At 36.3% G+C, this 51,458-nt stretch overlaps 3 long non-coding RNA genes across 10 annotated transcripts; 1 reads left to right on the plus strand and 2 right to left on the minus strand.

The window, feature by feature from the left end:
* Window positions 1–11,590: 11,590 nt before the first annotated feature.
* LOC128008406 (uncharacterized) lies at window positions 11,591–15,209 on the minus strand. Its single transcript, XR_008180145.1, has 3 exons — window positions 14,544–15,209; window positions 14,337–14,431; window positions 11,591–12,704 (listed from the first exon to the last, which is right to left on the minus strand). It is a non-coding gene; the product is annotated as an uncharacterized LOC128008406 (long non-coding RNA).
* Window positions 15,210–26,403: 11,194 nt separating this feature from the next.
* Window positions 26,404–29,217, plus strand: LOC127987976 (uncharacterized). Of its 2 annotated transcripts, none has more exons than XR_008161479.1 (4): window positions 26,404–26,633; window positions 27,472–27,689; window positions 27,815–27,898; window positions 28,546–29,217. It is a non-coding gene; the product is annotated as an uncharacterized LOC127987976 (long non-coding RNA). The 2 variants fall into 2 exon arrangements; XR_008161478.1 differs by having other exon boundaries at window positions 26,404–26,623.
* Window positions 29,218–31,393: 2,176 nt separating this feature from the next.
* LOC128008417 (uncharacterized) lies at window positions 31,394–35,211 on the minus strand. Of its 7 annotated transcripts, XR_008180162.1 has the most exons (8): window positions 34,989–35,211; window positions 33,708–33,915; window positions 33,499–33,582; window positions 32,736–32,840; window positions 32,553–32,649; window positions 32,355–32,419; window positions 32,041–32,252; window positions 31,394–31,952 (listed from the first exon to the last, which is right to left on the minus strand). It is a non-coding gene; the product is annotated as an uncharacterized LOC128008417 (long non-coding RNA). The 7 variants fall into 7 exon arrangements; XR_008180174.1 differs by having other exon boundaries at window positions 31,394–32,252; window positions 33,708–33,804; XR_008180187.1 differs by having other exon boundaries at window positions 31,394–32,252; window positions 32,736–32,836.
* Between the last annotated feature and the right edge of the window lie 16,247 nt (window positions 35,212–51,458).

Genomic DNA, 51,458 nt, shown 5'->3' on the forward strand with positions numbered 1-51,458 from the left:
GGACACATGAGAATCAGAATTAGCTTTATTCGCCAGGTGTGCGTAAAGACACAAGGAATTTGTTATGTTTTTTTTCTTTCTTTAAGGTGCTCCTGGTACATATATAGATACATACATGCATGCATACACATCTGACATAAGAACTGAATAAATATAAAATACAATTAGTTAGACTTAGCAATAAAGATAAAAGAGAACTGTAGAAAAGAGAGACAGAGGAGCAGGTAAATCAACTAAGAATTTCAAAAGAAGAACTTTTTTATATACTTTTTACTCAAATGCAGATTAAAATTGTGTAGGATAAGGTGACTGGGAACTTAAATTTCACTTGCAAAGATATGTGTGATGTTGTACAATGTTGAACATCAAACAGGAGAGGGCAGTATAGTGTTGATGAACTACATTGAACTTGTCGTAGCTTTAACTATTTTATGTGAAATCAAAGCATTTATCTGATACAATTTAACCCTAATTTACACTGCCAATTTTTTATGTTTCAAACTGCTGTGTGTTTGTAATGATACAGACACTGGCATGGCTGACATCAGGATGAATATCTTGTTTGCTGATGAAGGACCATTGAAGTTGGCTGTGCACAGAAAACATATGGAAAACCATTAGACTTCTTTTTGGCACTTTTATTGAAAGGTGAGGTACAGTCATTAGATAACTCTTATTTTAATTCTTGGTAATTCAAGGGATTTGAAGGATCGATTTTGTGGTGGCTCTTTTATAATCTACCCTGTGTATGATCAACAACAATGATCAAATTACTAATTACAGTGGGGAAAATAATTATTTGATCTCCTGCTGATTTTGTCGGTTTACCCATGGTCTGTAGTTTTTATGGCAAGTTTATTTTTAATGTATAGAGACAGAATACCACCACCAACCACAACAACAAAGATAAATAAATAAATCCAGAAAAAAACACATTATATAAAGGTTAGAAATTGAGTGAGTGAGTGAAATAAGTATTTGATCCCCAAGCAAAACGTAATTTAGTACTTGGTGTGGTTGGCAAGCACAGAGGTAAGATGTTTCTTGTAGTTGGTCATCAGGTTTGCACACATCTCAGGAGGGATTTTCGATGTTCAGATTTACTGGGACAGTCTACTCAAGAATGAAAATAGTGTCATTATTTCCTCATGTCCTTTTAACATTTTCGCTTCTCGCAGACTTTCATTGTATGGAAACCAAAACTGGTTTGATAATCATTTTTTTTAAGTATAAATAATCTTTTATAATTAAACTAGGTTCACTGCTTGCACCAGATGACTCTAAGCTGATCCACATCACACACACACACACACACACACACACACACACACACACACACACACACACACACACACACACACACAAGCACGCACGCACACACACACGCACGCACGCACACAGACACACACACACACACACATATATATATATATAGAAAAGTGAACACTTGTTTTTGGTTGCCTATTCATTCCTCTAAATGAGTCTCTTTCACACTTCAAAGGAAACAAAACATTTTCTTAGAAGCATGGAAAGCAGAGCTTCTCATGCATGTGCTGCACTCCACCCAGTTAGAAGTAATTGAGGGGCAAAGCACAGGAAGGTGATTGGAAAGCAGCAGGGCTGGCTGATAACTGGCCAGTGAGCTATTCAACAGTATTGCATCTGGTTCGAGAGGCTTGCGTCATTTGTGTAAGGCCAGACATATGTAAGCTGTCATAAGCAGTTAGAGAAGTGATGGCAAAAACAAAAAAAAAAAATAGCAGCATGTTGTGAAAAGACCTCACAGGCTGTTGTGCCTGGTTTGCCGTATGGTCCCAAGATTAATTAGTCCTTTAGTTTATTGATTGTTATTTATTGTAGATAAGGCAACAGTCTCAGTACCCTACAAGCTGTCTCATGTAGGGTAGCAGATTGTTATCTGGTCTACACATGCTTAAAAAAATACACAAGTAGCTCTGTGATATGTTTGATAAATGGGTGGTGACTGTAGTAGACTGTCTGTGTTTTCTGGTCACCTGTTGAACTTGAAGGTGTTTCTTACTGCAAAAGGAAGAGTAATAACAATGCATATGGTTTTATTGACACTTCCTGTGAGCTCATGTCTTTCTCACAAGGATTACAGCATTTTTACAGCATGTGCTGTCACTTCCCCAGAGTACCTCACTCCTCGTGCCAGTGTTAATATTTGTTGCACGCACAGTGAAATATCCTCCATCAGTGCTTTCAGCAGGCCTATGTTTCCAACACAACTTTAGCATCTGTAGATCAAAATAGATTATGCTTTATTTGTTTCTCTCTGAGTATTCAGAGAAAAGTTGTTTATTGGTTTAACAAGTACAGAATCAAAATATATAAATGTTACTGCTGAATTTTTTTAATTTGTCTGTAAATCCATCATAATATATATGTATATGCCTGCTGGAAGCACTGATGGAGGATATTTCACAGTGCGTGCAACAAATATTAACAATTCCTTGTAACATCTTAAATTTGTTTTAAATCATCATAATTCCGTAAGGTGTAACAATGAAAAGATAAGCATTAACATGTATTACAAATATTCATGTGATCATACAGTGCATTAAAGGTGCATTACAGGCATAATTAATCCATTAAAAGTCAATTTATATTGCATTTTACAATGCATGTTTTTTTTTTTTTTTTAACTCTGTCATCTAAAATAAAAGACATGTCAGTGCTAGTGAATTCCAGTGAAGATGTTTGCATAAAGAGTAAATTGTGCCAATGAACAAAAGTCTTTATTATGCCCATTAGCATGATTTTTTTCTCATTCAAACACCTTCTGCTTTCTTTGCTACAGTTCAATATATTTATTTAATAGAAGACTACAATATAAGGCATGTGTTATGACATTTTCAGGTTATTACATATAAACGGTGTAAGGCTTTGCATGTGAACACATTCCATTACTTTGCCTTATTTTTACGAGTAAATACTGCAGGTAAATCAGTTCCTATAGAATGCATAACCTGAGAGGAAATATATCCCCTTGAATACCAATGTGGTCACCTTGTTTGAAAGTGTCTGCCAAATGCATAAATGTAAATGTAATTTCAAATTTGTATTTGTAAAATAATATATGCTCAGATTTTAGTGATTTATTAAATAAGTAGGCCGTCTGTCTGCAATTCTCCTTGAGGCCTTGTATGGTGACTTTGAGCATGTGTTTCTCACATTGCCCTATTTAGGTTTGGGATAAAGTTAGAATTTTAGCCTCGCCCTTATTAAAATGAGATACACGTAAGCCAAAGTTGTTTTTCTGGAAGGTTATATTAGGATGGGCCTTATGTCTGTTAAATGACGTGACAGTTGAGGCTGCCCTTGTCTGTATGACATCACCAGAACAGGACAGGTGTTAATTGGTGTGGCTAAAATCAGCATCTTATGTCAGTTGAATCTAAAGCTATTTTCTACGCATGACATCGTCTTAACTATTCCATGTGCAATTACTCCGGGATGTTTTTTTCCATGTAGTTTGAGGTCAGTACAACATATGATACTAAGCATAATTAGGATTGTTGCAGTTTTAGAGGAATACTTCCTTTAAAGGAGGTGCGCAGAATGTTCAGTGCTGGAAATGGGGTGAGAGGAAGATTTAGTTTAAATGCTGGATTTTAAATGTAGTGTTGATGCAGAGGTTATTTGCTCAGTTTGCTTTACTTGTTATTGAGTACTGGTTTTGGTCTGTATCTGCACACAATAATGCAGGGTTATTCAATTCTTGCCCTAGAGGGCCAGTGCACTGCAGTGGGTTTGATCAGGGTTGAAGCTAAACTCTGCAGTGCACTGGCCCTCCAGGGCAAGATTTGAATAACCCTGCAATAATGTATTGACAGGATATATATATATATATATATATATATATATATATATATATATATATATATATATATATATATATATATATATATATATTCTCCCTAAATTTGTTTTTGGAATCAGACTACACTGGTCATGCTGTATGATGTCAATTGAAAGATGCATCTTACCAATATTTTGTGTGCACTGTCTTTTTATTGTGTCACATTCAGTAAATCCATCAAATTCACATTAACTCAGGTAAAATATGATTTCTATTGCTGTGGTGCTGAAGATTGATAGGGGAGCGCCGCTGCTGAAAAGCAATCTTTTAACGAGGTTAAATTTCTTCCTGAAAAAAAGCAATTCCTTAGAGCTGCAGGGTATTCTTTCAGGTTTATTTGCCAACCCACATAAAATTATTGTCAGTAAGTCGCAATCAGTTTAATTTTTTATTTACTTCTTTCCATTGAGTATAAAATGCCTACAGTTATTAGTTATAAATTGTATTAGGTGTCCCATAGTTTGCACATGATGTGTGAGGCCCTCATGTCTTCAATCTCTCATGAATCCATCTGGTAAACATTTGACTGTTAAGTACAGACTTCAGCACAGCATGTTGTTGGGACCCCGAGTTCTGGAGATTTCTAATAATATGGAAACAGGCAACAAATATTCAAGCCTGACTGACCTTCTCTCTCCATTCTGTCTCCTTGAAAGTCAAGACAGATTTGGCCAGACATATGGTAAGGCTTGTCTTTTTCTCTAACACTCATTTTTTAGGAGCTTTGCTGTGATGGATTTTGACTTAAAAAGCGTGATTGGGATTAGATAAGGGGTCGGAGACTGAGCGAGTTTCATCTTCATGTTGACATCTCAGCCTGGTAAAATAGCCATAACTTTTATATATGATATATCCATACTAAAGGCCAGCTCACATGCGCTTTAGGACTGTCTATTCATATGACTGCTTCACATATACCATGTGAGAAGACAGATTTCACCATTTGTCAGTAATGCGTTTGTTTAGTTTTAGTTTGGCAAACAGTTTTCAAACTGTTAGCAAGAGTATCTTATCCGTCTGGTATTGAATTGAATCATTGGTCCCTCAGCAGTTATTTTTTTCAAGTGGATTAACTTGCCACAGGATAGTCATGAAAGCTTTCTGTTGGCTGTTTCAGAACTAAGGAGTTTCTCTGGTGCTTAGCTAGAGAGGAATCTGGGAACTTATGGCTCTCTGTGGCTCAAAGCATGAATTGGCATCACTGCGGATGGAACATCTTCAAACAGGGTTATTATGTAATGGTTTTGGTCCATTTGCTTCCTTCTCTGTGTGCTCAATGTGTCTGGTGTGCTTTGACTTTAACACACACTCTTCATGCTTTGCACATGTACTGTAGAACAGTGCCGATACCAAAAAAAAAAAAAAAAAAGCCACTGATCTTGCTGGAATGTTAAAATATTACAAGCAGACACATTATTATTTGAAAACTAAACATAATTGTAAGTGACGTGGCATTAGATGCCTTGCAGCATGAAATATTCAGCTTATCTATTTTCTCAATGCATGCTATTGATTTTATTATTATTGATTCAACTGTACATATTTTCATTTTTTGACCTCATAATTTCTAATCAAAATGCAATAACTTGAACTCCACTCCTTTATTACAATTGGCTAAAATCTCACATTCAGCCAGCTTAGTGCCATCTAATCAGCAACCGGTTTCTACCCTAAATTTTTTCCTGTTTCAATAGTCTGTTACATTCAGATCTATGTCTCAATATGGAAGAAAATATCTGTTGCTACTTTAGTTACAGGCCAGCCTTAAGGTTCCAACAATGTTTGCTGATAAAGATAAATTTGTTGATAAAGTTATTGCTGTTCTCAACCCTATGCAAGACAGTATATGTTTCAGATATCAGAATATTTCACAATTTGAATTTGAATGTTTTCAGTTATGACTTTATATCTTCCAGTGAGGCTTTATATGTCACAAGGACTTCATTCCTTGCAGCTGTGGATTTTTATCACTGGTCTAGTGCTTTTAGCCAATGCACAACATCAAATGGTGAATGCTTGTATAGTTGAAATTCCATATTTTCTAGAACATAATGTGTAGTTTACTGGCCTACAAACAAATGTCCAAATAGGCCAAATTTTGCACTTGCAAACCAGAATTAATATCAGTATGTAAAGCACAACAGACAAACAAACTGCTCCAGTCTTTTGTCAGCAGGGTGCTGCTGTCTAAGTATAAAATGTCCCAATGGAAATGCAAGAATAATTGTCCCACAAGAAATGTAAACCAAAAGTGGGCCAGGAATGTTCTTGGTGTGTACACTGACATTACTATGAAGTCACTGGGTGAGGATGCATTGAGCTTTTTGATTTCAGTGCTGAAGAGATCCTGTTTCGTCCAGTCGCTGGATTTGGAGATGCCCATTAAATGTGGTAGCATAAACACCACAGTATGTATATTTGTATATTTCTGCAGCAGACCTTGTGTCACCACAAGAGCATCTTGGCTGAATACAGTTGGGTCCTTATGGCCTGTGTGTGAAGGAATCATCTGATGTACTGTTTTCATGTTGCCTTATGCCAATTAATTAAACCAAATTCTGAGAACGTCGTCATATGCTTGTCTAGTAGTATACATAATCTATATAGTTGTAAAAAACATATTTGAGCATATTTGGTGGTTCCAGAGAGCTTGGGATGAACTGAAATTTATGCTTTTTGAAACTGAAAGCTTTTTATTTGTTTGTATATATCTTGCTCTTTTCATTATGACAGGATTCTTTCACTAGTATTGGAGTATCAATAGGATTAGACCACTGCTGGCTGATCTTTCTTAGATGACACTTCCCAGATTTGCTGGAAATAATTTGGAACAGATGTAGATGACTTACTGCATGAACTCACTTACACGGTAAGCTGTAAAATCCCAGGCCATACTCAATAAAATGAAGATCATTCGATGGTCTGATGCTGATCATTCTACAAATGGTATAAACATAAAGGGTAGCACTTTATTTTACAGTCCTGTTCCCCATGTACATACTATGTACTTATTATAGTAATTACAATAACTATGTAATAACTACTGAACCTGAACTTACCCCTAAACCTAACCCTACCCCGTCACCTTGAATAACCAGAACTTACTTAGATAAATACACTATAAGTACACTATAAGTACATGTAAGTACACGTACTGGAAAATAAAGTGCAACCAAATAAAGTGCTACCACATAAATAATACACAAATTTAAACCCTACTCAAAAAATAAAAATAAATAAACAAATAAAATGTTGTACTTAGCCTTACAATTGTGCATTTTCTCTGTTTTTCTAAGACGTCAGGAGACATCAAAGCAGCAGACACCAGGGCATTTATATACTTTTATAATGAGGTTATACCACAATGGGGCAGCACACACCTCTGTTTCTTAACATAAGGGGTTATACTGTATGGTTGATGTCCTAGGAATGAATTATAAAGTCAGAGTAGCAGAAATACTTCTTCCTTTGTTCCTAAAAAAAGTAATTTCATTAGCTTAGAGTTTGCCATTTTCAGACAGCTGTCTTTTTATTTTTGCTAGACATTTGCCTTTTTGTTAGGTGATCTGAAAAAATTGTCTTATTGTGTCTGACAGTTAACCAAATCAAATTAGCTCTGTCTGCTGTCTTTACTGTTTAGTCAATGGAGAATTCAAAACACAGCACAGGATATAAAAAATGCACCTGAATGGTGGGACAAGCATGCAGCATTCACCATCCTTCTGATTTACACTATTGCGCTTTGCACACGTGTGTGATCTGGTATTGTTTACTGACCATAAACTTTATTTGTTTGTTTATTTATTTCTCTGTTTTATATTTTGATATATTTCTAAAATCTAAATTAATCATGTGATGGCAAAGCTGAATTTTCAGAAGCCATTCCTTGAGTTCAAGTTCAAGTTCAAGTTCAGGTTGAGCTTTATTGTCATTCCGCTACATGTGTGGACATACAGTGGACCAAGGTGCTACATATATACAGACATACAACACTTTAGTAAACAGTATAAACCTATACACAACTATCCTACTGACAGATTTTTTATATAAATATATTATATATAAATGTTTACCTATACATACGCTAAAAAAAACAGACTATACAAATGCTCCACATATACACTGTACATATACACAACTAACCTACTGACAGATTTTGAATATGAATAAAGAGTACTTTATATAAATGTTTATCTATACATAGACTGAAAAATTAAAATGTATAGGCTATACGAATGCTTCACATACTGTACATGTGCAAAGAGAAACATCATAAGTCAAGCAGCTGGCTGGGGAACTGTGCAAGATTATTTGTAGTGCATGAGCATGTAAACACACATATTACTGAGTCTTTTGTGGAATTATGTACATACAGCAGTGTGTGAAAAGTGTCTAGTGCGCATAGAGGAGATCTGCACTTAGGCAATGCCTTCGATGGTAGGAGCTGGAAGAGATTGTGGGAGGGATGGGTGGAGTCCTTCATGATATTGTTGGATTCGCTGGAGCATAGTGTAAGGAAAATGTCCAGGATGGAGGGAATGGGGCACCAATGATCTTTGCAGCTGTGTTCACTGTCCACTGGAGGGTCTTGTGGTCTGCTGCACCACAGTTGCTGTACCAGACAGTGATGCAGCTGGTCAGCACGTTCTCAATGGTGCCCCAGTAGAATGTGGTGAAGATGAGTGGAGGGAGACTTCCTCTTTTCAGCCGCCGGAGAAAGTGTAGGTGCTGTTGTGCCTTCTTGGAGAGTGATCTGGTGTTGGTGGTCCAGGGGAGATCCTCTGTGATGTGCACCCCCAAGAATTTAGTGCTGCTGACTCTCTCCACAGTTGAGCTGTTGATGGTCAGTGGGGGGTGGTCAACGGAGTTTCTCCTGAAGTTCATCACAACCTCCTTTGTCTTCTCCACATTGAAGGACAGGTTGTTAGTGCTACACCATTCAGCCAGCTTTGCCACTTCCTCTCTGTAGTGCGTTTCATCATTGTTGATGATGCGGTTGGAGTTTAACTTGGTAGTGCAGTCGTGGGTTAGCAGCTTGAAGAGTGGTGGGCTGAGCACACAGCCTTGTGGAGCACCTTTGCTCAGTGTGATAGTACTCGAGGTGTTGTGGCCGACTGAGGTCTAGAAAGTTTTAAGAACTTTCATAAGAAAGGTTAGAAAGTCCAGGATCCAATTACAGAGGTAACTGTTAAGGCCCAACAGGTTTAGTTTGTTGATGAGCTGATGTGGCATTATTGTGTTGAATGCTGAGCTTAAGTCGATGAACAGCATTCTAACACAGGAGTTTTTATTTTCTATGTGGGTAAGAGCCAGGTGGAGGGTGGAGGAAATTGCATCGTCTGTAGAGCAGTTTGTAAGGTATGCAAACTGGAGCGGATCAAGTGTGTTGGTGAGGCTGGTTTTGAAGTTGTACATGACTAAACTCTCAAAGCACTTCATCATGATTGGAGTCAGTGCTATGGAACGGTAGTCTGCTTAGCCTTCAATGTCACATGATCCTTCAGAAATCAGTATAACATACTGATTTGCTGCTTAGTTTTTTTGTGGTAACCATTATGCGTCTTTACTTGAACTGAATGAGGTTAACATCAGTAAGTATGTTGAAGTGTATGCAATGATTTTGAAGTGATCAGTTGGTACGGAGTTTCTCTTTTGAACCTGTGTGTTTCTGTTTTGTCTTTTGCCTATGCCCTTTCTCTTTTTATCATTTTTATTTTATACACATTGTTACACACAGATTGTTAGATAAAAACCTGTCTGTCAAGGGGTCATATTTGATATTTTTTTCTATTTATACTTCTACAAGAACAGATTGTTGTACAATGCAACACTTTTATGATTGTTGTGTTATCTGAACTAATGCCCCATTATATTCTTTTTACATCTTGGCAGAAGACTGTGTGTTGAGAATCAAAATCAATAAAGTACACTGTAAAAAGTTTAACTATTATTTACTCAATTTTTTTGGTGAAACATTTTTACACTCAAAAAAATTGAGTAAATTTTAAAGCTGTGAAATCAATGAAATATACTGTTTAAATTGAGTAATTGTCAGTAAAAAAATTAAGTAAATCTGAGTAACTGAATTACTTTATATGAGAAATAAAATTAATTGGATATAATCAAAATTATAAAACACCACAACTGTAATTGTATGTAAAATAAACAAAAAATATTGAGTAGATATAATTGAAATATTGGATGAAATTTTACCAAAAAAAAATGTGCTACGTTTACTACATGTAAAAGTGAATTTAACTTAATATTGGACTATAAATGCTGCATTCACTTTTTTTTTTTTTTTACACCATTTACCCTTAATAATTAATATAATAAAACCAAATAAAGAAAGAAACACATTTTTTATTGAAAATTTATTTGTCAATTAAACATAAGACAAAGTCTAAAATCAACCTTTGAAACATTGTATCCATTTTAATATTCCAGTAGATTGCAAAAATAAAAAAACTGTAAAGTAGCCATAAGGGAAATGATTAAACCTTATGAAACATTTCATCCATCTTAGTATTCAAGTAGATTACATGTAAAATACGATAGCCGTAAGAGAAATGACATCTTTGTTCCTGGTGCATACCAGCCATTTGCAGTCACACTCAACATTAAACCATAAAAAAATATAAAAGCAACACTTACATCAATATTAAAGGGATAGTTCACCCAAAAAGATGATGTTGTCATAATGTACTCGCCCCCCCGGGTTGTCCCAAATCTGTACGAATTTCTTTCTTCTGTTGAACACAAAATATATTTTAATGAATGTTGGTTAACAGATAGTTGAAAGTTGCCATTGACTTCCATAATAGGAAAAAAAAAAAAAAAAAAAAAGTATACTATGCAAAGTCAATGGCAACCTTTAACTGCGTTAACCAACACTCTTTAATACTTGGCTGAATGTCACGTCACTTCACTTAAAATATCTTTTGTGTTCAACAGAAGAAAGAAACTCGTACAGGTTTGGGACAAATTGAGGGAGAGTAAATTATGACAACATCATCTTTTGGGGTGAACTATGTCTTCAACAGAATTAATCAGATAACAGAAACACTTCCATCAGGAATACCCATTCTGTGGGATGACCATGAACCACTACTATGCAAGAAGATAATTTTTTAACCTCTGAACATTAACAGAGTTTTGGAGGATCCAGCTCAAGAAACAGTTTTTGGAACAACTCAAGTGAGTACAGGGTCCTTCTCAAAATATTAGCATATTGTGATGAAGTTCATTATTTTCTGTAATGTAATGATAAAAATTTAACTTTCATATATTCTAGATTCATTGCACACCAACTGAAATATTTCAAGTTTTTTATTGTTTTAATACTGATGATTTTGGCATACAGCTCATGAAAACCCAAAATTCCTATCTCAAAAAATTAGCATATCATGAAAAGGTTCTCTAAATGAGCTATTAACCTAATCATCTGAATCAACTAATTAACTCTAAACACCTGCAAAAGATTCCTGAGGCTTTTAAAAACTCCCAGCCTGGTTCATTACTCAAAACCACAATCATGGGTAAGACTGCCGACCTGACTGCTGTCCAGAAGGCCATCATTGACACCCTCAAGCGAGAGGGTAAGACACAGAAAGAAATTTCTGAACGAATAGGCTGTTCCCAGAGTGCTGTATCAAGGCACCTCAGTGGGAAGTCTGTGGGAAGGAAAAAGTGTGGCAAAAAACGCTTCACAACGAGAAGAGGTGACCGGACCCCGAGGAAGATTGTGGACTGAGTCTGGAGTAGAAACATCCAGAGCCACCGTGCACAGGCGTGTGCAGGAAATGGGCTACAGAGAAGCAGCACTGGACTGTTGATCAGTGGTCCAAAGTACTTTTTTCGGATGAAAGCTAATTTTGCATGTCATTTGGAAATCAAGGTGCCAGAGTCTGGAGGAAGACTGGGGAGAAGGAAATGCCAAAATGCCTGAAGTCCAGTATCAAGTACCCACAGTCAGTGATGCTGGTGTTGGTCCACTGTGTTTTATCAAGGGCAGGGGTCAATGCAGCTAGTTATCAGGAGATTTGGGAGCACTTCATGTTTCCATCTGTTGAAAAGCTTTATGGAGATGAAGATTTCACTTTTCAGCACGACCTGGCACCTGCTCACACTGGTAAATGGTTTACTGACCATGGTATTACTGTGCTCAATTGGCCTACCAACTCTCCTGACCTGAACCCCATAGAGAATCTGTGGGATATTGTGAAGAGAAAGTTAAGAGACGCAAGACAAAACACTCTGGATGAGCTTAAGGCCACTATCGAAGCATCGTGGGCCTCCACAGGCTGATTGCCTCCATGCCACGCCGCATTGAAGCAGTCATTTCTGCAAAAGGATTCCCCACCAAGTATTGAGTGCATAACTGAACATAATTATTTGAAGGTTGACTTTTTTGTATTAAAAACACTTTTATTGGTCAGATGAAATAAGCTATTTTTTTGAGATAGGAATTTATGGTTTTCATGAGCTGTATGCCAAAAGCATCAGTATTTAAACAATAAAAGACCTGAAATATTTCAGTTGGTGTGCAATGAATCTAAAATATATGAAAGTTTAATTTTTATCATTACATTATGGAAAATAATGAACTTTATCACAATATGCTAATTTTTGGAGAAGGACCTGTATTTGTGGGTCTTGGGATATCTCAAATCCAATGTGACTCCTGAAAGATGGCAGCAGGCTCTGCTGAGATTCCCAAGATTACGTCGCTGACTGCCCCATTATTGTTCCGAAGGATGTAGATTTTTATGACCTCCTCTGCCAACTCTGCGTGTACGAAGACGGGTAGATCAGCTGAACCCTACAGGCAAATTTTAAAGATAACTGGTTAGAGCTAACATTCAAAACTGAATGTTACAAGAAAGTGACAAATACACAAAACAAATAGCACCTGAAGAAGCAAACATTCTGTTGGACCATAAGATAGGTAAAATCTCAAACAAAGTTTACTAGGGGGAGGAGTTGCAAAAATTAACAGCATTCTTCTTAACAAGAGGACAGGTTAATTTTCTACATAGGGACATTTATTTTTAACAATAAACCTAAAAGAAAAACGAAAAGAGACCAACTGCGAGCTTCTATGCTGTAAATCAATGCTATAGGCTTTTGAGGTCTGCATTATTTCAACCAATTTCTTTATAAACATGTTTAATATTTAAGTAAAATGACTAATGGTTTTGAAACAAAAAAGCTTGTTTAATTGCACTACTTGAAAAAAATATGCATTGCATTAATCCTCACACTCAACCCTTAACCCTCTAAATAATTCTGTGGCTTAGTAAATATTACAGTAATATTTAACTTTATTAACTTAATAAAATCTCTGAATATAGTTCACTTGATTATACAAAAGATGGCTTTCCTGTAGCTCAAACAGTAGAGCGTCGGCGCTAGCAAAAATTTATTAAATTGTAAATGTGTACCTTGAAATGCAATGTAAGTTACTTTGGCTAAAAGTGTCTGCCAAATGCATAAATGTAAACATATTAACGGACTAAAAATACAACAGTTTATTTTATCTAAAATGTACAGTTATATTTTATTTTTTCCACTAAAACAATTTAGTATTAGACTAACAAATTGTTTATTTATAATACACATAATATATTTGTGAAATTTCTATCAATTTATTTAAGGATGGAAAATTAAACTGATCTGTTTCAGGGAACAAAAATATTACAAATAATTTCAAATCAAAATGAATATATTTAAACACACTCTTAAGAAATTTAGTAAGTTTACTCAATTAAAACAATGTACCCCTCCCCCAGCCTCCGCTGTCCTTCAATACCCACCAGGTCTGGATTTGTTACATTAAAAAGCTTACGGTTTTCAAACTTTTGACCGATATTGTATGTGATCTAGGTTTCAGTGCACTAGAATGATTTTACAATGGAGCAGGTCTTAAACTGTCCGACTCCCTATAGTGGGAGCTGATTAAAACGCACCAGTCTATGTTATGTCCACGCCATTTTAAATACTTTTGCATGGCGTATTTGTAGTGGTGATTTAAGAGCTCATACTTGAGTTCGTGTAGTAATTATGATGTTTTACAACAACGTGACAGCTTTTGTCATTTGAAAGTTCATAAATGAAGTGTTCCCTTTTGACAAGCCACTGACCCCAAAGGGGAACCTGTACAAAATCGTTTTCCATTGGGCATGTATAGTTATAGTTGCTTGACCACAGTACACTTATCGTTATACTTTCAAATGGCGGTTGAAATAAACGGTGATCCAAATAGTACGAACGTTAACCCACTCCAAAAAAAAAACAAAAAAAAAAAAAACTAACATACATATGGCTGCCCCACTAACTAACTTCGAAAACTACACTGTTATGTACACGTAACGTTACACACGGTCAATGTTTAATCAACTTTTGAAAACATTTTTGCAAATATACATAGTTATAAAATGACTACGTTACTTACAAGAAATTCGAGTAATGCTGTTCACGTCGTTGCTGAGAAAAGCAGTCCTTCAGTGACAGGTGCCTCTTGTTTGAGCCGCGAAACTTGTTAAACTTCTTAAGATAACGCAAAATACAAACACAATTGTTAGGAAATCCTTAATAATTAACTTCTGAATTAAACATTACAAACATAATTAGTATTAGCTGGCTAAATTACATAACGTACCACAAAATGAGAGGAGTGCGGGTCTTGCCGTTGCTGAGGAAAGCCGTCCTTCAGGTGACTTCGATTAAGCTACGAAACTTGTTGAATATGACGTAAAATACAAAGACAATTGTTAGAAAATGCTTAATAATTATTAACTTTTTAATAAAGTGTTACAAACGTAAGTAGGATTAGCTGACTAACCTTACTTACCAGGAGCTGTGAGGTGTATGGCCAGTCGACGTCGCTGCTGAGGAAAGCAGATTTTTTTTTTCCTGCGGAGCTGCACACGTGATCACTTTAGCCGCGAAATTTACTCAATTTATTTAAACTGTCATTTATTAAGCTGGAACTTTATTTAGGAAAATTGGTTGGAAATACTTAATAATTTTAGTTTCTAAAACAGATCAGTACAAGTAAATAATTATCAAATATTTCTATTAGAATTCACCAGAAATATTGAAGGTATATTAAAAATATAATTAGTTAGTTAAATACTTATTTATTTTCATTACATAAACTTAAATAATATATGTAAATTTTATAGAAATTATTTGTTGGATTTTTAATTATTCTTTTTAATCTGACCCACTCAAAATATCACTTAAATGATTTCAAAAGATTTTATTAAGTTAATATAGCTCTTTATTTTTGTGAAATTTACTAAGCCACTGAATTATTTTTTACAGTGTACTTATTTTTTAAATGAGAAGAGGTTAGGTTAAAGAAAGCAATGTGGAAGTACTGTACTTTTTTATTGTGAATAATAATATGAAAAGGGGAAAAATAATGTATTTGTTGCCTCATATTTTACATGAAGGTTTTTGTGGTCTCGACATTGATTACCTATTTCCACTGTGCAGCATGCCTATTTGTTTAGTCTGTGTCTGTGCATGCACAAGTGAGGCATTGGAGGTATGTGTTTGTGTGGTAGTTTCCGCAAATGAAGTATTTTGAGTAATGTATATCAATCATATTCAGTTCGGAATTCGTTTCCTTCAATATGTTTATGTGTGTATGTCTGTCTCAGTGTTACTGTGTGTATGTTAGTGTGTAGTGTAAACACATCATTCTGGCCGCTATTTCTGGTAAGGAGGCACGCGACCCTGGAGATCAGTTTAGCTTCCCACTGTCAGTCACACAGATGACATTTGAAGAGCTCAGGGGACACGTGCACCACACAGCAGAGAAATGGAAAAATAGACAGATATGTTCAGCCAGCTGTTTGCAGAACACTGAACCCTCCTGACCCAACGCTTTCTAACTCTCATGAACTTGTGGAGTTTATTTATTTATTTCCTTTGCCTGATTTTATAGTGTACATATCTGTTTTAGTGGTGAAGCTTGGTGTGCATTATATTAGCCTTGAGATTTCAAAGAAAGTAACAGGGATAAAGATAGAGGAGATGAAAGGGCCCAGCTGGGGTGACAATGAATAGGTTATACTCCAGTGCAGTTGACATTCGATACACGTGTATTTTTAGACAGGAGGAGTGTAGGTACTGAAGTCTTTGTAAAGACGTTGACTTGAAATGCATATGCCATTATAACAGATTTTTAAATGAAGATTTTTTTCATGACCTCACTAGGACTAGCTATCAATACAGATTTTCTCATTAGATGCAATTTACAAGATCAAATTTTGATTCAGTGTTTTGATTTAATGTGCATACATTTGGTATTGGGCTATTATTTTGAGAATTTCACTCTCTGCTAATGCTTATTCATTAAAAGAACAAGCTAATAAGATTTCTTTCAGGGCTGTATTGTCACACTGTATGATTTTGAAGCACTAATAAGAGTCACTTGGTTTGGGAATCTGGCTACAACACTCATACAATATGTTTTTGATTCACTAAAAAGAACCAGTTCTTAGGCCTCATTTGTTTGTCAGTTGGGCAGCACTGTTCATGCTGTGTGTTTTTCATTCATTAAAAATATCCCGCTCACAAAAATTATTTGTTTGTTGGGAATCAGGCTACACTGGTCACGCTGTATGTTTTTGATTCACTAAAAAGAAACTGCTAATTAGAGTCAATTATTTCAGGAATCGAGCTACACTGGTAATCATGCTGTATGTTTTTGATGCACTAAAAAGAACTGGCTCGTAAATTGAAAATATCTATAAGTCTATCAGTTTGGTAACCTGCTCTGCAGTTCCTGTGATCTTTCCACCTTGTTTTCCAGAAAGTGCATTTTCAAACTTACCCTTTCTTGCCCTGCTAAAGTTTTGGAACGTGTTGTCCCAACAACTCCACTCACACTTGTCTTCCAACAAGCTTTTTGAACCTTTTCAGTCTGGGTTTAGAAAGGGACACAGTACAGAGACAGCCCTGGTTCAAGTTATGAATGATCTGCTTGCCTCAGCTGACTCTGAAGCCTCCACCATCCTGATCTTGTTGGATCTTATTGCTGCATTTGATAGTGTGCCATTCTATCCTGATTAACAGGCTGGAGAGATGGTTTGGTATTACTGGTATGGTACTTTAACTGGTTTAAATCTTACCTCACTGATCGTACCCAGTTTGTTGTCTTGGGCAACAACAAATCTGAACTTGGACAGGTCTGTCATGGTGTTCCTCAGGGATCTGTAATGGGTCCTATATTGTTTAGTGTGTATATGCTTCCTTAAGGACAATTATTAGGAAATATGGTTTGGGGTATCACTTTTATGCAGATGACACTCAAATTTGAGGTTCTACTCATTGGAACACCAGTGGCTATTCACAAGGGTAACAATCTTAATTTGATTATGGATGACAGTGAAGTACTTCCATCTGCTCAGGCTCGTAACCTTGGAGTGATTTTTGACACTCATCTGACACTAGACTCTCACATTAAGAGTTTTACAAAATCTGCTTTCCATCACCTCAGAAACATTGCACGAATTAGGCCTTTCCTCACTCCACCTGACGCTGAAATGCTTATTCATGTATTTGTTACTTTGAGGATTGACTACTGTAATGCACTATTCATTGGCTTACCTGCTAAATTAATCAAACGCCTGCAGTATATCCAGAATTCAGCAGCCTGTATTCTCACATATACTCCATCATGTCAGCATATCTACGTTGGTCATGCATGTTTTTGATTGAACTAAAAGAATAGTCTTATAAGAGTCATTTACAGTTGAGTTATGCTTGAGTTATTACAGTCTACTTATGCTTCCTTAGAATGGTATACCGCATTAAGAAGTTTATTTGGAAATTTCACAGAATCCAAAGATCTGTACTCTTATTTTGTCTTCCTGAGGTGGTTAGAAACCGGTATAGCCCACCTAACCAGGTCCCAGCTGGTTCCTTCTTTCAGAATCTTCTGAGGAGACATTCCAGATGTCTTTACTTCAGAGTGTCCCTCGGTATGAAGAGAGAACCCCATCATTCACCTAATGACACCGTTTCTTTTCTTGCCTCTTTCTAAATACATTGGTTTCAAGATGAGGACATTTGGATGTTTTTATCAGTCTAGCTGGCTTTGTAGACAGATGTTTTTGTCTCACATTTTGTATCTGACTTTCTAACTCACTGTCTATTTCAAATGGATTTGGAGTATGAGTTCAAAATACGGTTTAAGGCAGTGTTTCTCAACTGGTGGGTCACAAGATTATTCTGAGTGGGTCGCGGAGTGTACAGTTAAAGAAACAACGGTAACAACAAAAGAAGTAATTCTAAATGTTTTTGTGCCATGAGATTTTTATTTTGAAAGATATGCGTGAAAGCTGCCGACACTTTTTAAGTTAAGACTGCCTGAGAAAAACGTGTTGTCAGTACAGTATGTGCTGTCAGATGAGATGTTGTCAGATTTAATGTTAGTCTCATTATTCTGTTGTTATTTTTGTAACTTGTTATGAAAAAGTCTCTCATCTCAGAAAAAAAATATTATCCTGTCCTGCCAAATGTTATACTTGTAGCACGCACTCTTCAATTGCACACGCAAATGCGGCAGCACACACTGTATATCATTTCACTAAAGCCAAAAATGCTATTTTATTTTCACTTGGTGTTATTTTGTATGTGTTTAAATGACTGTGGTTGCTCATACCAACTTAATTTTATTAACAAAAACTAGTTTGGGGCTGCTATTCATTGCTATTTGTTTATTCATCAGTATAAGTCATATTCTTACAATTTATGTTTAAGTTTTTTTTTAACATATATATATATATATATATATATATATATATATACATACATATATATATATATATCCTAATGTGGGTCGCAGCTTGATGACCATGGGACAATCTAGGTTCCATGGCGGAACCAGTTGAGAAGCACTGGTTTAAGGCACCATTTGGCTTATTGTCCATTCTAACTTAATTTTAAGTGACCTCCATTTCACATCATAGTCCTGACAGGCCGCTCGAATAGAGTCTTGAATGTAATTGTACAACATTTTTTATATACTTATACAGTATGCACTTCAATATGCTGTACTGAAAACGAGGCTGTGAGGGATAGACTTTAAAATGGCATGCACTGTATTTAAAGGGTTAATTCACCCAAAGTTTAAGATATTTTAGATTTAGTCCGAGAGCTCTCAGTCCCTCCATTTAAACTGTGTACAGTCTATTGTCCATGTCCAGAAAGGTAAGAAAAACATCATCAAAGTAGTCCATGTGACATCAGAGGGTCAGTTAGAATTTTTTGAAGCATCGAAAATACATTTTGGTCCAAAAATAAAAAAAACTACGACTTTATTCAGCATTGTCTTCTCTTCTGTGTCTGTTGTGAGAGAGTTCAAAACAAAGCAGTCTGGATATCTGGTTCGTTAACGAATCACTCAATGTAACCGGATCTTTTTGAACCAGTTCACCAAATCGAACTGAATCGTTTAAAACAGTTCTCGTCTCCAATAAGCATTAATCCACAAATTACTTAAACTGATAACTTTGTTAATGTGGCTGACACTCCCTCTGAGTTAAAATAAACCAATATCCCGGAGTGATTCATGTACTCAAACAGTACAATGACTGAACTGCTTTAGATGTGCTAAATTGTAAAAATGTTTCACAATATTTAATGTTTTTGATCAAATAGATTTAATACAAAAACGTTTTTAAAAAATCTTAAACCAAAACTCCAAACTTTTGAACAGTAATCTATATTAGTATCATACATTAGCATCTTAATCAGTATCTTATATTTTGTTTTCTGTATTATTCAGTTAAATTCAATGAAAAGGTTTCTGGAATGTTTCACACATTAATCTTCTCATGTTACTTACTATAACAAATATAATATTTACAATATACTGATCTTAGTGAGATCATATATTTATCACTGGTGATGGAGGTTAATGAGAGTGAGCGGAGCCCAGCTAGATCATCAGTGGAGGATCAGAATGAGCCCACAGGGTTCGATTTCTGCATCTGGCTGCTGCAACAGTGAAGTCTGTACCTAAAATGGTCAGACTGCTATTTCCAAATCACCTGGCCTTGCAAGTCTGGTTTCAGAGTTGGACCTTGTTTTAAACATCTGTAACCAAGGCCAGGTTTATTAAGGAAGCCAGTGAAGCAGAATTAGATTAAATGTCTTGTTATTTTCATTCTCACATGCATAGCCATCAATTGTCTGGGGCTATAATAAAATCCATGTGTTATTATTTGGTGGTTTACTAAACACTCACGCACACATTCTAGAAGAACTTTGTGTACTTGTTTCAGCTGGATTTGCGTGCTAGATTTTCAAGTGTGATGACTGCATGTTAGCAACAGGTGTACAGAGACTTCAGACACCAGATGTAATGCTTTCAACAGTCTTTTCAGACCAATAGCCAGAACTAAACAGTGTATAACACAAGAATTTAAACAATTGTCCGGAAGATAAAGTCTTATTTATAAGTATTTCTTGTATTTGCTCATATTTGTGAATAAACATGTCCTGCAGAGCTTGAGCTATGGACACTGGGCAAATGCATTAAATATATAATAAACAATGACATTTCTTACTGCATGTCAATATTCATGGTTTATTCTTGTTATCAGCAATGGAGGCAGTTTTCCACATTTATCAGGTATATTATATAAATGGTTGCACTGTGGATCTACATTTGCTGTGTTGTCAGATTATTGCCTAAATATTGTTTGTATTGTGCAAGTGGCATTTACTAGAGCAGGTTGTTAAGATTAACTTACATCAGTTCTAACAGATGACTTTGTTTCTTCATCTGGACAGATTTGGATAATTTTTTCACCAATGGATCCTTTGCAGTGAATGGGTGCCCACAGAATGAGAGTTAAGAGAGCAAATAAAAACATCACAATAATCTATGAGTAATCTGCAGAACTCCAGCCCAACTATTAACTTCTTATGAAGTGAAAATACTTTTTCGCTTGTTAGCAATGTTTGATCTGTGCGTAATTCTCTTCTGACTCAGACAAGACAGCTTTATTCACTGAAGAAAGTGTTATGAGCAGAGGATTCATAGCCGGAAGCAGTTTGAAGTTAAAAACGCCTTAATAATTATATATATAAAACAGCTTTTTTCTTAATTAATGGACTAAAGTCGTGTGAATATCTTTTGGATTATTGTGATGTTTTTCTTGTGAATTATTGTATTATGTATTGTATTATTGTATTATGTTTTTCTGAGCTATTTGGACATGACGGCACCTGTTCACTGCAGAGGATCCATCAGTTCCAATGTAATCTGATTAAATTGATAAGTTTTGCAATTTCATGCCTGAATATTACAAATACGTTTAAATGAATAATATTTTGTAGTGGCATTGACCAAAGACTCATAAGCATACTATCATCATTGTGTCCTTGAGCCAGACATGTAATTGTTCCTTGGGGACCATTCTTGTAGTGTGCTTGCTTTAATTAATAAAACATCTGCAAAAAATTTACTCTAGCCTGAAATGAAAACGCCAAACTTTTATGGACTCATCTTAACCACATCTCTGCAGCAGTCATTATGTCTAGATTTCACAGTCCTGCATGTCAGAAAGTATTTAGAGGATCAGACCACTTGTAATCAAAAGGATGACGCAGGGAGCTTTGTGCCGAAAGGGAGATGGTGGCCTTACACACTATCGAAATTTCCCAGATTCTGTAGATGGATGAAGCAGAAGCTGAAGTGTTTGTCATTTATGATGACAAGTATAATTGAAAGCAGAGTCAGTTTTACTGCCCATCAGTGCAAGGTCAGTGATTTCAGCTGCTCAGTTATGGTACTAATAATAATGTGAATGTTTCATTGTGTTTTTATGGCAGATCGAGCAGATTGTATGGTGAACACAGCATGCTAACTGCACAAAAGCTCAAGTGAAGATGAGAGCATGATGTGCCATGAAAGACTGAGAGGTGTGTAGAACGATTCATGATGGGGTGTAAATCAATAATAAGCTCTTTGTCTGAAGAATGGGGCTCCGAAGTCTTTGTTAAAGATGATAAATGAATCTGTTTTTATCTTTTTCCATCCTGGCTTCAGTACGGTTTCACTCGTAACATAGACTGACATGTTTACTTGCTCAATGTGCATCTGTTTATGAAATAGACCTCATTTGCGCCTGCAAATTGTCTGTGTTGTTCTGTTGTTGAATTACACTGACTTGTCTGTTTACTATGAGAAAACGTTTGACTAGTTGGCTTTGAAAACCTGAACTGATAAATGAGGTTCATGGTTTTGACCGTGAACCTTTGACCAGGACAAGCCAATTCAGTTGTGAAAAGCTGAAATCTTTAACAGACACTTTACATGCAGTGATTTTGTTTGATATGAAATAGGAGAGATAGGAAGGTTACATTGTGTACTGAGAGTGTTTCCATTGTCAATATTGTTACTTTTCCCAAAAGCTCAGATTTGTGATAATCAAGACCAGGTCAGGACAAATGTACAATCTCGTTAAATGACGGAAGACTATGGGTTTACAAGGTGATGGCTGTCAATACAAAAAGAATCAGGCACTGATTTGGAAGAGGTGAAAATCTATCCAGTGTGCAATTACCCATTGTCGTCATCATGATCAGAGAGAGCCGGGATGGAGGATTATGTAAAACGCAGGTGGTTACAGCCTCAAGGCTTGACTGTTGCCTGAGCCTTACATAAGCGCATTGTATGTTTTTAATCACTGTCAGGTGAAAGAAGAACCTGAGGCATGTGCAACTTTTTTACACATACAGACAAAAACACTTTAACTGTATTTGTCGAAACCCACTCATGACAAAATTTAAATGATAAATAAAAAATTACAAACTTTTTAATAAATTCATGTAGAAACCTTTCGCTTTCTGTGTAATATACAAAAAGAGACAGATGAAAAATTGAAAATTATACAATGCAAATGAATGAATGAATAGTAAATAAATACAAACATGTTTAAACATTCTTAATCAATATTTAATAAAACGGTATGCATAAACTAACCTACTCCCTACAGGTAGTCTGAAGTAGTCTTAAGCTTTAAAAAAAAAAGGTTAAAGGGGGGGTGAAATGCTCGTTTTCACTCAATATCCTGTTAATCTTGAGTACCTATAGAGTAGTACTGCATCCTTCATATCTCCAAAAAGTCTTTAGTTTTATTATATTCATAAGAGAAAGATAGTCTGTACCGATTTTTCCTGGAAAAACACGAGCGCCTAGAGGCGTGACGTGTGGGCGGAGCTAAATAATCATGAGCACCAGTAGGATTTTGTGTTGAGCGCGTCTGGAAGCTGTGACACAGATCCAGAGGCTGAAATTTAACAAGAGCAGCATCAGCAAAGGCTTCTCTATGTAGTATGTACTGAAACTGTATATATTTGCTTAGCGGTTTTGGAAAATGACTAAGTTCCACTTTGTCGTCTTTTTTTTTTTTTTTTTAAGATGTACATGTGGAAAGTGCAGTTTGATAACAACATTGCATGTTGTTTACTTGATGTGCTTACGCGCTGATAGCTAAGTAAACAACACAGAGATATTTGAAGCAGTTTTACTTGTGCAGTTTGATGACAACATCGCATGTTGTTTACTTGATGTGCTTAAGTTAACAACACAGAGATATTTGAAGCAGTTTTACTCACCGCCTGCGGTTCCAACACACGATCGTGACCCTTTTTCGTTGGGATTGCATTATCCTTAAGAAATAAACGATGTGCAAATCCAGCGTCAACCTGGGCCTTTTTTGTAAAACAAGCATCTTCGAAATGCAGGGAACAAACAAAAACACTTGCACAACTCTGTTGATGCTCTGTAAAAATAAACTCCATCCACTGGTCCCTTAATGCTGTTTCTCTTTTGGTAATCTGTGCAGGGTTGTCTTGCCCTGGCAACCAAAAACACACTCCTTTTGTGACATTTCGCGACGCTCTCGCTGTGATGAGTGATTGTCTGTGCACAGCCTCTCTCTGCTCTGCTATACGGGAGCGTGCGCTCTTCCGGCAGACGCGCCCTTAGGACCCATATAAGGAAATTCCGCTCCATCTAACGTCACACAGAGCCATACTCGAAAAAAACTTTCCGAAACTTGTGACAAACCGGAAGGAGTATTTTTGGAAATTTTTGAAACTTTGTCCATGTTTAGCATGGGAATCCAACTCTTTAACAGTGTAAAAAACTCAGTATGCATGAAATAGCATTTCACCCCCCCTTTAAAGCTTTTGAGGGGCTTTCTGTCTGTCAGTCTTCTCGTCTTTTTCGCGTGCACAAAGCGGAAAGAGGAAATACATCCATATATGGGAAATCGGACGGTAACAATGCGCTATAGTTGAACTTCATGGACCTCACGGTTTTCACGCGTTTGGAGGGTGTGACGTTTCATCCAATGGTTCAAAGGATGTCGGCAGGTAAGCGTCTTAAAGGAATAAAAAGACAGCAAAATAAAGAGTCACATATAAATATACAACAGCAGTGTAAACAAAGACACAGACTATAAGCATGTCTTTACGTCTTCCCTTAGATTCAGCTAGCTTATACTTGAGGATGTACTATCAAAATTAAGGTTTATAAATAATGCTAATAATTAACCATATAAACATCTACAGTTCTGTCTATACAATATTTAGACGTGCATAGTAGTCTGTTTAAACAACACCCCGATATGTTGCTGTACACAATATTTTCATTTAGTGTAGACTACACATATTATGCATATAAGTGCACATTAGACATAGGTTTTATTAAAATTTTATTTTGGTCTTTTGCCACTTTTCATTGCACAGGAAATTGTAGTCAGTAAAAGACAGGGATAGAGAAAGAAAAGTGTTTCATTTCCCGGTTGTATGCCAGTCGTTTCCTATTTTGTCTTCAGATCAGTTTATGCAATCAAATACACGAGGTCTTTTCTTTAAAGATGAGTGAGCTAATCCTAACTTTCAGTTTCAGTCAAAGCAGACAACCAACCACAGCTATCCTTAAGAACCGACTGTCAGAAATTAACTCACATGCCAATCTAAACTTGTGTGTGAGAAAGAGATTTGCACTCGTGTTGTCATGTACACTTGTTTTATCAGACTAAAACTGAGCACTGTTTGTGTTTTGCCCAGCAGGCTAATGTATGGCCGTAAAGTATGAGGAAATGACCTTATAAAGGGTGCCCACACACAGGCTCTTATCTGTGGCCCTGGCAAGCCATGCAGGTGGCTGTGATGTCATGGGATGTCACAGAAAGGAGTATGCAAGCTATATTTATCATTTCCAGTAACATTGCATTGTTTATTTGCATAATGACAACAAATCTTTTATATAGAAGCTTGACATGGAAACATGCAGAGATTAAAGGGATTGACTAGATTGCTGTGAAATGTGGTACTGCTTACGCACTTGTTTCTGCTGCACACTTGTGAGATTTTGAGTGAAATGAAAGGTTGGTAACCCATTCCAAAACTTTTTTACCAGCAGAAGCCAACAGAACACGGGCTCCTGGTGTATTATGTAAGACAGATGTCAGAAACTTGCAAACTACAAAAAGAGTAGCTTAGGGACGAGGACAATTTTATGTTTTCATCAGAATATAATAACCACTTGATATTAGTTTGTGTAGATGGACATTTTTGGTTTGGCTTAGCTGTCTATTCTTACTGTCTAACAGATCCCTGATGCTTGGCTGTTGGAGTCACAGTTGGCTACCATGGCTTTGGCAGGACATCCTGGTTTGAGACATTTGGATGGCAAGTTGTGACTAATGTCATAACAGGCCACCCAGTATAAACTTATTGGTGAGGGGAAATATCTTCTAGCCTTCCAGATCTGTGCAGCCCCTCACCACCAGTTTTTTTCAGTTGATGGAAAACCTGTGTCTCTTTTTCCTTAATGTAAACAAAGGACTTTACCTCAGTTGTCATTTTCATCTATTATTGGTCCCTAGCAGTCTCGTCTTGGTTTTCTTGCTGTTTCTCGTTGCAAAATCTCAAACAAAACTGTTGTGATTTTTGGGCCAAAAGCATGATGGTGAGTTTGATATTGCTTTAATAGAGCAGTTTAAAAACAAGTTAATATTGAGTCACTTACATTTTACATCCAGTATAGCAATTTTTTCCGTTCATAATTGTTGCTGCCAAATTAACTTTTGCACGTTTCCAAGCAGCACTATTAATATCATGTGCTTCAGTGTCTTGCTTATAAAAACAATTGTTTCATCACTTATTGAATCACATTTTATATACAGATAGGTTTTGTAAATGATTTAATGACTTGCTTATCACCACCTACTGGCGTAACTGTGACTAGCATGTCACTCTTATGTTTTCCTGTATGTTAGTATTTCCTAGGTCTAACTTAACTTATGTATTGTAATATAGATCATAAAGTGAATTCTTATGTATAGTCTGGATCCGCCACATTGATGTCTGTGTTATAAAGATAAATAGAAGAATAGAAAGAAAGAGCAATAGTGGCTAATGGACTCAGGGCTGATGTTATGATTCAACTGCTCCAGCGTCATGCATCCAGTCAACCCGTTCTCATCAGTCTGCGTATAAATAACACGACTTTACACTTTCTATTTGCGTGTAATGCATACGCCAAATGCCATTTTTGCGTGCATATGATACGCCAATCCTTCCCATTAATTTCGGTGGAGAGCAGATGCGTCCAAATAACACGCATCATCTTCAGCGGCAGTGACGTCACTAGCGAGGCTCGTTCAGTTCACCTGATGCGCGTACACCTTCAAACAGGTAAGCAAGGGTAAATATATTTTTTTATTCTTCTTTTTGTAATGATATCACGTGGTTAAGCGTATTGTTTTAATTATTTCAGTATTTCTGCATCACGTTAGACAGGGCCTTGTTTTTAAAGGGCAGTTTATGCTCCAATTATGGGTCAGTGGGCTGCTCAGCTAGCCTACCATTGTCATTAGCCTAAGCTAACCTGTACTGTTTATAGACCTGTTGCAGTTTTAAATAAATTTATGATGTGACATATGGGTCTTCAGCTTTTAGACATGACTAATACAAGCACAACAAAGCACCCAACCCAATATCGCGTGATAATCGTGATCGTGTAAAAAGTCCACACATTTAGCATATTTTTACAATACTAGCCTAACTTTTGCTTGACCACGTCATGTGTAGCCAATACACACACAGTAACTACAGCATATTTACCATGCTTCTCCTACTGTAACCGTAGTTTTACTCTGGACTTTGTAACGCACATAACCACGACATTTACTATGGGTTTACCGTAGTAACCATAGTTTTACTCTGGTATTTGTAGTTACTAACACACAATAACCACAACATTTACTATGGGTTTACCATAGTAACCATAGTTTTACTCTGGTATTTGTAGTTACTAACACACAATAACCACAACATTTACTATGGGTTTACCATAGTAACCATAGTTTTACTCTGGTATTTGTATTTACTAACACACAATAACCACAGCACTTACCAGGATTTTACCACAGTAATTGTTTTTACTCTACACTATTTGTAAAGCACAGTAACCACTAAGTTTGCCATGCCTTTAATATCTTTTTGTGATGTAATTGTAATTCAGTGTTTTTTCTGTCTTGCAGTTACGTCGGATTACATACTCCACAACAACCTGTAATCCAGCAGATCTTTAAAGAAGCCATCTCTTGTAAAATCTCTCTCTCTCTCTCTCTCTCTCTCTCTCTCTCTCTCTCGCTCTGCTAGAATTAACAGGGAACTTCAACTCCACGCTCCCAATGCTGATATTGAAGAAGCTGTCAAGGGGGCTGAACAAGTCCTTCAAAGGATCAACCCTTCACAGGTAATGTTGAAGACTCTTAGTTATAACTGATTTGCTTTAATGAACGCATCCTTATATTATGTGTTAATCAAATATTTTGGTCACAGATCATTTTAACACACTGTCTCAACATGTTTATATTTCAGGAAGGCCTGTCATGAGATTTGAATTTGACCATCTTGTGCATTTATGAAGAAGACCAAAAGCTGCAAAGGCAAACACTTCCAATGGTACGTCAGATACATTTTTCTCAGCATTTGATGTTTCTTACATTTTGGTTCACTTAGCCCATCAGGAAGAACACTCAACAAAGAGCATGTTGTAGTAGTAATAATTCATCCAATAATCATATTATATTGCACAAGCTTACTTGTACAAAATTCTACAACTTTTACTCCTACTGCTGTTATTGGCCATTACCACAGCTCCCATCAGATTGTGCCCATTGTAAGAGTGTTTATATCATGAAGTTTAAATGAAGTCCATTGTATTCTTTATTAATCTTTACAAATTGGTGCCGCCTCTTCCTGTTTCAACAGTACATGATATCTGTCCACACCTCATAGTCTGCCTTTCTTTCTATGGTGATGTTACTGAACACATCTGTCTTAGAAGCAAGAGAATGGAAATCCTAGTTTAACTTTTCAAGTGCTACACATCAGATCTTCAATGAATTTGGGCAATCAGATCACTTAAAGTTGTTCACACAAAGACCAATAACTATAATGAGAAGTATTTTAGCATCCACACCAACAGACAATACTGTACAATTACTGCTATGCACACTGCAGTTACAGTATGTTGTATTCTGCCATTTGTTGTTGTCAGTGTTTTTGTTGTTCATAATGTGATAAATTATCTTTGTTTCTTCTTGCAGGATTTCTCACAGATGACTTAATCATTCTTCATCAGCTCTTCACAATATCAGCCCATTCAAAAGCTTCCAGATCTTCCTCTCTTGTGTGACACATCTGCTCTCAGTCCTTTACTGCCAACCTCCAGTCTTAGCATTTCTGCTTGTATTCATTTTTCCTCTACATTCATCACTCCAATCTACTATAAGCACTCCTGTATATATATATATATATATATACACATAATAATTATTATTATTATTAACCATTTATTTGTTTTGCATTTATTCACAATAGAAGCAAACAATGATTACAGGATATATGTTTTTAAAGGTGATAATTGTAAAATATTGGAGCATTGTTCTTAATCATTTTTGCCTATTTGGTTGATAAAGGGAAGAAAACAATATATTTTCAACTGTAGCCTTGATTATTCTTTGGCATCTTTTGTCAGGGTTTCTGTAAACAAATTCCCTTTTTATTTTTGAATATTAAACTTATGTTTTTTGAAGGGAGTTTCTGTTGCAATTTTGTTTGTTTGTTTTCACTTAGTTACCTCTATGCATTTTTTTTTTTTATCAACTTTTCTTTTTTTTCATAGTGGAATAAACTGGAGAGAGACTGTTCTGGGCACTATGTTTATCTGCGAAAAGTTTGACATATCAATAAACACTGTAAAATGACTAGACAATGAGTGATTGATGTCATGATGTTTGTTTGTTTGTTTTCTATTCCTATAGTTCAACTGGTGGATCTAAGAATGGCAAGTTTTTAGGGTCAATTTCCATGAAACGTAGATGTGATAAATTGTTTACCTTTAATACACTATAAATACATTGTAAAAATTACAGAAGGAAAATTGAGTAGTAGAAAAATATTGTGTTTAAATAATCTTCAGAGGTGTTTTTTTTAAGCAAATGAAACATTTTGACATTTATTTTTCACACAGTATATGCAAACTTTTGAGTTTAAGTACTGTACACTAATATTAGTGTAAACAATGTAGCCTATTCAATACAATGGGAATCATTATACCTTCGTTAAAACACAAAACAAAAAACACCTTTAATCAACGTATTTCTTGCTGCATCAGGGTAACTGCAGCTTCTGTCCATTCACTACAGGAACCCGGAAGCTCCCGGCATAAATGACCATATATGTACAAGTTAGTGTGACGCCTCTGCTCAACTGGGTTGCCATTGGCTTTGACGTTCCCTTGGCTCTCGCAGAACTCGCTGTGATTGGACTATCTTTTAACCCAAATTATAAACCGCTTAATGTTGCAAAGTCCGTTTGACTGTAATTATTACGTCAGTAACACCTTCAGTTAACAATGCAGTGTTGCTATGTCGTGAGAAATTACCTCTTTACCGAAATCATAACCCTAACCCTAAGCACAACTCCAATAAACTCCAAATACCAGCGCTAATATTACTCGCGTTCAAACGATAGAATGGCAGAGGCTTATGGGTAATGTAGTTTAAAATGTTTAATAATTAAAAAAATGGGAAAATGCAATCTTGTTTAACAAAGGGTAATCTAAACATGTTCATTGTGCAAACATTAATGACATATTTAAGAGGCAGGCTGAAATTCGATATTTTACTAAGTGCACTTTTTTAAACACCTTTATACCACCTTTCCATATATGATTGAAAACTCTGTCCAACATTATTTAATTAGCATAGCATAAGTAGTTGTCCTGCCAATTTTTTCTTTGACACTATAATCAGACTTTGATTTACAGCCATTTGAAATTTACATTTTTTTGCTCTTCTAGGGGACTCTACTGGGCCCTTGAAGATGGAAGGGCAGTAAAACATACACATACCTTTTCTCATCATGGACAACAGACTGTGCTGAGTCATAATTTTTAAGTTTTTCTTTTCAACAAATTGCCAATATGTAAGTTGTAAGTCATGTTTATCTTAGAATAAGAATAGAACCATAAAAATATACATCAGTGCCTATTTGGAATAGGCTCCAAATATTGAATTATATCAGGTGCAAGGATACAGTATTGAAAGTAAACAAAGACACCAATTTAAACAACCAATACATACTGTGACACTTCATTGTACTTTCACAGTGTCAATGTGTCATTCATTAAGACAAGGTACAGAGAGTGTGTAGTTTATAGTGTAGTTTATAGTGCAAAGCCATACAATTCATGCAATGCAATCATAATATTAAGAGCTAATTTGTGTCTCTGTGTAAAATACTCCTCATATTTGTCCTCCTCGGGTACTAAACATCAGTAATGTGCATGCTCATCTTGCTTAATATACAGTACTGGATTCATGTTGATCTTTCCCTTGTCCATCACCTTCAGTTGTACATGAAATTCCTGCAGCATTATAGTCCATGCAGTATCTTCTAATGCAGCTTTCAGCCTGCCCTTCATCTAACTGAATGTCATTAATGTAACCAAATGTTCATTTCTTAATTAAAACACATTTAACTATTGTTTACAAAATTAAATGGTGTATTTACCAAACACCATTCTTAATATAGAATATTCACCCTACTTTATTATCCAACACCATGTGCAGTACTTTACTGGAGGATACAACATAAAGACAACTAAAGTAGTGTATTAAGACAAATGATATACAATTTTTAACAATATTAAAAATGGGTTATGTTAAAACCATGTTTTTCTAATCAGATGAAACCATGCAAATGCATGCATGGTGAAATGTCTTGAGCCCCAAAGAATCACATCAAGTTTTTAGAGCTCTCCTGCTTTTCTTCCTCTTCTTGCTTGTCCATGTCCTGGACATATCATAATCTTCCATGTCATACATTTTTTTTTGCAGTTGTTATGCAGCACCCTACAGCACAACTGATGAACAAAAGACATGTAACTAATTTAAATCAAATATCTTTATTGTCACAATACAATGAACACAAGTATACAGGTGATGAAAGTCTTGGGTGCAGACTGCAGCGTGACAGTATGGATGACAAATGAATTAATTCATGAATATATATGAAATACAAATTCTGAATATATATATATGCAACACACATATATAAGGGACTCAATTCAGGTAGATAACAATATATGTTAAAAATTATGCTATACAAAGAGCATGAATTGAAAACAATAATAATCACAGTACACATACATCTCTGCAGTAAAGCACGGTATGAATTAGTGCAAACAGAATGTCAGGGTGCATAATAATATTGAGTCCAGTCAGCATAACTGATAAGAGTGCAGGGCATATGAGGTTGGTGGGGTGTGTATGGTTTTACTGGTATGAGTTCAGTTCAGTCTGATTGCCTGTGAAAGGAACTTGTCTCATTGTCTGCTGGTGTAGTTTCTGTGATAACGTCTGCCTGATGGTAACAGTGAGAGCAATCCATGGCTCGGCTGGCTGGAGTCTCTGACGGTCCTCCTCACACTCCACCTGGTCTAGATGTCCTGGAGGGCCAAAACATGTATTTAGGTTATGGTAAATCAATAAACAATATATAGTATTTTTATTTATAATTGTTGCACTGGACTTAACATTGATTCTTGTTGGGGATATTGGCCAAAAGAATCCCACCACAACTAGCTCTCGTTGTTTAGCTGTGATGTTTACTTTGCAGGCCGTAACATCTGAGCTGTCGCAGTAGAGCGGTTTGTGAATGCAGTCTTCACAGAAGATAACTGATGGGTTCAGGTAGCAGTGATGCACTCGGTGGCCATTCAATTGATATCTTCATCAATTGGCTTCATCTTAATTCAAACAAACAGACAAAACAATAAGTCAGCAATAACAGCAATAACCATTCTAGAGTAATAGTGTTGGTGAATACAGTTGCAGGTGTCAGTACTCACCATATTCAGTCATTTCCTTCCCAAACACCAGAGATGATGCACAGCTTATTTGCTCATTTTAGGAGCTATAAAAAAGATGTATATGTGAAAAACTATAACTGCGGACTTGAAAAGTCTTTTGAGAGATCAACATCAATGTTGTACCACACATAACTGCATTGAATTCAGACATACAAATTGAAATGTGAAACTTTTCACCTTTCTGTCTTTTCTTTTGGGGCACAAGAAGTCCATGTTCATTCCTCATTTCTTTAGGACTGGTTTGACTGATTTTCTTTGCGTTTCTGGTCTTCAGCTGTAAAACAAGAAAATATTTATTGACCCCATGTTTAATCATTATTGTTGTTTAAAAATATAAATAAAGCAGATATCATTATATACTTCAAGCACAAGTTCCTTGGCAACTCTAGTAGGCTCCTGAGTTCATCTGTACACATCAGATTCAGCGTCTGAGAAAATGCCATCATGCAAACTCTCAGTTTCTGCCTTACAACAGAGCATAAAAGAATGTGTGAGTGAGGGAGTACAGCATGAAGATGAAGTGAAAAAGGCAGAATTTTGTGTATAAATTTAACAGAATGAGGGGAACATTTAAGAGATTTAAGAGAACAGTATTGTCTGTTGGTGTGGATGCTAAAATACTTCTCATTATAGTTATTGGTCTTTGTGTGAACAACTTTAAGTGATCTGATTGCCCAAATTCATTGAAGATCTGATGTGTAGCACTTGAAAAGTTAAACTAGGATTTCCATTCTCTTGCTTCTAAGACAGATGTGTTCAGTAACATCACCATAGAAAGAAAGGCAGACTATGAGGTGTGGACAGATATCATGTACTGTTGAAACAGGAAGAGGCGGCACCAATTTGTAAAGATTAATAAAGAATACAATGGACTTCATTTAAACTTCATGATATAAACACTCTTACAATGGGCACAATCTGATGGGAGCTGTGGTAATGGCCAATAACAGCAGTAGGAGTAAAAGTTGTAGAATTTTGTACAAGTAAGCTTGTGCAATATAATATGATTATTGGATGAATTATTACTACTACAACATGCTCTTTGTTGAGTGTTCTTCCTGATGGGCTAAGTGAACCAAAATGTAAGAAACATCAAATGCTGAGAAAAATGTATCTGACGTACCATTGGAAGTGTTTGCCTTTGCAGCTTTTGGTCTTCTTCATAAATGCACAAGATGGTCAAATTCAAATCTCATGACAGGCCTTCCTGAAATATAAACATGTTGAGACAGTGTGTTAAAATGATCTGTGACCAAAATATTTGATTAACACATAATATAAGGATGCGTTCATTAAAGCAAATCAGTTATAACTAAGAGTCTTCAACATTACCTGTGAAGGGTTGATCCTTTGAAGGACTTGTTCAGCCCCCTTGACAGCTTCTTCAATATCAGCATTGGGAGCGTGGAGTTGAAGTTCCCTGTTAATTCTAGCAGAGCGAGAGAGAGAGAGAGAGAGAGAGAGAGAGATTTTACAAGAGATGGCTTCTTTAAAGATCTGCTGGATTACAGGTTGTTGTGGAGTATGTAATCCGACGTAACTGCAAGACAGAAAAAACACTGAATTACAATTACATCACAAAAAGATATTAAAGGCATGGCAAACTTAGTGGTTACTGTGCTTTACAAATAGTGTAGAGTAAAAACAATTACTGTGGTAAAATCCTGGTAAGTGCTGTGGTTATTGTGTGTTAGTAAATACAAATACCAGAGTAAAACTATGGTTACTACGGTAAACCCATAGTAAATGTTGTGGTTATTGTGTGTTAGTAACTACAAATACCAGAGTAAAACTATGGTTACTATGGTAAACCCATAGTAAATGTCGTGGTTATTGTGTGTTAGTAACTACAAATACCAGAGTAAAACTATGGTTACTATGGTAAACCCATAGTAAATGTCGTGGTTATTGTGTGTTAGTAAATACAAATACCAGAGTAAAACTATGGTTACTATGGTAAACCCATAGTAAATGTCGTGGTTATTGTGTGTTAGTAACTACAAATACCAGAGTAAAACTATGGTTACTATGGTAAACCCATAGTAAATGTCGTGGTTATTGTGTGTTAGTAAATACAAATACCAGAGTAAAACTATGGTTACTACGGTAAACCCATAGTAAATGTCGTGGTTATGTGCGTTACAAAGTCCAGAGTAAAACTACGGTTACAGTAGGAGAAGCATGGTAAATATGCTGTAGTTACTGTGTGTGTATTGGCTACACATGACGTGGTCAAGCAAAAGTTAGGCTAGTATTGTAAAAATATGCTAAATGTGTGGACTTTTTACACGATCACGATTATCACGCGATATTGGGTTGGGTGCTTTGTTGTGCTTGTATTAGTCATGTCTAAAAGCTGAAGACCCATATGTCACATCATAAATTTATTTAAAACTGCAACAGGTCTATAAACAGTACAGGTTAGCTTAGGCTAATGACAATGGTAGGCTAGCTGAGCAGCCCACTGACCCATAATTGGAGCATAAACTGCCCTTTAAAAACAAGGCCCTGTCTAACGTGATGCAGAAATACTGAAATAATTAAAACAATACGCTTAACCACGTGATATCATTACAAAAAGAAGAATAAAAAAATATATTTACCCTTGCTTACCTGTTTGAAGGTGTACGCGCATCAGGTGAACTGAACGAGCCTCGCTTGGTGACGTCACTGCCGCTGAAGATGATGCGTGTTATTTGGACGCATCTGCTCTCCACCGAAATTAATGGGAAGGATTGGCGTATCATATGCACGCAAAAATGGCATTTGGCGTATGCATTACACGCAAATAGAAAGTGTAAAGTCGTGTTATTTATACGCAGACTGATGAGAACGGGTTGATCCAGTCCACACATTGATCCCTCTGACATGCCAATAAACACATGCTTCTTCTCCATTAAAAAACAATTGCATTTGTATTTGTTCCACTGAGCTGTTCTCATGGGCTCTGTACTCCGGCCCTGTGGCTGAGGCTGTGGGAGTTATTGGTGGTTTGAGGGATAGGAAGCGGTGGGTCACAAATAGTTCGGGCTGGATTTATGAGCTGATGCTTGGTGCCTTTCTATGACCCAGACCCCAGAACATCACAGAGAGAGTCTACTCTTGTTTGGTCTCAGATTCAGACCAGTCTAGTACAGCTGAGAATAGATTTTCACTAACTGAGCCTAGAATGAACGGGGAGGAATTCATTTTCCTCAAATGAATTACTTGTAAAACAAATGAGGAATGAAACTGATTTAGGAGTTGCTGGTTTGGTGTTTCATAATCTGAATCCTATTCGAGAATGAGCCCATAACAGTTCATTTCAGAATTAGACTCCAAAATGCTGGTGAAATAGTGATGATAATGTCATTTTCGTTCTAATCTGCATCGCAGTTGCTTATAAGACACACCATTACGTCTTAATACAGGTTTTGAACATTTAATATGCCGTAATGCCTTTAATATGCCGCAGATAATGCAACCGAAACAAACCGTCGCTGTAAGCAATAGACATCTAGCCCCTGCAATATTGCTTGTCATACGACAGATGGCGCTATATGGTTATTTTTCTCCACTGATGATGAGTGAGTTTGCTGGACTCTGGTTTGTAAGGATGATGGCAGTGTAAGACTAGAAGTGAAAAGTCAGTGTGCTGTAAATTAAAATATGTTACAAGAATGCTATGACATTAGATGCTTCAAATATTTTTTTAATTACTTACAGCTGCACTGGACTTCAGCACACCCTGCAGTCACTGCACAAGCTTTTAAGAAAATTGTATCCATTTTCTTCAATAAAGTTTTAGTGGATTATTAGTCAAAATAATCTCCATATGGTTCATATCTTCATTTCTAGTATGTTTAAATGAACTTAAGTTACAGCTATATATGTTAAAGTTATGAAGACTATATGGTTTTATAAAAAATACTTATGTAGAAAATAAGTGCTTCTGATATTTCTTTATTTTTTAATTAACATTTCCCCCCATTACATACTGTATGTAAATTTTAATGCAAAATTATGTGTCTAATGTTAGCCTAAAAAAACAAGTGAGAGATGTGGCTTAATTTCCTCTGACAGTGCATTATCTTATGACCTTTAGAATGTTAGGGTTTAGTTAGTGGTGAGTTTTGGGTTATATATAGATAAAGGTAGACTAATAATTAAGCAGTTATGGCAAGTATGGCTGCAATTCGGCAAGCTCTGTGCTGTCATCACTGATGTGTTGATATTCAATACTGCAGTACGGTTGTGTCAGTGATTTTTATGTATCAGTTCATCTTGATGAGCAACTTACATTTCAGAAGCAATATTTCCAATTAGTCTATGTTTGCAGAATCAGCTGCATATCAGCACTACTGAATGCTGCTTGTCCAATCAGATTAGAGAATCAGAACTAACTGTTGTATATTTTGTTGCACTGCATCCAATTCCATTCAATTGCTATTGATTTTTCTGCACAAATTCATCGTAATTGTGTCCAAATATATTTATTTATTTATTTACTTAAAGGAGTACCTTTTTGTTCTGATCACTTGCCGCATTGTAACTCCAGAACTTGCAAAATAAAGTAAACGTGACCAGTGTCCTCACCTTTACTGGCTCTGGATCTTTACACAGACTGATCTGGCTCCACTCCCTCAGCCTGGATAAAAACCAAATTGTTTCTCTCACAGCCGTTGCCAAGAGTACAGTCCAACATCAGACAAGCATGATTAGCAACAGACAGTTTTAACAAATAGTCCGGGAGACAGGAGAGAACATAATATTTTGCGATCACTGTCAGTCAGGGTAAAATACAAACAGCCCTTATATCTCACAGATGATTTAATTCCAGACACTTCTTTCCTTGATCAAATTAATGAATGTTTTGTTGCGTCTATGGTTGTTTGATAAGCAAAATGCTGGCATTGGTAGTGGCATACTATGTGGGGAACTGCTGGGGAGTGAGTGTGATTACCATGTATTTACATGATAGCATTGAAATCAAATCAGCATTTTGACTAATTTTGAGTCAGTTCGAGAAAGTAAAAACATGATGTTTATCACACTTTCATTTTACAAAAGAGTATGTCTTGAGTAACTTTAAATCCTCATGTTCATTACCTGGCATTGTACAGCTTTCCCACTTTAGACTGGTGCTTCTCATGGCAAAGCTGTGTAGCTGTCGTGAGTATGGTGGAACTTTCCTTTTCGATTGTCTTTGACTGAAGCTGTTTTTCTTTGTTTTAATGTCATCGCCAGGTTTCAGGTTTCTAATTTAAAGGCTCTGCTCCTTCTCCCTCTCTCCCGTTTGCACTTTCTCACTCCCTTCCTCTACATATGCTCTAGTCTAAACCAATGCCACATGATGCTGAGCATGCAAACTTGCCTGATTTTTTTATTTGAGTTTTGATGATTAAAAATGTTCCTCATCTTAGCCTTCCATCAAAAGGATACTCTCCTTCCAAAACAGGCGTGTCTTTTGATGTGTGTTTGGACACTGGATAAGAGAGGACTATGTTGGATCTCTATACAAATGAAGGGCAGAGGTCAGGGAACCGCAGTGTAAATTCTCAACAAGTGAGAGTGTCCTCATTGTGCTTTAAACTCTCACAAATGTTTTTCCTTTCCAGTTCTTTCTTTTATTCTTCTCTCTACTATGTGTTTCTCTGTTTTTATCAGGTGCTCTGCAACACACTCACTGAAGTGAGAATAATTCTGATGTAGTGTGAAACTTCATTACTGTAAGCGCCCTTTCCGGAAAGAGAGATGCAGGTTTTGTCATCATACACATTTGAAAGTGTTACAGCTGACAGATCAAACACATTCCCTTCACAGCTGAGGATGTAGTGAGGCCCATCACAGACTGTAATCGTGAAGAGTCACTCACCGTTATGGAAGAAACTCACAGGGGCACAGACCAAATCAAAGAGTGGAGGCAATCTCAGAGCTGTGTATTTAAGCATTTCTATATGTAATATCAACCCCACGTTTCTTCCAAGGCAGCTGATCATTTTTCTCTTTTAATTTATCTTAGATCAAAGTTATCGGTTTCATCGCTGTCTTGTTTTGGCTGTAAGAAGGCCAGCATGGGTGAAGGCAGCGTGGAACTATATCTTCTTTTTTTCATCCAGAGAGGATGTTCTTTGTGATAGCTCAGTTTGATGTTAGGGCTGAGGGTTTCTACTTTAAACTTAAAAACTTATGACCCTTACAAGATGCAGGTGGAGATGGTCAATAAAATTGCATCTACTGACCTGATGTTTTAGCAAATACCTGTGAATATGCATCATGCATCTTCAAGTCGTTCAAAACTTGTGTGACTTTCTTTTGTAGAACGCATTAATTCAGGCATCTTGGCCTTCCACATTCCCTCCTTATTTGAGTAATGTCTGTACAGGCATGGAGCAGAGTGTTGGAATAAATGGCTCAGTTTGCGAAGTGTCTAGAGAGGCCGAGAATATGGACACGGTCTGGTCTCCATTGCCTGCACTGTGGCTCATAATCACACAGTTAATCTGGAGCCTATCCAGATTTATTACATATCATCTCAAACAGCCAGTCTATGAGATTGCACAGAACAGGTCCATCAAATCTTCTTTCAGTTCAAATCACTGATTATGGGAGAAAAGAGAGAGAGTACGCAGCTAGTCTAAATATTCAAAGCAAAACCTTTGTTCAAAGAGCATTCAGAATTAGAGCCACAAACATGATGTGACTAACATGAAATAACTGCATGTGAATGCTGAATCAAATAAGGGATCATTTAAGGGAGTCTAATATTACAGTGATCATCAACTTTGCATGATTTTGGGTGACGGTGCTGGTGTGATATGAAAGTAATTTGTAACTTGCGTGACCAAGTCCAAGTTTATCATTTAACAGTTTCCATGTTTGTAGAGAATATCTCTTTTCTGGAGTGTTAGTGACATTGCTGTGTCTAATAAGTACAGCTGTGTTATGTATTAGCTAGTCGTAAATTGAACCCGTTTGATGTTGGCAGGCAGTTTGTGAGGGGTGTATAGGCTAAGACGTTGAGTCCTGTACATCAAGTGTGTTTATGGAAATCCCCTTCACTTCACTGTTAGATCATTAGTCTCTTTGTTGCCCAGCTTCAACTCCAAACTCTCTCTCGCCATAACGGCCAGCCAAAATATGCATTGAAACAGCAATTGTGAGGGATATTTAGTTTTAAGAGTTTGTGTTGGAGTGTATATGCAGCTGAACGATTCAGTGTTTCATTGTGTATTTGGGTCTGTATACACATGTACATGTGGTTTTGTGTGTAACTCTCACAGCTGTGACCTGACTACATGTCTCCAGCACTCCTGGGTCAAAACGATCCACCACAGTACTTGTCAGCTAAGCATCACTGAGTTTGTGTCTTCTTACGTCTCAGTTTGTGGACCTTAACACACCTTAGTTAGCATTAGGTCAATGCGCATTTGCATGTTTGTTTCTGCAAGCATATTTACACTTTCTCATTCTTCAGGTGGTGCTTTGCTCTTGAGTGTTCTCAACTAGAATTAGCATTTTCCAAGTAATGGAAATTCCTATTAGGATATTTGTTTATGATACATTAAGTGCATGCACTTTGGGTCATATTATTCAGTTTGGCTGAATGGTAAAGTCCGGATGTGAAGTTCATTTTGCTGGCCCAGGTGGTTTATATTTATAGCTATGTCTCGTGATGACTTGTGTTGACTTGGCTTGGTTTATGGGATGCAGCTGCAGTATATTCTTATATAGGCGATTGTAACACATTGATCATCAACAACAACATATGTTTGATTCACAATAGGAGAACAGTATGGATATTCCATTTCTTGATGACTTGAATAGCAGTGAACTATTGCACTTGAAATGCAACCAAAGAGAACAAAAGTTAAAGTGAAGAAAGAGTATCTTGTAAAAGAATCAAAGTATTTAAAGCATTTCAGACTGAGAAATTCACTTTGAAAATATTTGTAGAATGTGCCCGTTTTTGGATTGGTCCAGAGACATAACATTGGTATTTTGGTCAAGTCTTTGGTTTCTGTTCTCTGATGTGGTATCTAAGTCAATTACCATTTTCCAGTCTAAAAATGCTGCTTTCCTTTTCACGAAGTATAATGAGACTTAAATTTACTTTGTCTTGAAGAAAACCATTTATATTCAGCATTCAGCATATTTACTCATTTTCCATAAAAAGAGATGTAAAACACTTGTGTTCTGCGGCTTTGGGTCACAGGAGTGTTTACTTCCAGCAAGTGCAGCCTTTGTTTCTCGTGACTTCTCTCGTGTATAACCTACCCATAATGGAAGGATATGGGTGAAAGAGGAGGAGAGCCAGGACGGCCTATGATATCATGGGAAAGAGGCCATACAAAATACAATGCAGCCATCCAGTTAATGGAGTGTTTAGATTGGATTTTCACTGTTAAGAGTGGTAGGGATGGCGTAATGAGACCCTGAAAAGGGGAAACCGTAACAAGAGACAGGTCAGGATAAGAAACAAGAAAAGGAAAAGGTCCATTTTGTATCTTTATCAGTTAGTGCATTCACACACACACACACACACACACATTTACACTCAACACTTGAGTAGATATCCAGTATCACAACCTTTTTAATTCTAGACATAGCAGTATTCCCTAACATAACCGTTATAAGGAGCTGTCATCCTTCTTCCTAGTGATCTACTGTATGTTTAGAGTCAGGGAAATCTTTCAGTTGTTTATTGGACTATCAGTGAAGCTTATTTTCTCGTTCCAATGCACATCTTGTTTATATAATGTTGTTTCCTCTATCAAATGCTACAGTGGACCAGCGTGAACTCTGAACACATGTGTGCAAATTTGTGTGCATGAGCATTTGAATCTTATGTCTTTTGAAGTAATTGTATGTGTGCAAACTCCTTCGAGTGCATGTGTGGGCCAGTGTGTGGATGTGTGTTTAGGGGTCACGGCATAAGTTTAAACACAAAAGCAATGGGGCGTTGTCCATCCTTCATATTCTCATCCTGCCATGGATGGATCAAAGTTACACAGGAAAAGTTGCTGACGCAGCATGCGGTTTGACTGAAGAATAAGCACTCAGGTGTAGCGGAAATTGTTCGGATTATGTTACGAGCCTTGCGGCACTTTTGCATACTGCCTGTTAGAAGATCCTAACAAGCTGGAAGTATGTCAAACCTGTGCAAAGCATTATGAATAGATTTGGTTTAAACAGGTGTCTGTTTGACTATAATATGTTGTGTTTTGGCTTTGTGTCGTGGCACAAGCTTCAAAAGTAAAGTTGGTGCCCTTTTTGTAAATGCCAGCTCAGTGATATCACGGACCTTGAGTCTTGTTGAATGATATTATAGGTAATCAAACTGTCCACTGGTGGGTTTCCTCCCAAATGTTTTTTCATCCATTGTTTGAAGCAACTAAACGGGAACCAAGGTGCTTGGAATTAGATCTCTGTGCAGATTTATTATATTTTTGTTATTTCTTAATCAAATGAGGATTCTAATTTGATTAGGGAATGCTGATCTGTGCCAGCAAACAAAAAACAAGCTTTATTTTTGTGCCAGGTGTTCTACAAGAAAGTTTATGTTGGCCTTGAGGTTGAAAGTCGGAATAATTACAGAGCAGATCAAAAAACAAAAACAGTTTTAGTGGCAAATGAAAACCCCTGGGGAGTAATTGACGTGGGATTGTTTTGCGGTTCAGGTGTAACTGTAATGGAGAGCCCTACACTGAGTTCTTCAATCTGCTCTCAACCAAAAAGTTTCGGAGTTACATTAGTGAGAGGGCGTTTATCTTGGCAGACATTGAGTAGCTGATGGCATAAGACTAGCTCAGTAAAACCTCTGTTCAAATGAGGTCACTCAGGGTGGAAAAAGGCAGCACATACTTGTCTGTTTCCAGAGACATGTAGTAATGCAGTGTTAGGCTAGTGTAAGGCAACTTAGACCTTATCTAGAGTAACAAATCACTGCGTATTAAACACAGGTGTATTTAGTGAGGTAAAACATCAGTAAAACGTGTGTGAGAGAGAGAGAGAGAGAGAGAGAGAAACTTGGTGGTTCTTCAAATAAATTGTATTTATTGTTTTGTTTAATGTACTGCAAAACTCATGGTAAAATCCAACCTAATAATCAGCAAAGAAAACTTGCAGTGAATCATAATCATAATGAATGTTGAATGTTTGTGTGGAAAAGAGAAGTTTTATATTTTAATAAATAACTACTAGTGTAAAAATGAACTGATATTAACATTCTGGATGATACTGAGAAGTTACAAATAATCTTTAAATTATATTCAATATTAAATTATAAACTATTTTGTCGTGTGTGTGTGTGTGTGTGTGTGTGTGTGTGTATATATATATATATATATATATATATATATACACGAAAATCTAGGCATGACCACATTATAATGTACAATATGAAAAATGTATACTTATCTTTCAGATTTGCTAAAAATCACAGTGTATGGGAGAAACTTTTTTGCTTATTTATGATATGAGAGATGAATGAATGATGTCATATATGTTTCTGTCTATGTGCCCAGTTTGAATGTTTTCCAGGTGAAAGTCTGACGTGTCAGTGTTTGACTGATTGTTGCTTTAATACGTGTTCCAGCTGAAATTTCTCAAATCATCTGGAGAAAAGAGGGATGGAAAGAGAAGGATCACAATCATCTATTCTTTGGAGCTGACAGAGAGGGGAGGGTGCATTAGAGAATGAGGTAGAAAGAAGAAAAATAGGCCATTGACTGGTCAGCAAAAAACCTTTGGAGAGAGAGAGAGAGAGAGAGAGGAATGATGGTCATTAACACTCAGAACAGTTGAGTACTCCACACCTCATGAGCATAAAATAAAATACGTTTCAGAAAGACTATTAGAAGACAACTAGTAGGAACGGAAGAGTTAATGAGTATGAAAAAAGATTGGGAAGAGTCCAGAAGAGAGACGTCTAATGAACTGCACCTGCCTGTAGGTGCTCACTTTTTTTTACATTTAGATTGTCATCATCGAACTCATAATCTAACATTAGGTTGTAATCATCCAGTACTCACTTAATTTTCAAAAAGACTATTAATGTAATCTTAAAATTAATATCCATTTTTCATACTGCACATTCTAATGTTGTGATGTCTAAATTTGTTTTAATTGATTGCTTTTCTTTCTTTCTTTCATTTATTTAGATTAAATAGTATAGAAGTTTAATATCTGCCATTTATCAGTTATGAAAATAATTTGTCAGCCTATCAGTGTTGGCTTGAATTTTAATATCAGAACATTCTAAATGAACAATCAGTATATTTAATTTAAAACACTAATAATGGTAATGTAGATCTCCATTGGACAGAGTTGTTTGTGTACTGTATGGCATAGGGCTGAGTTTGCAGTAACATAATAACGCTACAGGAAATAATCTAAGCAAGAAACCATTGCCAATAGGGAATAAATGGATCCCATCCAATTCCACTTTGTAAATGAGTGACTCTGCCCTCAGCATTTGAAATGTCAGAAAATATAATGGTCAAAGGACTAATTGCCCCATTTTTAAACAATCAGTTGGAAAGTTGGGATGTTGAGGGTGGCACCTGTTCACAGAGGAGTTAACTCTTTTAATGGTTCAGTGATTCAGATTTTCTCTCCCAATAGGACACTTATGCCCTTATGGATACGCTGACTAAGTGTAGTGTGAGAAACAATTATTTTGACAAACTAGTCAGAATAGCAATTATTGTTTAAAGCATATATTTATTTTTTTGCTCTTTGGCAGAAACTCTACAACCCCAACGTGGTGCTCCTACAGGGGACATCCATTAACATGTTGTGCTCACTATTTAAAGGGTCTTTTATTTTCATAGCTGCATGTCTTGGTAAGTCTGGGCCAAGTTACCTATATAGGTTACAGTATGTTCCACTTGGCGCTCCAGCATGACTTGTGGGAAATAGTTTCCAGTCTCCAATTCATGCCAGGACAGAATGACACTTCTTGGAGTGAAGATGAGAGACTATTTGTGTACTTGCAAAGATAAAGATGCATCTGATGATACAAGAATTTGTAGGGGCATTTGCAGTTGATCAGCATTTGAAAGGTAAGAGACAGATAGGATATGAATATCCATTTATTAAAATTCTGTTTAACTTTGCAATGACAAGATGTAATCATTATTATCTCACTCAAGAGTTCCTAGGGTTACAATAATGAATGATCTGTGAAGAAACTAGGGGGCAATATGTAATTCCTAAGAGGAACCATGGAATTTCTGAACTTGAAACAGGTGTGTGTGTGAGAGAGAGAGACCTTTGGAGAGGGAGAAAGAAATGTTCACATATTACTTCATAGTTTGGCAAATCTTGAAAGTCTTTCATCTTCATAACAGGAGGAGTTATAAGCTGTCTACACTTCAACTGGTATAGCTGTGTTTCTCAGTGAGACTATCACTCTAGATCTTGACTGACAATATGAATTTACTGCTGCACAGAACTAGATCAAGAAGAAGAAAGACTATGTCAATGTATAGTCAGATTTATGTTAGACAGTACATTATATCAAATGGTGTACTGTCTCTTCACACATTTCACAGAGCAATTCAAAATTAAACTTATTGACAATGTTGTCATCTTTTACTCCTCATAGTTCTATACTTTTCTGAGCTTTTCTATTTTAAAGGGGTGCTTCAACTGGTGTGTTAATAAAGTGAAAGTTAATGGGTTTCAAAACATTGGACCTCACTGACTGTACAGTTCTCAAAATATCTTTTTTTTGTGTGTTCTACAGAACCAAGGAAATCATACAGGGTTGGAATGATATGAGGATGAGTGAATAATAACAGAATTGCTGTCCCTTTAAGTTTTCAGTCCCTTGAGAGAGTTTTGTGAGTTGTGGTATTTGTAGTATTTTCATATCATGAAAAATTGGTTGCTGGTACATGTAAGCCGAAGATGAGTATCGAGCATGTTATGCCATGCTAAATAATATGCAGCCCCTGTCTGTTTGTTTGGTCAGTGAGATTAATGACAAATTAATTCCTTTAATAAAACAAATCAAGTTTTCATCATTTTTTCCAAGCTCTACAAAGAAAGCTGTATGTCTAAGCCATCAAGGTTTGGCAGTAGAAGCAAGGGGAGTGTGTGTGTGTGTGTTTGTGTGTGTGTGTGTGTGTGTGTGTGTGTGAGAGAGAGAGACAGAGAGAGAGAGGATGGTTGATTAGAATCAGGTTTCATTGTTGTATAATGCATGGTTAAAGTAGACTTTAGTCCCCAGTCCCAATATTCAAATTAGTATTTGATCAATATAGGGGTTTCCAATGATTAAATTATTTTTAAAAGTTCAGAAGTGAATATTTGGTCATCCTGAAAAGTTTGTAAAACTTTTCCAGGTATTTTAAAACTTGGCAAAGTATAGACAATTTTACAGATAATACAAGGTACAGATAATTTTAAGTTCTATGTAATGTCATCCAGCAAACTGCTTAAATTTGCAGGTGGTTTCTATGTAGATATTCTGCTATTTGATTATGACCACCTCCAAATTATATATGGAGTCCAAGTAGGACTGTGCGATATGGGAAAAAATATCGAATCATGAAGAGCAATTTTTTTTTTTTGGCTATAAACATGTTTTTTTTTGCTGTAATGTTGGGTATTTCAAGGTGGGGAGTCTATGGGATTGACTCAGTTTTGTAGCTATCCTCTAGCAGCCAGTTCCTTATAAAAGAATAAACATAAAATGTTTAACAAAATACGATTATTGCTAAACCAAAATAAATTATGGAAAGAGTAGCTTGTACTGGAAAAACTGTTGAAAAATGTGGCACTATTTAGTAGCACCTTTACTATTAGTAACTTCCCCACACTGCATTCATCAGATACTGGAAAATACAGTTAGCTTAGCTGTATTAGTGTCATAGATTACAATGACAAGTTAGAAACTTATTTTCCTCTAAACAGAGTAAGATGTCTCCAGCTACATTCTTCACGGTAAATCCCCTACATTAATGTTACCTTGAGCATGATTTATGATAATGACCTTTTGGCCCATATGTTGTTGTTCAATAGCAAGCTCTGCTGTTTTGCAGTGTTCACTAGACCTAAAATACCTCTGTATTTACCTCAGTCTACTCAGAATTAAATATGTGTATCACATCACATGATGCATATGTGAACATTTTCACATTCCCTGACGCAGGACTCCCACACAGATTTAATTTCATTCATCAGGTGTTTCAAATTGTTTTATTTTTGTTCTCAGTTTGTTGTTCATCTATATAATGGAGCTGTTGTTTACGTTATGCTCACATTTAAGATTTTATGCATTTAAGATTTATCGCTCCACTCATGCACAATTACAATTAACACAACGGGAAAACGTCCTGTGAATCATCACCAGCTGTGTGTGTGATGCTTTGAATGTGTTTACCTCATGCACACATACACGCACATAAATATTACAAATTTGGACAAATTGATTATTGGAAAAATATTACTAAGTGAAATTCAGTTCTTACACACAAAAATATAAAAGCTATTTTTTAACTGCTATTTTAATTTTTGTATCAATAATATGAAGGAATGCTGTGCTGCTGACTGCTAATATGAAGTATCAATTCAGTATCGATACCGTGGTATTACATTCTGGTATTGTTCTGGTATTTGGCTTCAGTACAATACCAGAATGTAATACCACGGTATCGATACTGAATTGATACTTCATATTAGCAGTCAGCAGCACAGCATTCCTTCATATTATTGATACAAAAATTAAAATAGCAGTTCAAAAATAGCTTTTTTCATTCAAAATGTCATTGTTTGAAATGACAAGTGCAAATATTATGGGACCAAAACCAAATTGGTTCTAGTGTGTCCCAACTCACATTTGAGCTTTATGTTTACACTGTATCTCATCTTACATATATGCTTTGATCTGTTGTGAAAAAAGGTTATTAATTTATGGATGATGCATGATGCACTCACCTTTGGATCTTTAAATTCACAGAAATTATCAGGTTGAGCAAGTGACAAATGCTTGGAAACATTCGATGTGTTGCCTCCTCATAGCACCGCTTGCATACAGGTGCAGTAAGGCCATGTTTCACTTCCACTGTTTGTCTTTATTTATTTACTAGTTTCTGGCGCGTTGATGAAGTTTGATGATCCATCGAGTTGTTCTATCACATTTACCGGTTTTACAGCAATTTGGCAAGCAATTTGGTGAACTTTTGAACAGCAGCGAATGAAATACCGAATTTTGCAAAATTATGATATCGAACCATTTGAAGTATAATATACAAACCGTTTGAAATATAACATCTTCAAAGGGCATAATAACCATATTTGGTGTTCCCTATGAGAACATGTCACTTATGAAATACTTTCTCAACAATGAACTTAGCACAGGCATTCCAGAGGGTGAAGGTAATGGGGGGGGGGGGGGTCATAGGGGATAATTCAACATAAAGTCTCAGTGGTCTTAATGTTTCCCATTAATCTGCACACACACACACACACTATTTGTAAAGGAACTGGGGCTTCATTATAATGTCATCAGTTTTCATTCTGATCGACTGTGTACCAGTGAATGCTTAAAGGGGTCATAGGATGGTTATTTTTCACAAGTTGATATGATTTTTTGGGTTTTAATGAAAAGTCTGAAACATAGTTTAGTTAAAATTCCTCAAAGGTAGTGTAAAAAACAATTTTTGACCCTGTCAAAAACAGCTCTTGTCAGAGCATGCAGTTTTGTAGCATTTTCCTATAAGAAAAGCGATTTACAAAGATTCATTAAAAATAAAAAACTTACACTAACAACTTATGTAGGTGAAGGTGGATCACAAATGTTTTGTGCAAACATAGATGCATGCATGCATGTAGATCAGGGGCGCATACCCTTCAAAAACAAATGTAATCCACTGCGTCTTCAGTGGCTCAGATGTCGGGAGTAAATGACGACTGCTATGTTCATTATTACATCCAACAACAGAATTGCTTGTCTACATCTGCTTCGGTGTGAAACTATGGTGGACTGATGACAGATCACTCACTCTATGGTAAGACGCCAGTCCAGTCTGTGCTGAAATGCTGTTGTCAATCAAACTATCGTGGGAGGGGCCTGTTTTTGTGAACTCATAGAGACAGGCATCTGAGGTGAACTCGATTTGACAAAGGGGTAAAGATTTGATCAGATTATTATCATTATAGGGTGGTTGTGTACACACACTGCCATCACACATTTCAGTTTAAACAACTTGTAAAAGTGCATGTAGCATTATATGACTCCTTTAAGATGTCCTTCCCATTTGACTTGCTGCTTATGCCATAAATGGCAGGGAATTTTGACATTTTTATGCGTACTGATAAGCTAACATATTGAGGTTACTTGATAAGCTGCTGTTTGGGGGAACGAAAAAAAAGTTTTATTGTTTAAAAGTCTAAGCAAGTATAAAACATTTCCCTTTTTGTACATTGGTTTGTTGTAGCTAGCATTAGGCATTATCATTTGCAGTTTGCTCAGAGTTCTCAAAACATCTGATTAAAAAAAATAATTTTAATGGATTATAAAAATAATATATTTAAAATGTATTTACTGTACTTAAGAATGATTTTAAGAATACTTAAAAGCGATGTTTACAAAATATATATATATATGTGTATTATTTACTCACTCTCATGTCATTACAAAAAAAATCTTCTGTTGTTTTTCACAAAGGAAAGAAAGCTGTACTCGTTTGGAATGATATAAGAGTGAGTAGATGATTACATAATTTTCATTTTTGGGTGAACTATCCCATTCTCATAAAAATGACAACATAAGTTTAGAAATCCTTTATTGTAGAATAGTAGAAATGCATGTGTTTTTAATTTCATTTTTTAAATCCCAGAGGCTCTGTGCTGTCTTGTTTTTTATGTTCAGAATAAAATTGGATCATGCCATACTTGCAAAGATCGTAGTTAATTTGATACTGAACTGATACTGAGGCAAGAGGGAAGTTGACAGACACACAGATTTTTGTTGATTAATTGATAAACACACACACCCCAACCGCACATACACGCTCTGACCCTGAGGAACCCTCCTTGAAAATGCTGAATAAGAAATTAATTAGCAGAATAAAATTAAAACAACCGTCAAGCAATATAAGATGAAACAATGTGTAAATCACAAATGTATCACTAAATGATGCCAGTGGATAAAATTTCAGAGGCTGCATCATCTCTTGTACCTATCTTGAGCTCATTGTGTTGTCATAAGTAACACATAGATGTCATTTATTTAGTTAAATTACTCACAGATTGCATTGTGTTTTATAAGATATTTTTGCAATATGACAAAACAAGCCATTTAGACAAAAACATTTGCGAAAATGTTGTCACCATCCTGGTTTGTTTACAGCTTCCTCAGCTTTCTGTGAGGTCATGTTTGTTCATTCTGAAAGTAATGACCTGGACCAAACACTGAAAATGGCTTTTTATGCCATTTCATCTGTAGTGATCTTTTCAAGCTTTGTTTTGTTGTTCATATTTGACGGTGTTTGCAAGCACTGTTGAATTATTATGTTTTGTGTGTGCAACAGCAACGTGAGGTACTGAGCATGAGCATGCTGGCACGATACATGCCAAACACTCAAGGGCCACATCCAGACATTTATAGATGACACTTCTGAGCTGGAACCATCAGACGGTCAATCTAACTTAACAGAAAGATTTTACTTGTCGACCACGGTCGATCTGATTGACCATTTATTTCCCAAAAAACATGATAGTGTTTCCAAATCAACAGCAAAACAGACCAAATAAACACAGAGGCATATACAAAGCCACAATCCATCATAAATAATGAAAGACTATGCCTATACTGTTTGTTCAAACTGGGATGGTGGAACGGAAAGGGGTTTTGCATGCAGTGATGATGTGGGGGTGACACAAACCAGAGAAGTATATGAACCCAACTCTCTTTCGCTCTTTTTTTTTAAATCACTGTACGCCCAGGAGTTTGTTTTAGATGGCAACTTGCATGTTGTTAATTTTACAGCTTATGTTACTGCAGAATCTAGCAGTTAGTTCTGCAATCTAGACATCTTTTTAAATATCTAACTCAATAGCATCCGTCCATCTATTCATCAGTACATCAACTGATCCAACCATTCATCCATAAACACTTAATGCATAAGCATCTGCCTAACAAACACCCAGAACAACCTTGCAACCCAAGAAACCACTCAAAACACAGTTCTGAATGCCTAGCAATGGCCTAACCACATCAAATTGATGGTTTTTCCATCTATTTGTCTGACCAACTATAAAGCCTGTAAAAGTTTTAGGCTTTTAGACTTTTTAAACTTTCAGACAAGGCTTTGTCAAGCCAACATCAAACCTTATCTTGCTAAACTTTACCAATCCAGTTTAATTTCTTGTCATTTACAGTCATTCAGGTTTGTTCTGATATCTACACAACCTGATAATCTTTTTGTCTAACTCACCAGCGAGCCTCAGTGTCTCAAAGTGGTGTTTGGTGTGGATCAAATCCAAGAGCAAATCTGTGTGTTTGTCAAGAAAAGAATCACCCCATAAACCAGAGCTGTAAAGTAACCAAAGCACGAGAGCATGCTTCCATCATTCCCAGCGGCACCCACCTGTATTCTACCCTGTTGTCAGATTGTTTGAAAGATGTGTCACTGAGCTTTTACTCCACCACAGGGGTGTTGGTTAATTGTAAGCGGTTTCCTTTCTCTCTGGCACACGTCTGGTAATATGAAGCTTAGACGTTTACGGTTCCGCGGTGAGAAATAAAATGCCTGCATGCCAGTGAGCTCAGTATTTCTCCCATGTTCCTCAGCATCTTAAACATCAGGTGAAACAGTTTTATTTTTTGGTCTGTAAAATGCTCTTTTGATGAGCCTGGGTTTATTTTGTCTCTCCTCTGAGGTGGTAAGATCACTTTGTCCATCAGCACTGTGACTTTATGAGCTCCAGACTGAGGGATAAGTGTGCAGAGTGAGAAACAGATGCACTGTCTGCTTATGTCATACAGGACAATTCAGAGCAACTGTTTGTTTTTTGGAACTTTCCACAAATCACAGTGTTTTGAGATCTACATGTTATCAACACTGAACTGATGCAAAAGTCAATCTGAAA

The sequence above is a fragment of the Carassius gibelio genome, chromosome A5 (genome assembly GCF_023724105.1).
Source record: "Carassius gibelio isolate Cgi1373 ecotype wild population from Czech Republic chromosome A5, carGib1.2-hapl.c, whole genome shotgun sequence".
NCBI classification, from domain to species: Eukaryota; Metazoa; Chordata; class Actinopteri; order Cypriniformes; family Cyprinidae; genus Carassius; species Carassius gibelio.